Source organism: Lagopus muta, chromosome 1, assembly GCF_023343835.1.
Source record: "Lagopus muta isolate bLagMut1 chromosome 1, bLagMut1 primary, whole genome shotgun sequence".
NCBI classification, from domain to species: Eukaryota; Metazoa; Chordata; class Aves; order Galliformes; family Phasianidae; genus Lagopus; species Lagopus muta.
Window position 1 is genome coordinate 127,917,711 of NC_064433.1, and position 67,251 is coordinate 127,984,961.

Genomic DNA, 67,251 nt, shown 5'->3' on the forward strand with positions numbered 1-67,251 from the left:
TGGCAGGATGCGGGGAAGCAACAGACTTACTTGCTATTCAAGCTTTAATGAAATAAAGAGAGATGCAGATATTTAAAATCCCAGCAAAAAGAGCAAAAAATCCATATTTTTAAGCTTATCTTCTTGTTTCACATTCCATTAAAACCTGTCATATTTTTTTTAATAGATCTTCTGCTATTTACTGCCTGGAGGTTGTTTATGTCTTCTTGGTAGTATGCTAATTGTTAAATCATTACTGCTTGGGATATCATCTTTTGATCTCGATAGTTCTCGATATTTATGTGTTAATACTATATTCTGGGGGAAAAAAAAAAAGTACTGAAAACCTGTCATTAGCTATTTTCTCAGAATTTGTCTTTTCCTGATGTTTTATAAGACTATGATGTTATTACCATTATAAGTATAGAATTCTGTGCTCAGTAATACTATATGAATCGGAGCAGACTAACTGCACTGCCACCTTCAATTTTTTGTGGAGGATTCAACTGAGAGGTGATATGATAACTGAATTCTCTTATTTCAGATTTCCTATTTCTTTTTTGTGTAATAATGTATGATGGGCGAAGATGAAAGAATGCAGCTGTTGATGACTTAGGCTCTACAGGAGCAGGAAGGGAACTTTAATGCCTCATTCCTGACAAATCTGTGGTTCCTTAAAGCCACTTCTCTTCAACACTTAAAAAAATCAGAGTGCATAACCCATCTAGTAAAACCCGATGGAGGAAAGATAAAAAACAGAAAGAAAAAAAAGGAACTGTAAGTAATTCTAAATCTTTTACGGTTAGAATTCATAATTTGAATCTGTGGGGTAATTCATACCATCAGATGTGTATGTGCAGGGCAGAGAGGAGTTTCCACCTACAGGACAAAAGCTTTCTTCTGTTACTGCTTCAAGGATGAAAGCTCAGTCATTCTGGTTTTGCTTTGAGGAAGAAGTCTCTGTCCTTTTGCAGTGAACATGATCTGTTTTGAAGAAAGAATTCACACTGATATTCAAACAATAATTAAGACTCCTGTGAGGCTTAAGAATAAACAAGTACAATTGCTCTTATTCTATGGATAGGAAAACTAAACTGCAGAGAAGCTGTAGGATTTGCTTAGAGTTGCATGCAAATTTAAGTACAACCAGGCACTTGCCTCATAATCTCTTTCCTTAATAACTGGACCTCATATCCTTTCTAAGTAAGAGTTGAGTGAAAAACATTGCCTGAGGGATGATGTGTTGACCCAAAAGATTCTACAGAGATGTGTGTGCCCAGTAAGTCATGCATGACTGTAATTTTTTCTTGAAACCCAAAAAACTCTGAAGTCATGGCGTAATTTATAATATAGATTTATATCTAAAGAATTTTTGTTTTTGAAGGAGGATTTTTTTCTTTATAATAAGTAAATTCAGGCACGAATAATGGAGGTGTGCTATAATGATTTCAAAGAAGGTACATACAAATAAATTTATAGTGGTCAAAAAAATTCACTGCCTTTCATCACCACACAAAACAACACCAAGCATGACATTGCAATTTATCAGATGCTGATTGCCTATTTGTTTTACACAACAAAAGGTATTATTTCATGCTCACAGCCAGTAGTGATGTCTCTGAAGTTCAGCTTCCATAAAATTGCCTATGAACTTACTGGCTCAGATATCTTGTCCCATGAAAATCTCTTCCAGCAAATATTCATATTAGAGATTTGCTTTGAACAATGGCCTATTAACTCTAAACATGTAAGCAATTTTCAGGAATTTCCTGAGCAGTTAACATGGTGGGATCAACCTGACTGCACTGAAGGTGCAGTAAGGTGATAATGCCTGACCTTCCTTGTTTGGATGCAGAGCACTTTCTGAAAATTTATAACCAGTACAACTTATTCCTTATTCCACAAAGTCCTGCAAGAAGCTGCTCCATTTCCTCTCCCAAGTGAAGTACTGCTAGACTAGCTCCTGGAAATCTTTACATCCCTCCTATGTCAACCACTAATGGTTAGTCCTGAATGCATATCCTTTTTATCCTTTCCCAGCAAGATAATTCCTCTGTGCTTTCATTTGAATAATAGAGAGAGAGAGTGAATCAGAAAAGTGAAGATGAGCACACAGAGATGAGAGATGAGAATCATCTTGAAGGCACTGGGTTTCAGAATGGCTAGTACAACTTCAGTGGGATGCATTTTGAGGAACTGCAATTCCAGATGTGTTCACCAACAGCTTTATCAGTTTCATACTGGACAGTGATAGTCCCCAAGATTGTCTTCCTTCTTTATCTCCTATTGAAAGGAAAAAAATCTCTTCTGATGATCTGGCTAGAGAAGCTGCATTTTTCATTTCCTGGATAGTCTCATTGCTTTTTTTCTGGTGGCTTTCATCAACAACTTCACAGGGTACAAAATTTCACTTTTTTAAGTTTTCTAAGTTTAGGACAAGTATTGTCTCCCAGTTGGCCAACTTCAAGCATCTTTCTGATTGGAAGTGGCAGGAAAAAAAGAGTTGCCAGTCTACAGGGAATGCCACTTAAAAAAGAATATAAAAGTTTTTGAGCTCAGTCAAGCTAAAGCTCCTATCTTCACCTGCCTTTTCTTACAAAAATAGCAGTTCTGAGAAAAAACAAAAGAGAATCACTGAATCAGTGATGGTTCCTAAAAGAAAAATGCTGCCTGAACAACTATGTTTGCCCTCACTGGAGACACCCTGGCAGCTCCACCTGGAGCCACTGACCATGGGAGCTTGTTGCTGCAACCCAGGGCTCTCTTGCTTTGCTTTGCAGTGTTCAGCAGAGACCAGATGAAGTCATTGGTGAATAATGTTCAGCTGTGCTCATAGTAACAGCTTTATAAGCTGTTGCTTTGGAAGTTGTTTTAATGATATATCTGTTTTGCCAACAGAAGTCTGCATCACCTCTGATATATGGTACAATAGCAGGCTAAGTGAAGAAATCGGAAGGAAATAAAGCTCCTTTGTACTTTTGGCTACTGTTCCTCTCTGCAATCAACAGGAGGCTTGTCATGACTTCAAAGGGAGCAGAAACAGGCCCTCTATTTGAAGTTTAGTTTGCAAGCTTCTGAAGAGCGCTTCAACGGCTCAAATACGAGATGAAAATTGAAGGGTTTAAACCTTTAATTAAAAAGAAAATCAACAACCAAAAAAACTCAGCTTTAAAGCCATAAAGAAAAGCTTCAGCTCTGAAGAATAAGGTTTGAAAACCCTTCAGGGGTAAATTATTGTAATTGTTCGCCTTGCACCAACGAGCAGTCACTTTCATTGGGGAGAAAAATACAAAGCAAACAAAAGGAAGAACTGTTCAGCTTGATTGTGTTGATTCATCATCATTTAACAATGAAAATAGAAAGGAGGAAAAGAAAAATGAAATATCCTAGTTGCTGCAAGGCAGTTCTACTGCTGACTTCATCTTCTTTAGATCAGTGTGAAGAAAGCTGAGAGTGACTTGAAGTGCCCTGGTGAGGGCTCCTCTGAAATAAGCAGGTGGCCCTGCAGAGAAAGAGAAGAGAGAGCAATTTCTTCTTGCTTTTTGTTATCACCAGCAAGCTCCAGCACACTGCAGCAGCAGCATACAGAAGTGACACTATGGCTCTCCTGCTCTGCACCCAGACTGGTGGCTGAGGAATCACAGAATCACAGAATCACCCGGGTTGGAAGGGACCCCAAGGATCATGTAGTTCCAACCCCCCTGCCTAGCAGGGCCACCAAACATACACATTTAGATCAGGTTGCCCAGGACCCCGTCCAACCTGGCCTAGAACACGTCCAAGGACGGGGCATCCACAACCTCCCTGGGCAGCCCGTTCCAGGGCCTAACCACTCTCCTAGTAAAGAACTTCCCCCTAACATCCAACCTAAATCTTCCCTCCTTCAACTTAAAACCATTTCCCCGAGTCCTGCTGTTGTCAGCCCTTTTGAAGAGTTTACTCCCCTCCTGGGTGTAGGTTCCCTTCAGGTATTGATAGGCTGCAATGAGGTCACCCCGCAGCCTTCTCTTCTCCAGGCTGAACAAGCCCAACTCCCTCAGCCTGTCCTCATAGGGGAGGTGCTCCAGCCCCCTGATCATCTTAGTCGCCCTCCTCTGGACCCTTTCCAAAATCTCTATGTCAATGTAGGAAGTAATGGTTGTCTCGTTCCAGATTTTCCTTCTCAGTTGTACCCAAAGTGGCCTGAGCAAGGGACCAGATAAATGATGAGTGTTTGATAGATTCTACATATTTGCTTTGCCTTTATCTTCTTAGATGTTGCTGTATGTGTTTTACATGGGGAAAGTTACAAACATTCCACTGGGAGAAAGGGTTGATTTCACTGAGGTACTTAAAAGCATTGGCTTTGGCAGTCTACAGAAAGTATCTTATCTGACAGGCAAATCCATTCATAAAAGCTAATAGAGAAGTGATAAACAGAAATGAGGTAATAAAGCAATTATTGTAACTATTTCTAGATCCTTTGCGTTTATTTAAGGGCACATCTAATCATTTCATAGACCACTGGTGTGCTTAAGATATATGGAGACAAGAGAGGGAAAAATTATGATACATATGTCAGCCTACAAAATATACAGTAGTCAATATATATGTTAATCAGTGAAAACACTGCTACAGTGAATCTGAAAATAAACCTTTACAAATCATTTTTCACTATTCTGGAGCAATGTGTCACAGCTTCCAGCATTTCAGATTGTTAATACATGACAGATGAAGTGTCAGTGTGTGATCAGTAGTAGAGGAGAGTAATGGTTGGGTTAAATAAAATCTGAACCACCTCTCTTCACACAAAATGAGCCCAGCTACCGACTATCTGAGGAAGATCGAGGCCATATGAGACATTCATCTTCTGTCATCCCCTATCACACTATCCATAATGAACCAGACTCCATCTACTCTACACGATTCCATCCTCTTCTTTTAAAGCTCATTCCCCTGCACTTCCCTTTCTTCTTGGTAGGGGTTTGAGACAATATTCTCCTAAAACTTCAGCGCCCAAGTTGCACTGTGAACATGCTTGTGTTCACCTGAGCACCTAAATTTTAAATGGTATAACCAGGAAAGAGAGACTATACCACACATGACTAAGGGCAAATGCATTATCTGGTCCTAAGGATTCTGGTCCTAAGCTGCCTTAAAGTGTTGTCACCTTGTTCCATCAGTGCTAGAGTCTGGAACTGCATGAATAACCAAATCTCAGTCCTTTGAAGTGTTGGGAGAACACTATTGACACAGCTGGTTTTTTTTGAGCCCACTCTTTTATACTGCTGATTTAGTCTTTTATTAGTAAGTAAATCTTATCCCATCTTGGTCTAAAGTACTTTATTCTCTCCCTGGGTCAGACTAATACATTTAAAAATGCTTCTGCTCTGTGATCAGACTACTAAGTTTTATATAACCACTTCCTGAAAGCATCTTGGTTTCTGCTGTTTTCTTGAGAATTTTGAGTAAGTACCATAAAACATATTGCTTTTCTGTCAATGAATGCATATATTTCTCTATCTACAATACTAAAGCTACTGTCACAGTATAATTTCCTTGCCATCTTTGAAAGTGACATAAATATTCAGTATTTTCAGGTATATGGAAGCCTATCCTGCAGAAGAAACACTTAAGCACATTTAGATATGTCAAAATTAATCATATTAGTGACTTTCATAAATGATGACATGAATAGGGCATATCTTCAGAGAATTTTTCCTGTATTAAAAGCCTTGGTGTGTTTATTTTTGGCTTTCGAGTGGCCTTTTGTATAGTTGAATTCCTATCCCATTAGAACTACCATAAATAATGTTTTCCCCTATGGAATATAAATAGTATGTTTTTACTGCTAGTGCTGAAGCCATTCTACACATAAGTCTCATCTTCTTTAACCTCTGGATTTTGATTCTGACAGAATTATAATTTCTCCTTGTGATGTCTGTCTATCTTTTAGCCACTTCCAGAAGCACTAAAGTTACCATCTCCAAACATTGTTGACCAACACCATAGCTTGCAAAAGACAGCAGAACCCTATATGCCTGATCAGAGATATGAAGGGATGGTGCCTTCTGTGCCCACACAGTTATATAACAGTCATGTTGTCTGTTTTTCACCCATTTAGCCTTTTCTCATTCATTTCTTTCACTCTTCCAGATTTTTGTTTTTTGAATTGCTTTTTCCATTTCTTCACTGTCTTAAAACGTACACTTAAATCTCTCCAAAGTGCATGAGTCACCAGCCACTTTTGTCTTTCCTAAATTTAGAAGGATTACCTCTACATCATATTAAACCTCCTCTTAATTTATTATAACAAACCAATTAAATACAGCACCATGTCAAACAATTCCTATTGCTGTTTCAAGTTGTATGCAGTTCATTCCTACTTGACTTTAATTTGGTTCTGGCTTTTCTTCAATTAAAGTTAATGAAGCAAACATCTAATTCTGCTTCCTTTTAAGCTTTTCACTGTATTTCTGTTGTACTTGTTTTAACATAATTAACACAATAGACCTAACAGTATCTCCAGTCTCATTTGAAAAAAAAAAAAGGTATTCTTTAGCACAACTTCTTTAGCGCAACTGTACACCATGAGCAGTGACATTCAGCCTTCATGCCTTACAACCCATTCAGTGAATGAACTCAGACAACAGCATTAAACCTCACTGAAAAGGAAAGTTTTCACTAGTTAGCTCCTTGCTCTTTCTAAAGTTGTCTGGAAGTTTTCCAACAAATATCCCTCTAAGAAAGGTTTGTATTAGGTTTCAAACATTTTTAATCTCATGGTTTTTCATTAAAATGAGAACACAAAACTTCAATTTTTCATCTCACTTTCTTTCACCATATTTTCAGTAAAATACAGAAGAAAATGGCAAAAAAAGAAAAAGGTGGAAAACAAAATAGCTTCTGTGAAATAATAACTGAATATTTTTATCTGTATAAGCAAATGTTTTTTAGACCTGTGGAATAAAAGAGCAGAACATCCACAATCATTTTCCTCTGCATTTTTTACTGTATCTAAGAGTTTCCTTTGAACCTTAGGCAATAAAGAGGCATACTTTGTAATCCAATGTATTAATTAATTCTCGTTTGCCTATAAATGGTTTAATTTAGAATAATGTATATCACTGAGACTTTTCTAAATGAAAATTAATTTTGTTATATAAGAAAAACTCATACCGTGGTCAAAATGAATTGAAAGATAGGGCAGGCATTATTGTGAAGTTACTCCATTTTCACTGGAAATGGCTATGCCTAGAAAGTCAAGAATAGATTTCGTCAGGAAAATCAACCTATCCTTAAGTCTGTGATGATACATTTTTCCTTTTGAAGAAAAGCTTTTTGACTAAATGGCATATGATCGTAGAAAGGGATTTAGAAGGAAAACACAGTACGTTCAAATTAAACTGTTGCCCTCAAAAATGAAGAAGAATGCCAAGTTCACCAAATTGGCTGCTGTCTTGGAGAGAAGGTAATTAGGCTGCCAGTGACTGCCTAAACCAAAACCACCCTGAGAAGTAGGGCCTTGTAGGCCATGGTCAGCACACTGCTCACTCCTTTACTTTTGGGACTGATTCTGACAACTGCACAGCCTTGTTCTCTGCAGTGTAGATGTGTAGGTGCACTACTTAGCTTGCAGATGGCTTGGAAACACTACCACAGTGCTTTTCTAGACTAGACAGGTATGTACCAAACTACCTCTAGAGCTACTCTCCTTTTGAAATAAATATGTAATTTGCCCTGAGAGTAATGTTGTGGTTTTTTCTTCAAACTACAACAAATGCAAAAAGCACAATAACACTATTTGAAAGAAAAATTCTCAGAAATAAAATACTGTTTTTCAGCATAGTCACCACCATTAGCTATGCATTTTCACCAACGATCAACAGTGCCTGCATGCCACACTTGTAAAAATCTGTGTGAACTGAGGTGATCCACTGTCACTGTTGCTACTGCTGAAACACACCACCCACTGCCTCACTGTGCTAACATCCACTGATTGGTCTCCATCAACATTCAACAAGCATCAATGAATGTCAGTGGGTGCCATTTTTTCCACGTGGAGGAGTTCAGTGACACACTTTTTTCGTCTTCACTTTCATGTCGGATGCCATTTTGTCAGACTGCCCCTCTGCAGCCATCTGTTGCACGGCAACATGTAAAGGAATGTTGGTGGTGAGGTTCAGCCTCTACTGCCATACCACCATCCTCCACCTCTGCAGTTGTGGGCCTACATAAGAACGTAGGAAGCATTACCTTTGGAGCAGCCTTCACTTTCAGCCATCTCACTTTCTTCCCAGTGATTTAATATAATACTACAACTCCAGTAATCCTTGGTTCATTTTAAAATATACAGAGTCCTGATTATTAACAAAGCTTTCAGAAAATGCATCACTTGAAAAAAAAAAAAAAAAAGAAAAGAAAAAAAAAGAAAACAAGGATGTTAAAACAGAAAGGCAGAATATATGTTGCGGACCTCAGTGGAAGTATTTCTACTGTAATGTATCTTTCACAACAAAGTAATGGCATGGCTGTTGGGCTACTTCACTGACTACTATGTATTTCCTGTTTGTTCTTCAATGCAGGCCTTGACAATATTCAAAGCTTTTTCTCAAATTTTGTGTTTTGTCTAAGAAAGAGAGCCTTATGGTATATCCCCAAGGAAATCCGAGATTACATTTCCCACAGCCCACCCAACCACTCCATACTCTGCTTAAGGATCCAGATTCCCTTCATTACCACAATAACAACAGGACCAAACAAGCAAAATAACTTCATGTTAATATGTTAACAGCTCCATCTACCAACTATTGGATCACAGAATCATAGAATCATAGAATCATAGAATGACCTGAGTTGAAAAGGACCACAATGATCATCCAGTTTCAATCCCCCTGCTATGTGCAGGGCCAGCAACCACCAGACCAGGCTGCCCAGAGCCATATCCAGCCTGGCCTTGAATGCCTCCAGGGATGGGGCATCCACAGCCTCCTTGGGCAACCTGTTCCAGTGTGTCACCACCTTCTGAGTAAAAAACTTCCTCCTAATATCTAATCTGAACCCTCCCTTTCTCAGTTTAAAACCATTCCCCTTTGTCCTGTCACTATCAAGTGGACCTGAAACATCTAGAAGTAACTCTAAATAAGTGCTGCAAAATTCTAAAGATTTCAGAAACTTGAAAATGGGTGTAACACATGGGAAGGGAGGCGTCTGACAGGTTCTGTCCTAGTCAGGCTTCACCACAAGTGTCCTTGGCCAGACAGATGTCTCCTGCTGTGCTTATGCTGTCAATACATGTCAAGAATGTGATTTCCCTTTGTCTTATTTGCAGACTGAAGATGCATGAGTAAATGTGTTTTTTCTTTACTTTCTAGTCACCTGAGTATCCCATACAACTTAGCTGCCTTGTGTCCCCTTACTAGCACAGCAGAAAATAGCATTAAGGTCTGAGAGCTGGAGTTGTTAAAAACGTCTGAGCCCAATTGTTCAGTTTGTTCTTGTCTGTTCTGAAATACACAATTTTCAGGAAAGAGGCAGAATGTTCCCTTCTTATGATAAACAAAGGACAAATAGGAGAACTGTCTGTCTCCATCTGAGCTTTCCTTGTCTGACAAGGAAGCAAGAGCCACAGAGTGTACGAACAAATTCAGAAATATAAACTATTCTTCACTCTTTTATAATAGACTATCCACTGGCTTTAGCATATGGCCAGGATATCACACAGAACAACAGTTAGTTTCTTATTATAGATTAGGAACAGCACTGAGCCAACTGCAGTTTCAAATCCATCTGCCCACATAAAAACAGTTTCTCACTGGGATCTTCCTTCTAATGCTTCTAATTATTTCTACCCACAAACCCCTTCTTCCCATATGACTTAAGAAACAATGGGTCTTTTAAAAAGCAAAATTCAAAGGAACTGACATCTCCCCACCTTGTGTTCCTACAGTGGCCTGGCATCAAAAGCGAAGCCCATCGGAGTTCTAGCTCTCCTGGATCCTGTCAGGAGAACTTTACAATGAATATTGCCATTGTACTGATTCAGTATTTTGTGAATATCGATATGCAATCAGATTTACCAGACCAAACTCCAGGACCTGTGCAGAGCCCCACTCTACTCTCTGAATTCTGCATCAGAGCAAAGGTCAGAGGCTTTCCCTGGACTGGTGTCCATGGGGCCATTTTCTAGTTTTCCATTCTTCTCTATCCAGGACTTCCATTTTTAAGGAAGGAATTTTTATGATAGATTTTTATTGATAGTGTTGGAATATTTTTTTCTCCAGTCTGACTGCTTTTCGTGCCTTTTCCTAGCTTCCATTATTCCCAGTCTGCTGATTTTGTTACTCAGGATTTTTTAATGCATAATACAACAACAACAACAACAAAAGGCAAAAGAAAATGAAAAATCTACAATCTTTTCAGTCTCCCTTATCATCTTGAAACTGGGTATTTTTGTTTTCGACCTTAATTTGTCCTCAGCTGGAATGCTCCTTTTCCAAACTGTCTGATGAAAATATTGTCCATGGCTGAAAAAGGTATATGAGAAGCCAGCCTGACAAGAGTGCTCTCACTGTTGCATTTTGAATTCAGCACAGCAGAATGCTGCAGCATACTTCCAAAGGCTCACTGGAGTCCAGCTTTCATCTCCCTTGCCTGAGCTGTGTATTGGTTTAACTGCACACAATTCTATGATGTTACACTGATTTAAAATTGGGGGTGACAGACTGGGGAATCAGGTCTGCATTGGTTTTATTTTTGCTAAGACACATCTTTTTCTAACTCCATCTTGAGCATTCAGGATTGTTCCTAGCTACTCTCCTATATTATTTTCTTCCATTTAGAGCCTGTCTCTGAAGTAGCAGAAGCAGGATACCTTGAACAACAGTCAATCATATCTGAGCTCCTGCAGCATAGCTATTTAGAATTTTGCCTATGGTATACCACCCCCAGAATGGACAAAAGCCTTTGGGACAGGCAAGAAAATGGATTTGCATAAACTGAAGTGCTGTATGTGTTCTAGCTAAGCAGCTAGTGGAAAATTGAGATTGAAATCAAAGAGTATATTAACAGGTTAGCTGTCTATGTAAATCATAGCTGATACCTATTTACTTAAGATTATTTCTTAAAAAATCCTTAGACTTACAAAAAAAAATGTTAGAGATGAACGAGGTGTTCAGAGTTCTTTTGGGTAATTATATCATTGTTGAGATACACATCACAGATGCATAAAAGAAGGATGTGATTTATGTTTTCCATTAGCTGATGAAATACTTCTTGGGCACTGACAAGAAAATATGGACTAAATAGTCAGACTGTGTCTTCTGTAACAGTGATTTTCTTAAGGTTAAATTCTGCTGATATGTTGGGAGCCATAAGAAAATCTCAAAGCTGATCCTTCTGGCATGCATTCAGGTAGAAAAATCATTCAGGACACCATAGCATTCTCACATGTGCCAAGCATTGCTTTTCTTGCATCAAATGCAACAAACATATGGTTTGCAGAAGAAACCTGAAGGCTTCTGTCTGGTGTGTTCTTCCCTACTGAATACACTTAGAGCTTTCCTAGCCACATCCAGCCAGGTATACAGCCTTTTTCAGCTGTTAGTCATTTCACTAACCCAGAAATAGCCAATTTATAGCCAGTATAATTCCATGAGATCATTCCGGCTTTGTTTTTTTTAATCTAGTGTTCTTATCTAATAAGAAATATTGAAAACTATGTTTTGTTGAAAAAAGGTTAATTATAGCAATGATTAATTTTTCTCCATATTGGGAACATAACATGATACATTAGTCAATGCATGGGGCAAAGCACAAAACAAAGAATATTGTACAGGAGCGGGTTGGTTCTTCTCAATTCATATTTAATGTGTTGCTCTCAGCCTCTCCTGCACTGGTCTAAAGAATTAGTTCATATTTTACAAAAGATATCATCCTTCTGAGATTTGAAGACCTTTTCTTTTCTCTTCTGTCCCCTATTGTAAGAGTTGAAATGCAGAAGCTTTGTGGTAATCACTCAGACCTAAGCTACATTTACACATCATCAAAGCAAGGTAACAAAGAAAAACAACCTAGGCTTCTTTATTTTGCCTCAAAACAATGGAAAACATGATAATTTTAGCTGTATTTACCGAAGAAACAATCATGCGTCGTGTGTATGTCAGGCCATTCCTTTCCCTGGTAAATACTTGACTGAAATTACCCATAGTAAAGAGGGAAAAGAGACTTTTCCTTTAGGGAAAAAGGCCAGAGAAATATTTTATTCCAAAGAATGTGAGAAAATAAGCTGTCCTTAGACTGGTGTCAGTTATGTTCAATGTGTCATTAGACAGACATACATTAATTTATTTACAGCGAGGATTTATATAACAAAGAGAGTAGTTTGCAGAAATCTGCTGTTCAGAAACTTCACCAGTAGAGTCATCAGAAAATGAACTTAGATATTTGTACATGAATGGCAAACACCAGGTTTAACTAAGAGCAAATAAAATTTGTTAGATATTAGGAGGTATTTTTTCACTCAGAGGGTGGTGACACTGGAACAGGTTGCCCAAGGAGGCTGTGGATGCCCCATCCCTGGAGGCATTCAAGGCCAGGCTGGATGTAGCTCTGGGCAGCCTGGTCTGGTGGTTGGTGACCTTGCACATAGCAGGGTCTTAGGCTATATATACATTTTGAAAAAAAAATCCCAATTTTCTCCAAAAGGCTAATGTAAGGAATGGTTTGTTTATTTACAAATCAGAGTACACAGAGCCATGCTTCAGAAACACAATTTACCTTGCACGGCAATATCACAACCATTTTGACCTGCTTTTCAGTATTGTCCAGAAAATCCACTCAGTTACACTCTTTTTGCTGCCCATTTACTGATCCAATTAGTAACTTTTAGACATTCATCCCTTTCTTCTGTGGCTAGCTCTAGTCATTAATGAAAAAATTGCCAGAATAAGGAACTGACAATTATTGATCTGGCCAAAGGCTAACATGACCTTTTCATAGATATGTATAATGTAGTACTGGAGAACTGTGAATGTCAGTCTTCTGCAAAATAAAGACAATTATATTCTGCAAGATATATACTCTTGTCCATTTGTTTTAATGGGAGATGTGAAAGAATAATAGCAGAGCATATGATTTTCATCTAAGTTCTTATATTGTTTGTGTGATTCACTTCCCTCATTTTTTTTTTTTTTTTTTTTTTTTTCTGGTGAAGCATGGGGCAGCTCACTGCCTCACCATCTGCAGAGCAGAGCTGCTTGAGGGAAGACCTTCACCCAACTCTCCTCCCAGATCAACCTCAGCCTTGTTTTATGTTTTTATTCCTCTTTGTGTCTCTACATGTTCTGTTTGCTTGGAAACCACTGTTGAATGGCTTCACGTGATTTAGGAAAACTTTTCTTTATTACTCTTCCTTCACCTTTCTTATATTGGAATGTCTTAAGTACTGCAAGTAATTCTTTTAAACTTTCATTCTTGTTATCTTTAATGTGTTTCTTAGGCTGTTCTCTATTCTTACAAGTAACACACTTGCTTTTTTGTTTTCCTTTCCTTTCATCTTTATCCTTCTGTGTAACTTTCAGCATCACAGCTCAGTAACATCCTTCCAATGCAATGTAACTGAAAAAGTTATCACAGCCAGAGCCTGGGAAAAGGGCTTTGCCTACAGATACAGTGCAAAAATCATAAAGAGTCTGTACTCCTGAAAGTACCACAGGAGCATAAATAAGGCCTGCTACCTACATCTGTGCCATCTTGTTGCCGTTGTTGAATAAGCAGGAGTTACAAGGCTCTCCCCATCTTTTCTGCTGGGAATCAAGAAACATGATGCAGCCTTACCCAGTTAACACTGTAGAAAGATCAAAAACCAAAGTAGGTGGCATACCCATTTCAAGAGCCAAAATGAGGGCAGACAAAAGGCTCTTTCGTCTTTCCAAAATCTTAACTGGCAAAAGGACAATTCACAAATTACAATTAGCTACAATTTTCCTTTTAAGAAAACCAGATGTTTTTTGTGTTTTTGTGTTATCATTACTGGAACAGTTCAGCATAAGATCTTGTAATATAATTCATTAATTCCTTGGACAGGGTTCGTATTTTCAAATGCCCAGAGTGCTTATTTGACTCTTTGGAACTCGTGAATCTGTACTCCCATTTCCTAGAATTTCTCTGGATTAAATCTGAATTTTTAAGATTATACTCTGCTAGTAACTTTTAGAATCTTAAAGACATTCTGTTAATTGACTAAAAAGTATTTGAAAATGTTGATTAGTTTATTCTGGATTACTGGCCATTTAACATGTCTTAGATAATTTGGATCAAATAAACAAATTTATTGACAGCCAAGCAGAGAACTGCCAATTTGAATGGCCATGGAAATACTTCTGGTTGAGATCAAGATTAGTGACTGCCACTGACTCCCTTGAAGGAGTCTCATATTCATTTGTCATCTGTGCTCTTTCCTTGTCATCTCAGCCTGAACCTGACATTTCTCCACACCCAGGCACAGATCACACTTCAACATTCTATAGGTAGAACTACTGAAGCGCAGATCAAAAGTCTTACAGAAAGGTGCAGAAAAAATCTGTGTGCTGTGAAGCAAGTCGGAGTTAGAACTCCCTCTTTTAATGAGTACCAAATTAAACCAATACAATCATTAAAGCAATTGTATATCTTATAGGTGTTTTATACCACTCCAGGAAAAATACAAGTGTTTGCTGAAGCTTCAGTATGCTCGGAATTCAGCTTTAGATCAAAAAGAATATAGTTTGAGAAACTGAGCTGCTGGTGCTCGAACCAGAATCGCTCAATATGACTACCGAGACCATATTATTTTCTGGAGGAAGCTATGGATTCAAGTTATAACACAGAACAAAGAGATTCCCAGATATTATATTTCTCAGACATTGAGTTATGCCATCATGTTTCTCATTCTTCCCGCTCTTCCTCCATAAACTAGAATAAAGCCAGGGAAGATGTGATCTTTTCTGCTTTCCATGGGAAGCCATACATGTCTTGCACTGCTGCAGAGGTACAGGGAACAGACTTGCTCTTCATGCAGCAAAAATGTCTTTCCCATTGTCATCTGAAAAGCTCTAATTTCTACCAGTCCAAGGTATTTTATCACTGCATCACATCCCTCTCTTGGAAACAATGTTTTTAATGTTAGATACATAATATGTTCAAAGTGCGCTATTTATCATAAATTCAGCTTTGTAAAGTTGTGTATTGACACCAGTATGGAATTGATGATCTCTTCAATAATCTGAGAAGACCCAATGATCCAGGCGTTATCCTGACCATGTCCTCAGGTCCTCTTACTTCTCTTACTTTGTCCACCAATGTCTTAAAAGCAGGGAAACGTTTACATCTCTATGTCCCATATGCTGGAGAAGGAGGGAGAGGGAGGGAAAGCATTTATTTAGCTCCCTTTATTCCCATGAGAACAACTAATCACGTGGGAGTAGAACAACAAGTTCTGCTAGGCACGCAGAATCTGCTTATGAGACATTTCTGCATACTCTTGAGGTTTCATTAGCTTTAAGTGGATTTTTTCCACTCCTCCAGATCATTGTTATTTCAAAACCAAATTTATTCAAACTAGGGAAAGGCACATCTCTTCAAGTATGCCAACTTCAAGCTCCAGCACAAAATGTACTGTACATATTTTTTTATTAGTTCAATGATTAAAATGTGCATCAGTTATAGGGATTTACAGTAAAATCTTTCTTTCCATGCTGTAGGCAATGCTAATAATTAGTGTGATTTCTGTCATACTTCTAAGATACTGCTGAACCTGAAATTGTTGTGGATAAAGATTTTTTTCTATACCAGCTATATTGCAGAAATAACCGGTTCTGTGTTCATTATGGGATCATCTAGGGAGAGAGAAACACAATAGCTACCCCCAATGGCAACTACATTAACTGCTGTTTTTATAAAGAAAATTGCTGTTGTCTTATGAGGAGCCGAACAAGCAAGGTCAAGCTTTAACACTTCAGCCAGGATTAACAATTATTTTTTCATGAAGATAAATCCATTTTTTAACTGGTTTCAAAGTCAGCAACCTTTCCCTTCCACAATTCAAAACTTCCTTGCAATTTATCTTTAAATGCACAACAATGTTATTGTTTTGGTTGGTGTTCTTTCTTCTGCAAATAGTGTACTTGACCAGTGTAAAGAACCTTGGCTGAGCAGCTATTCTTTTACTTTATGATTTCTTATGTTTGATATTTCTACTTCATTGTGGTCACAAAAGAAGCTTTCAGGCTATGAATCCTGAGAGGCATGTCTGTATCGCATTCTGCATTTGCAACAAAAAACAGACTGATGCTGAATACAAGCTGCCTCCATATCTGTAGAATATAACGTTAGCTTTTATACAAACAAACAAAGAAGGGTTTAAAAACTTTTTTACCCAGTATTTGATTTCAGAATTTTAGTAGGACATGCATTTGCTTCATTGGGAAGTCACAAAATTAAATGAATGCTTAGCATATATTCTGAGATTATGATCTCAGAAAAAATAGCAAAATCTCAATTCACATTTAGACACTTACTGGGAATTTGGGTGAAAATCCTACAAAAATTAATAAATGAAGTGAAAGAATTTCTACATTTTTTCTTTATGATACCTTAACTTGGATTGTACAGTGTATAGCTGTGTTTTCTAGTCACGTTTCCCACTGATACAGAGGAAAATTTATCAATGGTGTGCAGCATGCTTATAAATTTGCAGAGTAGATATAACAACACATCACAAAACTCAGTAGGTAACTGCTTCCAGTCGCTTGTTGCCTGAATAGTTCTGCTGCACGATTTTCCATTTATTTACTCATTCAAAATGAGGGTGATGTCCCTTCCATACACATTAGAGGAGTTGATCCTTCTCTCAAGGAGCAAAGATTTCAAGGATTTAAAAATACAGAGTAGGTATGAGGGGATCAGCAATGAAGAGTAGAGAGGAACTCTTCTCTGTCTAGAGGAGCCATCTGTATCTGCCAAGGCAAGCTTCTGTTCCCAGCACAGGTTTGAAATTTGGGATCTGTTTTAACCCAAAACACACTGACCTCTGTCATCATACCACTTTTTAACATCAGTAGAGGGAAAATAAACCCTAAAAAAGTCACAATTCGTTTTTCCCATTTCACTGTTTTAGAAGAAACTCAGCCAGACTGCCAAGAAAACCAAACAACAAAGAATGAATGAGCACAAGTCGTGCCAACACATTCCTCTCTCTTCATATGGATAGACCTAGAGGGGCAACAATGCCACTACTAAAATCACCTGCTTTCTTTTCCAATTTGTGCCAGGTCTCCATCACTGCTTTTGGAAACAGGACACCCTCATCAATTGTAGAATCATAGAATCACAAGGTTGGAAACGACCTATAAGATCATCTAGTCCAACCATTCTCCTCTTACCACTGCCTCTAAACCACATCTCATAGCTCCTCATCCAGATGCCTCTTGAACGCTGCAAGTGATGGTGACTCCACCACCTCCCTGGGCAGCCATTCCAGTGCCTGACCACTCTCTGAGAGAAAAAGTTCATCCTTATGTCTAACCTAAACCTCCTCTGATAAAACTTGTGGCAATTTCCTTGGGTCCTGTTTGTTGCTTGGGAGAAGAGGCCAAATCCCTCCTCATCACAGCCTCCCTTCAGGAAGTTGTAGAGTGCAATGAGCTCTCCCCTGAGCCTCCTCTTCACCAGACTAAACAAAGGATATCTCACTCAAGTCTGTCTATCTCACAGCAGATCTCTCTACACCCAACCTACCATTTTTGTTCAAGGGCTGTCACTGCTCTTCAGTGTAAAAGCTAAAGCACAGCTAAAAATTCACCAGGTGGAAAAATGAAGACCAGAGTTAATTGCTTCTTAGCAAAGATGTTTTTAGCAAAAACTCCGAAGATTGCATTATCCAACCATGTGTAAGAGCCTCTCAGATCAAATTTCGCAATTGAAGTTATGCTAAAACTCAATCTGCTGATTGCAGTTTGCTTAAAGGACTGTTAAAGGTCACTGAGAGGTGTCAACTTAGCTATTTCTGGAATGCACGCTTTAAAACACACATCCACCATCAGGCAAAATCATAGCTGAAAGACACCAAACATGACAAGTTTTCACCATCAATTCCTACTGAGAATCTTAGAGATAATAGGGTTTCAATTTGCCCATGCACTGCAAGGCACTGTTGCGCAGAATTATCAGGGTTCTCACAGAGAATCATCAATCACCAGTGCTAGCAGAAACACTGCCAAGGGTGTCTGCTCCTCAATGTCCTCGTGAGTAAAAGGAGCAACTTGATTCTGTTGATCACATGTGCGCTCTTCACGTGGACAGGAGGTTTTCAGCAGTGTTCATCATTTAGCAAGAAAAATGAAGAAACTCTTTAGCAGAAACTCTGCTAAGTCTGACAAGGCCTTCAATTCAGGGCAGTCAGGGGTTGTCGTTTCCTTAGCTTGGCAAGCACAGTTTGGCTTCAGGCTCTGTCAGACCCTAGGTACTGCAACTAGTGGGGAAAAAAATGAAAGCAACTTTCTGGAGGGGAGTTGGCTGAGTTTTCATTTTTGCTTTTATATATATAGGCTGATATCTTTCCAGTAAAGTTGCCAGTGCCTGCACAGCAAAATGGCTACAACTTTCAGAGGAACAGAAGAGACTCTGAGCTCACCCCACGAAGGTTTTCTAGCAAAGGCATGGTAGTTCTAAGTCCCTGTCATTGCTCTTTCCCTACTACAGTACTCACACAAGTACTGAGTTTAGAGAATTAGTTCTGATTAACAAAAATGGCCCATTCTTGCACTTGCTCAAGTTAAGGGCAGGATTATCACTGACTCCAACTGAGACAGGAGTCCTCTGACTCGTCAAGCTTAAACATCAGATTATACATGCAGCTGTAGCATACTGATTGTGCCTAGCCTATCTGCTGACCCAGGGGACAGAGCAACCAGATGAGCAATGGATATTCCATTGGTAAGCTCCGGATTTAGCTCTTTTTCTGCTTTTAATTCCTTGCCCAACTCAAGGTTCACACTAGAAATCAAAGGCATATTGTTTCATTTTTCTGCAACCCCTCATGTTTGCAACCTAAAACTTCTAGGGACTCAGACTGTGCCCTTTTCACTGACACCTGCCCAGTAGATTCAGTTGCCACTGCAGTACTAAGCCAGTGTGCTGAGCCTGGGCTGGGAAATTGCAGGATTTGGGGCACATTGCATCTGCCCACACTGGCTAAGACCAAATATATTCTCTCGCATTATGGCACTCCATGGGCATGCCTGGGCTTTACAGGTTGGTTCCATACTTTGAAGAGTATGACATACTTTGTAAGTATGACATACTTTGAAGAGTATGAAGAGCTGACAATTACACTGGGCTTTACATAGCGGGATCACAACAGGTAGTAGCAAAGCTGAAAAAGGAGTTTAGAGGCACAGAAGATAATGAGATGGGGTTGATGAGTGTCCATAGATGTAAGTGTTTGGAAGAGCTTGCAGGCAAACCTGTGTGAGAGTTGTTTTGATTTTTTTCAACAGAGAAGAGAGGCTGATTTTCCTGTGCTCCTCATTCAGGAGTACATTAAGTTCTCCTTGCTAAATCTGTAGATGGTTCATTCTTAGCCACTTAATTCATTCACTTACAAAGGCAATTAATTCACAGACACCACCATATCCTTCAGGCTACTTTGTAGCATGAAACTGCCACCCCTACCAAAGCAGTCCAATAAGCAAAAACATCTCTCTGAACTGTTTTAAGGTTGGGATGGGGATAGCAGCAAAGACCTGAGTCAGCCCCACACACTGCCCACTGGCTGCTCAGTCAGCCTCGTTTGATTACTTTGCATGTGTGCCTGCTTGCTGCAGGACACAGCACCTCGCTCTGTCTAGCCAGCCAGCACTCAGAACAAATTACTCACAGGCAGCAGCTCCTGGCAAAGTCACCTTCCTGCTGCAGATCTCTCAGGTGGGGAACACTGCACAACAGCTGCAGCTTGTGAGGGAACTCTCCACAGCCTCTCATTCCACCAAGGAACCTGTGGGTATCTACAGGGCAACGATCCTACTCAGATATGATCTGCACAATGGCTCAACCATGAACCATGCCCTGGTTTGTTTAAGGATAAGAAAGGCCATTGTGGCCTTGTGGTTTGATTTTGTACGTATCACAGAGGGAACAAAAAAGCTTTTCTCTAAGCTCTTCCTACAGTATAAGAAGAGGGAGGCTCATGTAGATGGCTGTAGACAGACTCCTTCTGTACCTGATTCATTCAGTCTCCTCTGATCCTAATGAGAGCCCAGGGAGATTAGCCCCACAAAGATAATAGCCTTTGCAAAGATTTCTTAAGCAACCTTTGATGCCAATTACTAAGCTCAGGAACTCATTGAACTGAACATCCATTTCAGAAAGGCATCTGTTCCTGGATTAAAAGCACCACAGATAGAATCATCTGATGTCTGTCTCATCCAGATGCCCTCACTCCCTTTCTAGTCTCTGTAGGTTAATAGGATATGCAAAATATTCTGGAAAAATGGTACCCTTAAGTGTCTATATTTCTTTCCTTGCACCAAAAGGAACTTACGGGTACAGGTGAATACAAGGATGAGCACCACTTCTTCTCTCTTTTCATTTTCATTTTGATATTTATTCTCTTGCTTTTTTTTCATGTAGATTTTTCCTGGTTGTCAGAGAGTTACCAACAAGATAAATTCTTGCTTCCAATAAAAGAAAACAGAGAAGCTTCTACCCTGTGTATCTGTGCAGAAAAGCTCATAAACATGAATATCATGTCCTAGAGATTCAGAAATGTATAAGCAAGTAAAAAATGTCTAATTTATTTAAAAAAATAAGTTTCATGATTTTCAGACCTTCCTAATGTTTGAGATATTAAGGTTGACAACTCTGTAAAGAATAGATTCCAGCACAAAATGGAAGGCACTTTTTATAATCCTAATGAGGAATTATTAAAAAAAAAAAAAAAAAAAAATTATCTGAAACCTTTGTCAAAATTTTACAAACAAGATGAACAACTCAGGAGAAATATCTCATATTTGAGATGTCTTTTTACAACATTCCATTGTCTTCAAATAAAGCCTGCAAGGCCTGATAGGAGAGTAGGAGTAGCAAGGCAATTCTATCATCAGCCCTGATGGAGGGAAATGAGAAATACAAGGCTTTGTTAACATTTCTAGGAGTAACTCCAGCTTTGATGTCTTAACATCAACTGGAAGAAAGAAATTAAGTTTGGGCTGAGAAGAAGATTGTCTAGAAGCCATTGTCTAGACTGCTCTTTCATCTGACATCTTTCCAGTCCCACTCTATCTGGAGTTCTCAGTTTTCTCTTTCTCTTAACACTAACCCTAACACTAAAATAGGCCTAACTGGAGGTTAAGTTTAAGTGAAGTCACAAATCCAATCCCTAGTCCAAGAAGATCTTCCAGACGAGTGTTTGGTTTTTTATTTCCAGATGTTTTTTCCTGCTGCAGCTACACTCCAGCTTCTTGCTAGGCTGGAGCTGTAGGCTTTCTCTTTTTCTGAATCTGAGCACTAAGAGCCCTACTTGAAGGCTTAGGCTGGGACACAAAGTTGTAACCCAGATTAAAAAAAACCTCTCGTAAGCAAGTTCTATTCTAGCCAACCATTTCTATTGATAAACTCTTTCCAGTCCACTCCATCTGGAGTTTTGGCTGTCTTTCTCTTAACCTAAACACTAACCATAACCAAAATCCTAAAACAATCAGGTAGATTGGCCTCTTTCAAACCTATACTTCCTCCTATTCAATTCCCTGTCTCATTTTCACTCTACCATTTCTGTACAGAAAGGTTGTATTACTTCCACAAAGAAGCTGTGAAAGTAAACTGAATTATGTCCAGGCTCAAGTTCATATTTCATTCCCTTCACAATAGTCAATTATCTGCTATCTGTTACTGGTCCTCCTCCTAGTACATAGACCCCAAAGGAAATACCCAGCTTTAGTAGATCTCCTTGTGTGTCTCCTTCATGGTTTCTTGTGTGAGTTCAGCCTCCAAGGTTTAAGCTCCAGTTGAGTAGGGCAAATACCAGAAGATCTCTATAGCAGATGCCCAGAAAATTAGAGTGCCTGAGCCCAGACTTTAAGGCAATGGGCCTCTCACCAATCAGCTAGGCTGAACAGCTGACCCAAATTGGCTAGGAGGGTATTCCACAGCATGCAATGACATATTCAACTGTAAAACAGATGGGTGGGTGGTTTGTAGAAGGCAGCCATTGCTTGGAGATTGGCCAAGAATTAATTTGCTTCTGGGAGACAGTGAGTGACTGCATTTGAATCACTTCTTTTTCTTTTCTTTCTTTTTTTTTTTTTTTCCCACTTACTAAGCTGTCTTTATCTCAACCTAAAAATTTTCTGACTTTTGTTCTTCAGATTCTATCACCGATTCAGTTGTGCAGACAAGTGAATAAGCAGCTATGCAGTGCTTGGCTGCCTAATGGGGTTAAACCAACACTAATTAGCATCCCTTTGAGGCAGGTAAAAACACAGTTGACGCATCGCCCCTACCTCCAGTGATACTTTTAGTCCTCTAAAAGCCTTCAGAAATTGTCAAAAAGTAAAAAAATTCTGGTTTGCATCTGTTCACATACTGCTGTTAAATGCAGGAATGTCACCTCAGATTCAAATAACGAAATCTACCACACAAAACGTGAATGTCTGCAGAACATGAATTCAGAGATGTACAAATAGTGTTCGCTGTCTGCTGCTCACTGGCAAATTTGAGTATACAAAATTGAATAAATACTTCTAAAATATTCCAGTTATATCACATGGATCACTGTCTACATTACATGAATTAACACAAGAGCAGAGAAACTCTGGCATGATTGGATCCAAGGAAAATTTGTACCCTAGTTAAGGGCTTAAGTATTATAGCTAGACTGTGACAATGTCATAATACCAATGGAGGTTGCCAGGGAAGAAAATATCAGTAGTAGATAGGTGGATGGATAAATGGGAAGGATAAAAAGGATAAAAAGAATGCCATTAGGTAAGGCGCAGAATAGAAATGTCTGACAGGTATGCTACAAATCCACAGAAAATACTGCTCTCTGAGATGGAAAGAGTGTCCAGAGATGCGGCTGATGCTCAGCCCCTGGAGACTTTCAAGGCCAGGCTGAGTCAGGCTCTGAGCAGCCTAATCTAGCTGTGGATGTCCCTGATCATGCAGGGGAGTTAGAGTAGATGATGGCCTTTGCGGGTCTCTTCCAAATCTAAGGATTCTATGATTCCATGACTGGAACGGCTGGCCCTATTCAGCAATGAGAAACTTGGAGAAAAGGAAGGTAATCAGCGCACCATTCCTTCCCTGTGCCATTTTGAGACCAACTTGTAGGCACTCCGAAGTCCCTCCTGCATATAAAGCAGAGTCAGGAACGCCACACATGGCATGGGGGAATCCTGAATTAAATGAAGATGTTAAGTATGCAGTCCTGGCTTGCTCCTAACCTCATTACTCTGTGCTTTGAGTCCCTCTAGTGGATAAGTGCCGGCATAGTCTTGGTGATGGTGGATTCTTCTCTTGGCCTCACCGTAGACTTCATGGGGAAACCAAGCAAATCTCTTTGTCTGTCTTCCCTGTTTACAGCTACAAATTGTTCAGTAGTGAAACCCTCCACTGCACCTTGATTTGATCCTATTGCTGAAATGCAGGATCCAGAAATGCATCATCTAGGCCAGGCATTTATGGCAGATGATGGGGCCCTGGCTAGGGACGTAACTGGCCAAGCAGACCTTGAGAAATGCACAGAATTCAGAGCTGCCTGGAGGGTGGCTGCAGGCATGGGATAGCAAGCTGGCAACTGGGCCCCCTGGGGAACACAGAGCAGCAGGCAGTTTAGGGAGCTTGGGAATAGTATTGAAGATCATTAGGGGGGAAGCAGAGGCTGTAAAAGGAATGGTGTGTTCAAGGCATAAAATGCATAGAACATTAAGGTCAGGGGTTTGTTTCTTCCACCTCAGCTTCCAGACTGAGCACCACACAATAAAGACAGGTTTGCATTTAGTTTGCATTTACTGAGAGCTGAACAGAGATGCCTTATTCATTTTCATCTTGACCCCCTATATCTAAACTTCATAATTTACATGGCACCTTAGCTGTCACCGCAAATGACCATATAAAATTTTCCAGTCTTTTGGTTTGGTTTTTGTTTGTTTGTTTCTCCTTGATAGTGGCTGATGCTACTGTAGCAGATGGACACAGCAACAGCAACATCTAGTGGCAAGTGAGAGAGCTGCACCCACATCAGAGAGGATTTAACATCAATTGATTTAAACAAATAACGGACAACAAGTAGCAGGGAGATCCCTGATGGGTAATTAGATGCTCCACAACTTCATGCTGCCTCACAGCTGCTATTCCCTGGGGTCTAAGAACTGTCACTCGTTTAGAGAATCTGTACTCCTGACAGTCATCAGGCTAGACTGTGAAGTTCTCTTTTTCCCAAGTTAATCTGCCTTTTAAGGGGAGGACAACTCTATTTTTCTTAACATCTTCCCCCAGACCTTCCTTGTATCTTGGTTCTCCATGGATCTGGCCTCTTGGATACTACCTTATCTTGAATTGATCACTTAATGCCAAAACCACCGGTCCTATCACAACAAAAGCCAGGTGGGTCTTGTGTTCCTCTAAGTCCACTTTCTCATCCAAAGACCCTCTGTTTTTGCAAGAGGCACATCTGCTACAGTTGAAATGGCACATAATGCAAGGCCAGTATGTGTTTCTGTGCAGCTCCTGAATAGAGAGAAATTGTCTTTGTAAACAAGTTTCCTTCTGAATTCTGGCACTTGTGGGATACACACTTGTGGATCACATCCAGAAATTCAGTGCTTAACTCCTAAGGAGGATTTGGAAAGAGTATATTTTTTCCTCCAATAACAAATTGCATTGTTGCCCCTGCAAGTGTACAGGTATTGACTGCTGTTCCAATGTGTCTTACAAACTATAGCAAAAAAAGAAATATTTCATTTGCTAGGAGTTTTTTTACTTCCCAATTCAGGTGCCATTGTCTGTTCCCCTTAGGACAGAATCACAAGTTCGAAAGTGACCGATAACAAAGAGAATTCACTACATCAGTCTCCAGGGAACATGAGTTCAACAGAGCTCAGTACAGTTATCAGTTTTATACTACAAGAAAGGAAACAGCAGAAATTAAGAAATGTCTTTGTCAGGTACTGTGTTAAAATTGGAGAGAATGGAACAAAGACCTGAAGCAAAACCAGCATACAGAGCAGTAAGAATAAGTTCTCCATGCTACTTTTCTTTTCTAGGCAATTCCTTCTGGAACAGGTATTAATTTATTTTTCCCATACTCAGATGCACAACCCAAATGTGCTCAGATATCAGTGATTCTCCTAACAATGTACCAGCCTACAGAAACATTCACTGCCTTAAGTAAAAGCTAAGTTGGCAGCTTACCATATTTTCCTCCCCAGAACAGAACCAGAGTTTTCCAGTTCTCCCAACTCAAACCTCCCTGAAGCCATCTGTCCCAAGGAGCTCACTATATTCTGCTGCTGCTCCTTTCCTTCTGTCTGCACCAATACAAAACCAGCCATTTCATTCCCCTTCATCTCCATGTTCCTCGACATGTTCTTCCCCTGTCCCCTTGATTCATTCCTTTTCATGCTTCTGGACCTTTCCCTAAATACAGCGTTACCCTTGAACTCCACATTAAGTTTTCCACATTATTTCCCCCAAGTCAACTAAAGAATGCTGTGTTATTTTCAAATACCATATTACCTGCAGGGAACAGAATGAACAGGCTGGATATACATAACACCAAACAGTCCCATGGTGTTTGCTCTCTCTCGTCAAATCCCTGTTTATTTCATTTCTCAGATACAGAGATCTGGATTAACCTCTTCAGGACATCCTCTAGTGGACCCCATAGAGTGCCATCATTTGGCATTGTCCTCCTCAAAGCCTGTTTGCTGGCATTTGTGTACCTCACTATGATTTCTTATATTTTTGTTTCTTGCCTTTATCTTTCAGGCTGATTAGTCCTTAACCAGCTATTTAAATCCAAGTATCCTTACATTGCACATACATATATATATACTTAGCACTCAAAATATCCTAATATATACAATTCAGAAACAGCATACACTTCCTGTCATAACATCCTCCTGCATCACCAGAATACTAGATCTGAACATAATGAAACTACAGCAAACCCCAAAGTATGGAAATGCTTTGAGCTCCTCATCCTCAGCAACATACCCTGGCATCCGTGCAGCTTGCATTTGCAAGACATGTCTTCTCTAAAGGAAAAAGCTGGGCAATGAGTTTCAAGAACACAACTACATTAATAATAGACATCTCCTCATACCGTCCCCATTCCAAGTATAATGCATGATGATGGTTTCTATTTAGGATCTTCGGTCTGCATAGACACTAAACATAATCCTGCAGAGCTCAATCATTTGCCCAGATCTAGGCCCATTCGCACTGAACCCTCTGCAACTATTTCGTTTCCTCAGACCTATTCCAAAGACAGTTCCACAGGAAAAGAAATCACTAAAACTTCTCATAAAGTCCCTGTTTTCTACCAGATGGAAGACATTCACACACCTCATGTTTGAGGGCTTGGTATTGCTACCTAGAATAAAAAAGGCTAAGTTACCTGAATTTGGCATGAATTCATGGATAAGCTTAATATTTCTGGAGGAGTTACTTGCTCTGAGGATTTCCTGAATTTTCAGGTTGTTCTTCCCTTATCCCTGTGCTGTATCCCAGGGCTGCCAAGCCTGCAGTCAGGATAAATGGAGACTCCAGCTTTCCAAATGCCAGGTTAGGGGAGTGGAACACAACACAGAGGTGTGCAGAACACCAAACCTCTTGTAAAGCGTGGTTTTCACTTCAGTGTGACCGTATGATTAAATCACAAGATACATTACACTAAATACATTCATTTTGCACAACAATAAATGTAACTTTTGTATCAGAGTCATTCTTCACAGACATGGGTAGCTGCAGAATTTTTTCTAAAACAGAAACACTGTGACCACATGCTTTTAAAATTAATCAGTTTGCTCTATAATAACAAATGAACTTCTCTAACAAACTGGCTTACACATTGTTTTGTTTATTATATATGCTCATAGCTGGAGAACCAGCTGTTTCCACCAGCTGGTATTTCCTGTCTTCTCAAGAGCATTATTTTATCAATTGTTATTTTAAAACACCCACTAGAGAACAAATGCTATGGTTTTCTCAGCCACAATGCTGTTAAGGTATGCTTTATGGCACATGATCTTCCCATTTACAGGTTATCACAGAGGTTATTTCATCCTTAATGGAACAGCCTCTTTTTCTTGGAAATAATAAAATCTGCATATCAGCATGTGACATGAAAGAGATAGCATTCCAGTCAGCACCTTTCTTTTTGTATAAAGTTTGACGTTCATAGGCCTTTAATGCATAGAAATAATTCATCTTGTTGCTCTCCTAAAACCTCTACCATTTCATGTTGCTGTATGGAAGCTTTTACCACATCATTGATAATCACTGAGAGATTGTTCCAAACATGGATGATTTACAATAAGGTGTTTTTTGAAGGGTGAAATTAGAGTGCATAAATGTACATTATCTATAGAGAAAAACACACGCGTGCTTCTAGAAGCATGAGCAGCCCAGGACACCTGGTGGACAAAGCCAGCCGTGCTTCCCAAAGACCCTTGGCTACCAGCAAATCCTTTACGAACCAGGGGCATCTGTCTTCAATCAACTTAATGCTTTCCAGGGTCTTTGTTATGATGTAGAATTTAGGCGCGGGATAATAGGCAGCAAGAGACATCTATCAAGCTTTTTTCCCACTGCAGTTTCTCAAAATGTACTGATACCAACCACTGTAGATCAGAAGCAGAACCTTGCAAAGTTAATAGAAGTGCAATTGAACACCAATGGGCAACTGAGCTCCATCACACTGCTCTCTTTTTTGTCCTTCTTAAATGGGGAGAAAACATGATTTACAAAGATCATGTATTGAGATAAGGGCAGGAAGATGGCTCACAAGTTTCCACTCTCATTGACCTCTGTGCCTGCAGGGCCACTTCTCTCCCACCTCTCACCCCTCTTTCCCAGCTGCTGTAGCACAGCAGTGTTCCCTTCCTTAAATCCACTCTCCCAGAGCACACCCAGCATTGCTCACGGTGCAGCTCTGGCAGCAGTGGGTTCATTTGCAGCTGCTCTGCTCTGACATGGGGCAATGCTGGACTCTGCTCACAGAAGCCACCCCTGCAGCTCCTCTGCTACCAAAAGCTCACTGTGTAAGCTCCATGCACTGAACCACTAGGCACCACTGTTATAGATGAAGTAACACCTCCCTGATACAGTCAGGAAACTACCTCATTTGCTCTTAGTGAAACCTTACAAGCTGAATTATTGCCACAGAAAAAGACTACTTCAGCAGATAAAATAATTTAAAACAACAAAAACACCGCGTTTAACATTGTTATACGCGTATCTCTTAATTTTGATTGTATTTCATGATTATCCTTTCACTGTCACCTCATGTCTAAACACCAACCAGAAGAGCAGCAGCCCTACTCAGGAGGAGGGAGACGCTGTGTGGCATTTCTGTCCCACCAGAGTGACAATGGGGCAGGAGAACTTACCCAGCCCTACTGGCCACAGCCATCTCAGCCTGGGAATTGCATTTCCTGCCCGATGCATTTAAGACACTCCTTGTTTTGCTCTTGCTGATTTACCCCAGTTTTGGCCAAGTTTCATTCATTACTCCTAAGTCATATTGGGAGCTAGGAAATTCATCTCAGCCTACATGGCTAGAAACCCCATAAGAGGAGGAAAGAACCCTGTTGACAAGAGCCATCCGTATCAAACAGAAAATCTCCTGCTGTAGTACTATGAAAGAGCCTTGAATTTGGGAACTGCTTGTGTTATGTATCCATCAACTAAAGGAGAAAAGGCTGTTGCTTGGAAAACTCCACCTTACTGCTTTGTTCCATGATCTTTGTCAACATTACAATATCCAACAACAAGAAAAAAACAGCTGCAAGACCTGAATATAACAAGGTGCTGCTAGAAATTCCTACTGGAGCATGGAAGCCATAGAGAACAGGGTTTTTATTTGCCTGCATACAGTGAAGTAGTTGCTATACATAAAAATTCCTGCAAAGAAAAGTTGTCTTTGGTATCTGCCATCAAGATGAGCAGGAGCCTTGCCTAGAGTGGCTGCTCCTCACAAAAGCAATCCCCTCACGAGCAAAGGAAGCAACTTGGTCCTTCTGAGCATGTGTTCTTCCTCATGTGGAGAGAAGGTTGTCTTCACAGTCTGTCTGTTAGTAAAAGGAGAAAAAAGTAAAAGGAAGGGAAGGGAAGAGGCTCTGATGAGACCAGCTATAGCTTTGGTCAAGGTGGGTCTTAAGCTGGGCCCTTCTGTGGCACTGATTTGTTCAATATGAATAAGGCAACTCTCTATTCTTGATTCTGGAAGCAAAGAGTAGATGAACAAAGGACAAAAGCACACAGAAGAGAGACTCGGAAGGAAGAGGAAGTTGAACAAATCATGGTGGAAAGGACAGGGGTCAGAAACAGAGTAGGAAAATCAAAACTGAGTAGAAATAGCTCAAAGGAAATGGCAAGTCCTATAATTCCATTACTTTGTAGTTTTAAAGCTCCACATCTCTAAAGATGAATATAGATTTTCATTTAACAAATTCAGTATACTGCCATTGTCATTATCAATACTCATGTGCATTCAAAGTAACAATAAGTCAACCCTGTTCTGTAAAGACCCAGCATGCTTAAACCTTGATAGAGCTAAAAAGCACTTTAGAATCAGGTGTGCATCTTGCCTATTTATGTTGCCTTCAAGCTTCTAAGCAGTAAGTTCCTGATATGTAGAACTTGCTGTGAATAAACTCATTACAGAAATACTCAGTCTACAGAATTTATTTTGAGAAATTGAAACAGCCTGCCCTTGCTTCTTTTTTTCCCCCCTCAGGTAAAAGGCAGGATTACCATTGACATCAACCATGAGGAATTCTAACTCACAGTTGTAGGATGCACCATTTTACATGCAGCAGCACATCAACCATGATTGTCCTATCTACTGATGCTAGTAACGGTGCAGCCATGTGAGCAACAGGGAGCATGTGAACAGGGAATTTATTGGGGAAAAAAAGCATATGAAAGAAAGCATATGCTGGACTTTCTGATTCCCCAGTATACATCATTGGCCATTTTTGCTGTGCTCCTCATTCAAGAATATTAACATTAATTTCTCCTTGGTAAAAACTGTAGATGGTTCATTCTTAGCCACTTAATTCATTCACTTACAAAGGCAATTAATTCACAGATACCCCCATAGCATGAAACTGCCACCCTTACCAAAGCAGTCCAATAAGCAAAAACATCTCTCCGAACTGTTTTAAAGTGGGGATGGGGATAGCAGCAAAGACCTGAGTCAGCGCCACACACTGCCCACTGGCTGCTCAGTCAGCCTCGTTTGATTACTTTGCATGTGTGCCTGCTTGCTGCAGGACACAGCACCTCGCTCTGTCTAGCCAGCCAGCACTCAGAACAAATTACTCACAGGCAGCAGCTCCTGGCAAAGTCACCTTCCTGCTGCAGATCTCTCAGGAGCTCCTAAGAAGAGCATCTCAGTCTCCAGGTAAATATGTGACAAACAAGTGCTCATGTTGCATCAACAGAATGACCCGCCTTTTCCAAATGATTCTCACTCCAGCAGTCTGTATTTCTGCTTCCAAAAACTGGGTGGGTTATTGCAGGTAGTGCTTGACCAAATTATTCTACTGGATGTCTCCTGATAATTCTTGAAGACTTACCAAGTATGCAGCTAAATGCTAAGGCTGCACCATTCTCCCTCCCAGCTGTGACAGAATGGCTTGAGTTGGAAAGGCCTTCAAGGATCATAAAGATCCTATACCACTCCCACCCCTCCTGCCACAGGCAGAGCTGCCAGTTGCTATCTCAAGTACTAGATCAGATTGCCCAGGGCTTCTCACAAAATCAAACAATACAATGAACTGTTGAAAACCATGCTGAAAGAAATGGGTGAGTAAGATGATAAAAATAATGGCAATAATATTCAGGGAATCTGATGATGTGGTTACTGTCCAGGAGGTAAAAGATTAAAAAAAAAAAAAAAAATCACAGAAATGGAGAAGCATCCAGTCTAGCCTTGAATACCTCCAGGAGCAGAGCAAACACAACCTCTACAGGCAACCTGCTTCAGTACCTCACCACTCCCTCAGTAACGTCACCAGGCTTAGCTAATCATCAAGTTAGACTACAAAATTTTCTCTCTCAACTTCAACACAAATCCAGAAGAAATTTAAAAATAAGTAATTTTACATGCTAAAAATCACCAAACCTCAAAGAGATTTTCTCTGGAAACTCAGACAAGATAAACCACAAGGATATAATAAGTCGTCTTATAATACTTTGGTTCCAAGGAATAAAAAAAAGCGTATAACAGAGCTCAGTACAGTGGTCAGTTTTATTATGCTGGAATCCACAAATGAAAATTCAGCTTCGCTTTTGTCAGGTACTCTGTTAAAATAAAAATAAAAAAGAAATATATGTAAAGTGGTTAGCAGCAACACTGCACATTTCTTTCATGGGTAATTTACTGTGGAACAGATGTCAAGTTCTCTCTGTGCTATTCAGATTCAAAGGCAAGCCCTAGTCAGGCTGCTGAATTCACAACCTATCTGCACCGAAAGTATATTATTAATGATTCTCCTGATAATCAGCTAACAGAGAAGTTGACTTCCTTCAATAAAAACTACATCTATAATAGCCTTCTACGAAAAGAATATCACATTTGTCCACGAGTACTTAGTAATACAGAATAAAAGACACTATCATTTCCTCCCCAGAACAGCATCATAGATTTTTCCAGTTCTCCTGACTCGGACGTCCCTGAAGCCAGCTGCCCCAAGGAGCTCGCTGTACTCAGCTGCTGTTCGTTCCTTTCCTTCTGTCTGCACCAACATGTTCAATGAATACAGCTGGGTTTCCACAGGTCCGCTTCTGTCTCCTCTCAGGAGTGATTCAACCAGTAGCACTCCACCACCTGGTTGAACAAAGAGTGTTATGAAAACCCTGCGAAGATGGGATGTTTTTCAATTGAGTTGTTAGACCAGATCCTATTCTGTTCTTTCCAGAAGCAGCAGCCTCTAAGTTAAGTCTTGTTTTTTCATCACAGAGGACAAGAAGGGAGCAAAGGCATTGGAGCATCACACTTTTTGGCTACCCCGTTGCTGAAGCTGTGTGATCCATATAACTAATGGGTGGGAGTCTCCCTTTCTTTTCCCCAAAGCTCACACCTACCAGGTCTGCAGGCCTTATAAACTTCTGCCAGCAGCTGCCCACATTTTTCATCATTCCAATCATGCAGTATCTTTGATAAAATGTAGAGGTCAGCTTCAGGGATTGAATCTTTAAAGAAATCTCCTGTAAAGCAAAATACGTGTTCCACACAAAACTCCTGAAACAAAGAGGAGGTTCAGCAAGTATCTTTTGTTCTCTTAAGATGTAAGGACTCTGGGTTTGACCCATGACCCACGTCAGACCTCAACAGACTAACCCAGTAAAATGGAGGTACACCATAAATCCATCAGGAGAAAACACATGTTTGCACCTCCTAACACTAGTTACACAGTCATGCCTTTTACTCAGCATCTGGTGTACTGCATTTACTGCATTCATATTTTTCTATTCACAGCTTACTTTCTCACCAGCACTCCTAGTTCTTCACATCACTATACATATACAGCCTTTCCCCTGTTTCTTCATCTTTGCTTTAACATATTTCTTCCCTTCTTCGAAAGCTTCTTTCTTTTCTCATAACTTTAAGCAATACTAAGTCCTTTCAATAAAGATTTCTGAAGACATTAAACACAAGATGTCCCTAAACACATTTTCATCGCAGATGGTACAAAGGCTATTTGAGGACTGGATAAGAGGAACATGGGTTAGCTCATCCACATTCAAAGCCTGAAATATGACAGAAGCCTAGCAGTCACAACCAGGGAGGGAAAACCCCTTGCTCGGAGCAGGGGAGGTGTTCCATGCATCTGCTAGAAGGCCTATACAGGAGACGAGGGAATATAAGTGAGCTTGCAACACAGCATGGCAGTTGTTAAAAAGCTGTGACAATACAACCCTGACAGATTTGCTTTTGGGAGTGCTTAAAGATATTTAAGCTGCTCTGCACACCAACTTTGGCTGTCAATACTTTCATGTTGTCTGGATAAGTGACTAATTCAAGGCAGTGTTGAACAAGGGCACTTTTGGTCACCAGTCTCCCCAGTGAGCAACCAGCCATAGGCAACCCATGCCCACCACAACCCTGCAGGCCTACATCGCCCCACCACTGCTAGCACCTTCCTACAGAGATGTCTGCACCTACCTTCATGGAAGGCAATCCGTTGCTCCTCTGGGGGAACCAATCGCTCTTTGGCCACTTGTACAACTTTGGGCAGGTCATAAATTGTGACTGTGCAATTTGGATACAAGAAAACACATTCTTGGGCCAGAGCTCCTCCACCACCTTTGTGGAGAGAAAAGTAGATCAGTGCTGAAACAAAACCACCTTGTTCTGCACACCTACTGTAAAGCAACGTCAGCAAGTGGTGCATCCAGCTCTATGGCACCTGATGGCATACGTTTGTCCTCAAGTGCCATAGAAAAGGAAGAGGAAGGATGGGAGTGGCCATTCCAGCCTGCAGGGTCAACTCCAGCTCTTACAGCCCTTACACAGCACCTCAGCCAGTGGTGGGTCACAAAAGGTGGGAAGTGAAAAACAGAGCTGCCAAGTGAGGGATGGAGCAGTAAGGTAACCTAACAGGTTCCATAAATCTCAGCAGTGCTCAGCAGCAATGGGGAAAGAGAGTGCAGGCATAATGGCACATCAATATAATGGCACTGACTGTAGGAGAAAGAGTCTGGCACTGGAAGAACATATCAAGCAAGGAAATACAAAAGAGCAAATCTGACATGTAATCAAGATGAGCCACTCTACGCACATATGAGAATCCACGGACAAAAACTTGAGCTTCCTAATACTCACACCAGTCTAATATTTTTTAACAACACATATAGAATGAGAAAACATCTCTCTGTTGCTGACAAGATTAAGATATAACCTTCTTTCCATTGCTTTGCCCATCATATAAAATAGGAGATGCTCTTCTGTATTTTTTTTTTTATTTGCCCTCCTCAAGCTTGAAAAAATAATTCAGCTTTTTGAAAAAGATCTGCTGATGCTCACCTCCCAGGTCATAAATCTGTGTGAAAGGAGAAAGGTCAAATGCAGTAAGTACATCTCTGCCACATATACTCCAGATTGAGTTCTGGCCAGCCAAGAACTTCAGCATTTCTTCTTCTGATCTAGTAACAGACACAGCATGCAGAAACGTAACTTAGAAATGTAACTCATAGTATTCTTAGTGACTCTTTATCATAGAATTCTTACTAAGAAATTTAGCTTAAGCATTGACATCTCATTTTATTTGCAACCAATATCTTCCCTTTGCACATAAACCTAGCTTGAGACTTATCCAGCAAAAAGGAATAGGTATGCACTGATGCACTTGAATTGGGAATTAAATATAGCAAAGTCAATGAGTGTATTACTGCTAGTTCTTGTACTTCAGGGAGACCTGAGATTTCTTTTTCATAATAGGAAATTATACATTCCTATTCAAAATATCCAAGTGTTCCAGTAATGGATATTGCTGAGACGGGAAAACTCTGCATGATGTTTTTAATGAATTGAATTCTCACATCACAATATTAAAACTCAGTCATAATTAAAAACAAATTTTGCCTACCACAAGAAATATATTCATATTAATATACTAATACCTGTACATGGCTCCAAAGAGGTCTTCAGATGAAATGCCAAAAGCTCTTTCATATTGATTTCTTCCTTCTCTAAAATAGCAATAAAATAAAAAAAAAAAAAACACATTAGCATATTAGCATGGATTCCCTCTTTACTGCAAACACACACAGGAGCTGAGGTTAGTAGACAGACTATATGTCTCTGTGCCATGGATGTAATGACATCCCTGCCTGCCACTCCCAAAAGATGACAAAATATTTCAACAAGAATGTCTTGTTCTCCATGGAGCTACATTTGAGGCAGAGGTGCAAAACTGGTGTGATGATCACCAATCACCACCTTCATGCATAGCCAGTTTGTTCATTTGTTGCAGACTAGAATAAGTGAGACTCCATGCCCTACAGTGAGCTACTCTATTATGCCTTTGCAATAGAAGTATCCTTAGTCATTGCTAATCAACATTTATTTTGATGTCTCCAAAAATAAAAGCAACTGCAATGAACAAGTTGTCTCCCAAATACCAAAACACACAGAGGTCCTTTCTAGGTCTACTCTAGGGAGGAGATAGGAGGAGAAATGGACAAACATGCAGTAGCAACAGCAGTAGATTTTTTTTTTTGTAATTTTATTTTCTCAGAACCATCCAACATCTCCTGTGCCCCTTCTAGGGATGCTAAGAAGAGACACACAAATGTAGCAAAGTAGCCTGCAACACCCACATCCTTCTCCTCACCTCACAGCATCAGTCAGGTAGTGCCAGCACAAGTAGACGGTATTGGAGTAATACATCATAATATGATACTGAGACTTGGGACTTGACTTCGTAAGGTAGATATTGGAAATTTCTGTGTTTCTGTAGAAGGCTAAGAGGTGAAATAAATACATTTACTAACATATACGATATCATCTTGCCAAGCCCATTGTACAGCATGATATATATACATATTATCAGAACATATCTGTACATCCCAATAGAGAAACACGTTGCTTCTACACTTAGTTCTTCCAAAGGTAATGTGTAGCACAGTATTCTGGGGGTGGTGAGGGCTGGTGAAACCTGCACTGTCCCATTCAGCATGGGTAAACACTATCTACCTGTGTTTCCTTCAGAGTCAAACATCTCAGGAACAGTAAGAGGAACATTTTGTAAGGTTCATTATTTATCTGCATGCTTCTGCTGTCAGAATAAGTTCCCTGAACTCCTAGAGCACCTGCTGTAAGCCTGAAACAGGGCAAGAAAACACAACCACACCAGGACTCAAACATTTCAAAGTTCATCATCACTAGCTGTTTGATGGGCACAGCCTTTTCTGATTACATGGACTCACAGACTCCAGGGCAAGATGGAATTCCTGTCACTTCTCAGTTCAGACCAGAAAACCTAACAAGCTCCTTCACACAATGGCAAAACTTCCAAAGAAAAAAAAATGTGCTTTTAAGTTGCCTTCACATTTTGTTTTAAAACTTAAAATCATGCCCACACATCAGACTTCTCTGGAGACAAGCTCTGTAGTGATAGTTATCTTGTACAAGATCACTTAAAGCTCTTGCACAAAGAAGTTTAGAGATAAAGGAAACCCCAAGAGAGAGTTTCTGTATGTCTCCAATCATGCCAACATTTCCTGCTTCTCTTTCAGATGATCTCTTCTTTAAGCTATGGCAACCAGCCTAAGACTAGGTATCACCTTTCCTCACACTTGACCTCAGTTTCAAAATCATGAGAACTCTAAGAGTTTTCGTTTCTTCTTTCTACCCTTTAAAGGGTGCAAAGAAGATGGAGCCAGGCTCTCTTTCATGATGCCCAGTACCAGGACAAGAGGCAGTGGGCACAAACAAGAATAAGGGAAGTCTGAACACCAGACAGTACTTCTGTGTTGTGTGGGTGAAAAAGCACGGGCTCCCAGAGGCTGTAGATTCTCCTCCTTGGAGATCTCCAATAGCTGCCTGGACATTGATCTGGGCACCCTGCTCTGGGTGGCCCTGCTGGAAAGGAGTCAGACCAGATGAACCCAGAGGTCCCCGTCAATCTCAACCATTCTGCGATTCCCCTTCATCTTCCTTCTTTACCTCCTTCTCGTCTCAGCTCTACTGCCAAAAGCTTCAATCCCACACAGGCATCCAGAAGTCTTTCCATCCCCATGATGCTTGTACCCAAGCGAGCAGCAATGACATCTAAAGATAGAGGTTGTCCTGACTCCAGCAGAAGATCGAACACTCCTAACTCACAGGCAGTGAACATAACCTGGAAGTGAGAGGAAGGGCTCAGGTGAAAGTACCAAAGTTAATTTCATTTCCAAGTTGCTTTGTTGGAGAAAATATACACATAATAAAATATCTTTTTACCTGAAAAAAAAATTATTTCATATGCACAAGTCCAGCTGAATATTCTCTAAGCACTGATAATGCCATAGATTCCTTATAGTGCAACCTTATTTTTATGTTTACTAGCCAAACCAAACAGTTTTTTTTCAGACTTACAAAGTTCGTGCTTAAGGGCCATTCTTCAGTTGTGAATGTTCTTGATTTTAGCTTTGTTTCAGAACACATTTACAAGTCTCACTTGTTTGGTTGCTTTTTTTTTTTGTTTGTTTGTTTGTTTTTTGTTTGTTTTTCGGTTTTTTTTTGTTTTTTTTTTTGGCTTGGAGAACTTAAGCAAAGGTAAGACTGTGAGTTTGTTGGCTTTATGTTTTGTTGGTTTGGTCTTATTCAGAGGAGGGCGTCATTCTTTTTTTCTTTCTTTTTTTTTTTCCCCCTCCCCTTTCAACTAATTATTTAACATATGCTACAGGGAAGGGGTGGATATCCCACTCTGTAGACCCTCTTTGAGTAATGCCCACACACGACTGATTTATTTTCAGGTACCAAAGTCCACAGCTACAGCAGAGTCTCCAGGGAAGGGAGTTTTGTCTCAACAGAGATGGCAGCCTTATTCAGGCCAACAAAAATGCACTGTCTTTTCAAAAAGAGTGAAGGTGTGTGTATAAGCTTTATAGAGAAGCCTTAAGACAGACATACACAACTACACATAACAAGAAAAATATCCTTCTCTAGCTGTAAACAGTCAAATTTGTAAGTAACAGATAACCTATTTCATTGGCCACCTAAAAGCCCCCCAAAACCTGCATAACGTCATCAGCTCATTGGACTACTGATATCTAAGGTGATTTGATAAAGTCCAAGGGAAGCTACTCTTACCCTCAGTGAGAACAGCATGGCTTAACCAAAGTTGAGACTGTTTCTCAAAAACACCATATTGCTTTTAATTTTGAAAGTGCTGGGCAATCTTATTTCTCACCAAGCAGAAATGTCTGTCGTCATTTATTTTTTCCTCTCTTCACTAAGTGTTCTGCACTTCTGGAGCCTTTGGATTCAACAGCATTTACAGACCTCTGAAGTGTATTCCTTTTGTTACCATGTTGGCTAGAGGTGCAGCAGAAGACAGTAGGAAAGATAACTAGAGTTGTAAATGAAGAAAAAACCTCCACTGCATTGGAAGACAGGATTTTTCTGCCTATGTCCACACACAAAGGCAAACATCAGCAAGTGTTAAGGAAATTACAACTATTCATTCTAACCTTGTGCCATGATCAGACGCTGTCTGGAAAAAACAGCTTTAAAGACCATCCTTTTAAAGTCAAAAAGTGACAAAAAATGGAAGTTACCAAAAATTGCCTTCTGCAAAATATAAATCAAAAAAATCATGTGAGAAGAAAGGAAACTCTCTCTGAACATATCTGAAAAATCTCACCATGTGTTGGGTATGAAAAGGGAAAAGGCAGAAACGCAAGGCAGTCTTCTGGCTCTCAAACTCCAAACAAAAAACAAAAAAAAAAGAGAAATCCCATGATGTAAGGAGCCTTGCTCATTTGAGGCAGACAACAAGTTCTCAGCTATAAAGCACTGTGCTTTCAAAGCCTCCAGCAGAGACAAGATCTGCTCATCCTAAGGTCAGTGGGATCTCAATAAACATTAACTCTAACCTGAGGAGCCAAAGTTCTCAAACTTTTGTCTTCTCAAATTTCCTTCACAGCTAGATGAGGAGATAGGATAGTTTCCTATGAGACAATTTTCTTTCTAAAAAAAGATTTAGATTAAGGAACTAAGGTGAGATCCTTGAGTATTTTTTTCACTTTGCTTTTAAGATTTCTATCCAAGACTGATTTATGGTTCTTACCTTTGAGACTAAAAATCCATTGCTGTATTGAAAGATGATTTGAGGATAGTCAAGGTCTTCTGTGGAGTCCATCTTCCTTTAGTACTGAGGCACAGGTTCTCTGCTCCTCTTAATTTAAATAAGCTTCTTTCCACTAGGCACAGCACACCAGCTGATCCACTTAATCTCATTGCTTCTGAGAAACACTTTGGTTAACAAACACATAAGCTAAGTTATTTACCTTCAACAGTTTTTTTAAGGCAGCCTCAACTATTTCTTTGCATCTTTCATCATCAAGAACCAGGCTAAGAAGTGTTGGTGCAGATTAAAGCAGTACCATTGGTTCAGTGGTCAATTAACATGATGGTATTTCAGAAACAACTGAAAGTTGAAGATGTCTGAGGAAAAAACGAGCTCTGAAGATCACACTACAGAGCAGATATGAAGAACCTGAACTCAGTATAATGCACCAGTTCATAAACCAAACCCAAGTCTTATCCTAGGCTTCTTCAAAAGCAGCTCTATCCCATCACATTGATGTCTTGATGCTGAGAGACATTCCTAGTACAGGAAGCCCAATGAAATGGGACCAGAGGACAGAAGACAACTTGGTGGCATGCTTCTTCAGAAGTGAAACTGGGACATTCTCATGGGTTATGAGTGGAGGAGCATCCATTCAGTTCAGAAAGGTCTAGACATCCTCCTAGCCAAGCCAAGCATCTCTGACCTTCCCAGTTTCACTCATCCATCAATCATCATGAGCTAGGAGAACACACACAATCTTTACCTTGATCCCACTGAAACAGGGACCTGTTCAGATTAGAATAGCGTGACATCAAGCCTTAGCCATACAATTTAAAGAATGGCATAACTACTGCAAAGCATGCAGGAGGGGACCTGAGAAGTGCTGTGACAGGCACAAGTCCACAGACTGCCATGAAGCACACTCTATCCATAGGTACAGAAACAGCAAGACCAAGGAGAGGCTACAAGAGCCTGTCTGCTGTCCTGCTTTGTCACAGTGATCAATTTGTTCTGACAATTGTCACACAAGCAAAGTCTACCAAAAAAAAAAAAAAACCAGCCCTAAACTTACTCCTCATGTTTTCCTTTATTTTGCAGGTGACCATGAGATGACCTCCAAATGACAGACATGGAATAGATGTCATCTTCATCATCAGCCCCACTGTTCATTACACCAGCTTGTAAATGCTGGTCATCATGCCCTCAGCATTTTGTAAAAGCAGGCCCTTTCTAGAAAGGAAAGAATCCCAGTTTTTATATTACACATTTAGTGACCCTTCAGTCAATAAGATTAAATCAGACCTGACTTGGGTGATATGGCCATGGCAACATGTTACAAAATAATGCTTTTCCAGTTGTAGTTTTTTTTCTGTGCTTCAGCAGTAAGGTTAACAGTCAAAACCTGAGCAATACAATGCAGCTCAACACTTCGTGTACTTTATCCCACTGCATCTTTAAAAAGGTGCACTTATAGTACTGTCCCAACATAAAATTTTGATGTTCTCCTTTTCCTAGGAATTAGGGTTGTATTTATCTGCAACTGCAGAAGGCCAGTTCAGTGCTTTTCCTTCGATCCTACCTCATTTTTAGAAGAAACAGGCCAATTCAGTTTCCTATACTTTCCTTTTTGCCACTCTGAGGATGCAGCAAAACTTTAATAACTGAAAGTTTCCTTTTGACAATCCATATTTTCTATTATGTTCATTATAGCCAGAAAATACTGTATTTGTTTTAGCCAGTAATAAAACAGTGAAATATAACTAGCTAACTGTAACTAATTCTTGAAGTAGGTTATCAGCCTTTTTCCCCTCTCTACACAATGCAAAAACCATCTATGTTTCCTATATTCTAACAACACAAGGTGTACTGCATTACCAAAGCGTTTCTGCCAAACATAAAGAAGCTACAGTTCACCCAAACTGTACAAACAGAGTTCACCATCCTGGACAACACAGCCTGCAAGTACAGTGTTATGGCCTTGCCTGATGTGTCTGTACAGATTAGATTCTGCTGGTTTTGTATTGTGAATGCTGCAGATCAAACCATACATCCTTGCCCGCGACTGTAAAATGTGAGCTGATTTATACAACAAGAGGTGGCTTCTTTGAAGGAAAACTAGACAACAGATTCCAATAACACAGCTACACTGAAAAAAAGAAAAAAAAAAAAAAAAAAGCCATCTTCCCCAGCTATCCCCCAAAAGATATTGACTAATCACAGCTATCATTTAGGTAACGCATATTGGAATTGTGATTCTGCAAATTTCATTCACTTCACCAAATCTAAAACCGTTCTCCCCTGTTCCTCAGACCCATTCTAAAGACAGTTCTACAGGAAAAGAAAACGCTTAAAACATCTCAATTCTCGTAGTTCTAACTAAATAACAAAATGGTTATGTGCATAACTGATAGAGCCCAGTAATGAGCCATAGATCCACTCCACTTGAGGCAAAGTTGTAGGTACAAGAGGCTCTGGTTATAAAACAACCACACAGTCGATTAAACCACCTGGAGTTCTTTTTCAATTGACTAAATGCATCTGTCAAGGACACCAGATGCAATCATCTAATGGGATTACTACCAGCAGAGAGATATAGGGGAGGAGGGTTACGGATAACTCGCATCAGATTGATCTAGAGCCACATGCACTGTGTTGCTGTTTCCAAGTAAACTTTACTGGGGCTTAAAGCCTAAGCCCCTTGTAAGCTAAAAATGCATTCATGGAGATGAACTTGCAGTGGATTTCTGCCTCTGAAAACCCCATCGAGGTTTTTGTCATAGCACTTAGATCACACTCAGGCTAAAGCTGATACTTTATCTTCAGGTTTCTGCTCTGGTAATAAATTCATCTTTGCACTACAGACAAATATGACAAAAACAAAACACCATTTTTGTATAATGCTTAAAAGAAATTCTTAATGAATAAAGCATATTTCAAGTGAAATTAATGTGCCTGCTGGTGAGAAGTGACAGCTGACAGTATTTTCATGCATACAACTTTCTTTACGAGCAATAAGTCTCGGGGACACGACAACACCAACAAGCTTCTGTAACACTACCATGGAAACAACTGTTCTCACTAACATTCAGCCTCTAAACATACTGAGCTTATTGTCAGGTGTCTGTTGTCCTGGAAGTTCATTAAGATAATAGCTGGTGCTGGATGCTAACAAGCTAAGACAGTATCATACTTTTTCTTTGTCTGAACATCCAGCTTCAATGAAACTTTCTTCTTTTTCACTTCTTGTTCTTCTCATGTTCAGCTACCAGTTTTGAAAACAGCTAGTTTTAGTTTTTCCTGTTTACATCACATACAGTAGTGGCAGACATTTGTAGTGGGCAGGAAATCCTGTATACCCAGCTCAGTCTCTTTCCCCTTTCTCAGCAGAAACTCTGATTGAGAACATATTTGAAGCCATAAGCAATCTGTTACTTCCAAACTGAGCTTCAGTGACAAGTCTCCCCATGGCTTGACATAGGTAAGCACCCCTCTTATCACCTGCTGACACATCTCAAATGCTTGTTACAGCCTTATGCTCTTTGTGATCAACATTCAGGGCAGACAGCAAAAGGGAAAGACACTGACAGTCCTTCCCTTTCCTGGTTAAGGTAGACAGTAGCAGACACTCCTACTAGTACTTCCTAGGAGATTACTCAGGCATATTCCCATAGTCATGCACAGAATTGCAGGGAAGATCTATCCCTGCAAGATAAGTACTTGCTCGGGCACTTGCTGCTGGACAGGTTGAGACTTCTGGGCTGCCCAGAGAACCCCCACACCATCAACCCTTTTCTTTGTCCTACAAATAATCGTTTCAAGGATGGCACTCCTGAGCATCCCACCCAGACCAGCTGGAACTCACTTTACAGCTGCCACAGTGCACATGTGACTAGATTAATTATCAACTGAAGAACATTCCAAACAGCTTTATACTTTCAGAAGTTGTACCTGTACCTACGGCAAAAGCAATCTATAGATTTATTGTTAGGTAGCAGAAGATGCTGTTGGGGCCATACAGCGTGAAAGAGGAAAATTGGTACAGTGTGCTTTCTGTATTATGATTAGGAAAACAAAACAAAACAAACAAAAAAAAAAGGCCATGCATTACAGGCCTTCAGTCTTCCGATTAGGTACAACAGAAAAATACTGGTACACTTCCTTTTGATACCAGTAAAGTGACACACATAAGAACATAAGACAGCAATGGGATAGCTTCTGCATCCCCCATACTGAAGGAAGAACTGCAACCCGTTTGCAGCCTTATACACACTCTAGAGACAGCTCTGTAAATTTATTGTGATGCTGCAAGAGAGACTCTGCAATTAACATGCTTGTCAGGCTGGAGAAGGACCACATCAATATAATACAATATAAACTTAATGAAATGACTGTTGCATCCAGATTATAACCAAACCTCAAAGGCAGCATATCAGACATAGGCAATGCATATATTTTCTTTTAATCATAATTTAAAAAAGATTTAACCTGCATAACAATACAAGATAACAGAGGTTGTTTTTCCTTACCCATTTATAAATTAAGGCACATACCAAACTACTCAGTTTAATTGCTGCCTTAACTAATACCTGTACCCCTGCTCTTAAACACGAGCAGCTGCAAGTCTCTTACAGTGTGTTCAAAACTGCCTTAAAGCTGACACCTGTGATGTCCAGACTGCACTGATCAGTCATCAACTACACAATCCCATATTTGCTATGTTGGAAGCCAGTGTTAAAATTACCATTTACTCTTAACAGTTTTCAAGACGCTATTTTCACATGACATTTGAAGCGTTTTATTAGCACAACCTAATCACCCATATCCCTTTATTTTATGTCACTGAATAGCTTACTCTACAAAGGCAGACTCAATTAGAAGAAATACGGATATAGTCATGGTTTTAGTAACCACTTCTTACTCATCCCGATTACTTCTGGCAGTAAGACTTGCCCATTATCAAAATTACCACGGCAACCAGTAAGCAGATGAAAAGCCTCACAACAAGAGACTGAAGGGCTTGGAGCATTCCTGTGTATAGGAAGTAGTTTCTGTTGAATAAGCTACTCTTCCAGCCATATTTCAGATAAAAACGCTGATATCAATCTCTATTTCCAGTCACTTTGCAAGGGAAATAAATAGGAACACTAACAAATGGGATAATACATGATAACTTCGATGCAATGAAGCAAAAGTAATGCATATCTCACAGCAAGTGAAAGCAAGGAGTAAGAGTCAGATAACCATTGGTACATAATTCTCATAGCCCAATTTCAGGAGTTAAAACACGCAAATAGATACCTTTGCAGATATTCTCACAGTTGGATTTCTAGCAGCTAAATGCCCGAGAGTAAAGTTAACAGAGTAGCCTTACGTGTTAGTCGGTATCTGTCCAATAATCACCATATCAATATAAATTCAGTACTTCAAAAGCATTTTGGGATGTCTTTGATAATTATTAGTTGTTAACTCTTAATGAATGTTAAAGAAGGTAAAGACCAACTAATTTTTTCAGCTCCTCAAAGTCAGTCCTGCAAATACAAGCAGACAATCAGCATCACAATATTCTTCCAGAAGAGCGTAAAATATCAGTGACTGTAATATGTAATCTTCTAGAAGCCATTATAAAGCCTGCTGGTATTCCAGATTCTTTCATTTGAAACACAAAGACCTCTAAAATGCACTTGGTAGAGATATAATGACATATAATCAATACAGAACAAGTGATTACTATCAAAAATAATGTTCTCCATGTTATCGCACCACCGAGGTTTTTGAAGTATTACAAGCACATACCTCAGCAATAAGAAAAAAATTTTAATAGATGGTATTGGGCAGAGCAGAACATAATTATAGCTGTGTTTGTATCAAAAGATTACAGTCTCAACAAGTTTCTTTGCAGTTCAAAGACATCATCAATGCTGAATTTGGGAACCAATAACACAAACGTGGTGGCGCCCACTACAGTTCCACGGTACATCCACACTTATCACAGAATAGAAAAATATCTGAACAGGTTTTAAACTGACTGCCTTGTGGGTGCTGTTGGTTACTTGCAGTACAAAAGCATTCAGCTATAGGCATCATTAACAAGGCCAGATAGAGTGAAATAGACTAGAACATGCTGAGTCCTGGGTTACCAACAGATAGAACAGATGGAGTAGACAAAGAAGTGGTACTTCTTTATAGACCAGCTGTACCATGCCAGTCATTCAGCTGACAAAAAATTATCTTGCAGTCCCAGGTACCATAGGATGGCATTATTGTTTTGTTTGTTTTGGAGTCCATGTCACTGTGCATCTCACTATGTAACTGAATAACAACAACCAAGCACCATCAACCTGCTCACTGCTATGAATGAAGTTAACGTTAGCCCAGCCAGACCCAGGTTACAAGGAAACAGGATGCAATATTCATTTCAGTGGATTCAGCACTGGAAAGACTTTGGAGAGCTTTGAAGCAAAACATGCATCTGAAACAATACCTCAAAGTGTTAATACTAGATGAAATTCTGCAGTGAGCATATTTATTGGGCAACTTTAAGCAGCAGTTTTAAGAGGCTGTGATTGGGTCGAGCTGGCTGAAAGACCACTACCTTCATATTCTCTCCTGACATTTTAAGTAAGCATTTGCAAGTAGCTTCAAAGCACTTTTAGGCTTTTAATCAACTGAATACTTTATGTTACTGTACTTTTTGTATGTTGTATGAAGACAGTGCTCAATATGGTGTGTCAGGCTAAACAATCAAAGCCTGACAGATGAACATCCTTCCCCTTGCCTCTGTCAGCCCCTAATTGCTCTGACCTCAGACACTGCATTGGACATCAGGGGAACTTAACCTGAATTTAATCACTTCAGGCTGGGATATCAAGCCTACTCTTGGTGCCTTCTTTAGAGCGAAAAGCCAAACCACCTATCCAGCACTGCTTTCTTTTGTATCGAGAAATAATATCTCTTGGATTTTCCTAATATGAACACTTTTTGATGACTGCCACTGCCTTAAGCGCTTTCATATCTGGCAATAACACAGTGCATTAACAGCCTGAAGACCTCCTGAAAGTAGCACTACATACTAGCATTACATATATTACATATATGTAATTACATATATTAATTGCCAAGATCCTGACATAAATCCCAGTGGAAATCCACAGGATACATTGTGGAAATACTAAACTAGTAAGAATCCTAACCCTGAGCTCAAAAACATTGGTATTGACAGCCTTAGGTCAACTCCTTACAGAACTGCAGATGGAATCACAGTTGTTTTTTTTTCCCCTTCCCTCAAATATGACGTTACCATGGATAGCACATCAGTTATTTGATAGCAGGCTAAAGAGAGTCACAGAGGTTTACAAACAGGCATTCCATCAAAACTTGCAATCAACATTATAGTGGGTTTCAGCCAAACTGTTACAAAATATAAGTTTATCTTCAACTAGATAGATTTCTAATACTTCAGCAAAGACTGTAGAAAATTAACTCATCAACAAAAGCAGCTGCTCGGAATTCAGGAGACTGGTGGTATTGAGATGACTAGATAAATCAGTCTGTGGATTCAAGGAGAGAAACAAAGAGGCACTCCCCACATCAGTGTAGGGAAAACTGCACCCCAGGAGCACACATCCTGCTGAATTAACAGTGGATGCAGCTGTAAATGACAGGACTGGCAAGACAAGCAGCTAAGCCTCATTATTCAAATGTTTGTTTGTTTTAAACAAAATGATTCTCATACAACAATTCTGCAGATATTAACATACTGACACATGAAAACAGCAACTTCAGTTCACTGGAAACAGGTTTCTCTTTAATTTTACCATAAAAAGGCAAAATAAACTCTTTCACTGTAACGTTATAGCTTTTCATATTCCTGAGCTCCATTTTAGAAGCAAATGTAGTCTTAAATGCATTTAACAAGAGACACTGCAGCCCTACTTTCCAACACCACAAGTAAAAATAATTTAGCAAGAAGGCCCCTTTTTCAAAAGACAATGGCTAGCTCTGTACGTACCTGAAAAAACGCTTCAAGTGGCTCTAACATCACCCGAAGTAATTAAAAGCCAAGTATGTCAACAAGGCAACAAAACAACTTTTCCACCTTTTTACCACTGCTTTTTACTTCCTACACCAGTGTGCCTTTCTTACATGGAAAGTATTACTACACAAAGGGCATCACATACCAGAATAGCTTGGGCAACAAAGCCTGGCACTATACAGATGTATGAAGGAATCACAGCAGTTTAAAAGATTTCCTGCATATCTTAATAGTCAGTTTTAAGAATCATAAGAAAGTCTTGTTATCTGTCTCAATCAGGAAAAATTCTACTTTGTTAAACATGATTTCATTAAGTACACCAGAAAGCATTTTAGATAAATCTGTAGGTCAAAGCTTGTCACAACTGGAGTTCCTGTAACTGGCACATACATAAGAGAGGAAAAAGTAAATCAGCTGAAATTACAATTTAGAAAACTGAAAAAAAAAAAAAAAAAAAAAAAAAGAAATCGAGAAAGCAGGTTGGCTTTTAGCACAGTAGGAATTCAAATACGAGCAGTACAACTACATTGTGGTAGAAACCTAGAAAGAGACAACAAAGCACAACAGAACTTCAAAAAAATCAGGCATCTATTTTAGGGACTAGACGCAAGTTATGCATTGGTTGAATCAGAAGTGTTTTCTTATAGCAGTCACACCAGTGAGGTCTCATTTATGACTTTCTGGCCCTTGTGTCCAACCACAGCCTTTTCAAACAGTCGGGGCCTCCACTACCCACTCCAAGTACTCCTCTGCTTACTCAGTGATCTCCTCCGGTACCTTCGTTTCCTGCTTGAGCTTCTGCGACTACGGCTTTTTTCTCTTCTGTCTCGTTTACGTTCACTACTGTGAGTTCTTCTATAATGTGAACGTCTGGGGCTTACACTTCTTCGACGAGGACTATGACTTCGTCGAGGACTGTAACTTCTGCTAGAGTGTCTATAATACCTCCTTTCCCTCCTCCTTCTTTCATCCTGGTAACTCGCATCTCTTCTGTGCCTGGTTCTCTCTCGCTTACCCTTACTCTCATCAGTGTTTATGCTGCTACATGAACGGCTCTTTCTTCTCCTTGGCTCTGTGCTTTGTTTGCTTTGCTCACAGCGTGAGTCCTTCTTGCAGGTATTCTGCTTCTGGTTATTGGCAGGAACACATGACAGTGTTGAACTTCTTTTCTCTGAACACCTCTCCGAGTCCGTGGTATGAAGTTTCTGACCTTCTTTGACATCAACTCTGTCATGAATATTGCCATTCAAATACTTGCACTGAGCATCTACATTCTCAGGGGATGGTAGTTCTCTTTGAGAGTCTGATGCCAGTTTGTCTGTAACAGCCTGTCCTGAGGTAGAAGTGATGCAGCTGGATGACACGGTGTGCGGAACATCACTAGCAATTTTCACAGTGCCAGACTGAGATGCTTCCATTTCTTCTTTGCTTTGATGAACTGCATCCATTTTCTTGCTAAGAAGATTGTTCAGTAGTTTCTCCCTCAGTTCTTTTTCTTTTCTTTGCAACCCCAGTGCTCTTTCTTTTTCTTCTTCCACACGTCTGAGCTCAGCCTCCTGAAGCTTTCGTTTCTCCTCTAGTTGCTGAAGACGGATCTTTTCTTCATTTTGTTCTTGTTCCAAAAGCTTTACAGTCTGAAAGACAATGAAAGGGAAAGTAACAGTAAAGAAAATACTTATAGATCTGTTCATGCTTTCAAGTCGTACCATAACACGTAAGCAGCAAACTGGTAAGAAAATAAAATGTCTTATGAACAGACGTTGAAGGTCCTAAAATAAAAGGATTGCTTCCTCTGCTACAGGAGAGAAAAATAAATAAATAAACAAATAAATAATGCTGTAATAACATGCAGTTGTTGTAAGGTGAAATATCAGTATAACATCGACAAGAATTTTATGGATTCAGTTTCAGCAGTTTCACAGTGCAAAGAAGAGTTTCATCTTTATGCACCCTTAGTATGAGAAATGTAACACACAAGCAAGAGCAACATATCAAATATTTCGAATTGCATAATTCTCAAGCTCAACACTTGAAGGTTTCAGACAAATTTAAAACTTAATTTCTCCTACAGTTTTGTGACCCATAATTCATAAACTACTTTACAATAGATCTATTAAAAAAAAAAAAAGCAGTCACGTAGAAACTGATTCTCACATTGTCAATCACTTTACTGACACATGACATTAAAGAGAGATTCAAACTTTTTTTTTTTTTAATTCCACCCCAAATGGCTTGGTGCAGTCCTCAATATTATAGACAGAAAAAAAAAACTCCTATTTTATGAGTCTACTTGGCCACAAAGCCCACAAGAACTACTCCTCTTTTCTCCCAGCATACAATTGACCATTTAGCCCTGTATGAGCTCTAATTCAAAAACACTACTGAGATAGACCAGCATCAAAGAACAAAGTGTGCTTTGCCACACTGCTTTTCATTCCTGCAAAAAAAAAATTTCAAGTGTATTACATAATACCTTAACAAAACTTTACCCAAATCTTAATCAAATACTAGAGAAAAAATAAAACCATCACCATTAGAGACAAACTCTAACATTCAAAACTTTAATTGACAGTACTTGCTCCTGAGTACGAATCATTCTACATGTTTTTTAAACATTAAATAATGAAACTCCTTTCTCTGAAACCCAAAATAGTGGAACTGCTGAAGGCTACAGTGGAAAGAGTACCAAAACCCAAATCAGAAATGAGGAGTCTTATATCTTAGCGCCTGTTTAATTAACGTTATCATGTTTACATTCTTTTCCTAGCCTTGAGAGGACTGCCAATTAGTCTTGCAAGGACTACAGATTCAAGTTCACTTTTCCATTCACCTTTATGTGCACTTTTTGCCAAGGGCTCATTGCAATGTTTTGAATTTTTGATCTGAACAACAGGTTTCGTACAACCCCATGAGGAGCAGCAGCCCCCCACTCCCACCTACATCAGTTGTTCTGCCAGGTTTCTCATTAGCTTTTGCAATAAATAATAGTTACCTTTGCCCTGCTTAGCAGTTCTGCAATTAGCCTAATGGACTGAAGATTTCTCTGTGCCAACAGGAGCTTCCTTTCTTCTAACTTTATCTTCTCTTGAAGTTTCTTTTGTTCTTCAGCTTGAAGTTTCTCAAGCTGTTTTTTGTTTCGTCGAACTTCACGATCTTTCTGCTTCTGTTCTCTCTTGCGCAGTTTTTCTTCTCTTTTTCTCTCTCTCTCATATTCTTCAAGTTCTCTCTGCTTCCTAAAACGAGATTAGATTTTTACCTTGTCTAGGGCAGGTGCAACTTTAGACTCTGGCTATATATAAAAATATATTTCGTACTCTGAATTAGTTTTTTTCTTAATATACGTTTGTTGATTACTGAATAACTGAAATAAAAAACAGTGCATTTTTTTTAGCCCTTACGTGTGCTGATAAAAACAATCACCAGCTTGTCAATATTTAAAAATATGCTGATATTCAAACATAAAACATGGTTATAAGAGATTAAAAAAAACAAAACAAAACAAAACCAATTCTATAGGGACAATAATGATACATTACTGGGCAGCTAGGCATCAATCATCACAGTGAGATGAAAATTTCCAAACCAATTAACGAGTGTGTGGGTTGGTACTTTTTATTGCAGGCACCAAGGAAAAACGGTAGCTTATGCTAAAGGTTTCTGAGATCAGACTTACAATGGATTATTTTAAAGAAACTGACTATTTTGCAGGTTTGTTATGTTGAACCAAACAAAAGTATATGTGACAACCTAAATAACTTACTGAGTAAATTAATAGTTCTGCTTCAATAAGATGGTTTACATCACACTTCTAGAAACTGTTAAATAATTAAAAATTAAGCAGTGAGAAATTATACCCATCAAAACAAATGGGCATAAAAAATCTGCATTAACAGTTATATTCTGAATAATTGTCATGTGACATCTGGATTTACATCCATTTTCTTAAAATACCACTGTTCAATATGCTTTCATCTCATTCTTTTCTAGAAAAATACCAATGCTACGAGCAAACAAACTTCACAATATTTGTTACTTACTAGTAGAAGAAATGTGTTTCAAGACCCTACAATTAAATACTTACAGAAAAAAAAAAGTTCAAACTGTTCTTCTTCATCTCCAAGTCCCATGATCCCTGAACTTTACTACCTTGAAAGGACTACAATATTCTCACTCATTTTTAAGTGCTTTGCTTCAGCTGCAGGAGTAAGTAAACTTCTCAAGTACTCAGTTGTTTTCTATAGATGCAAACAGGAATGAGTAACTGCAGTTTAGCCATACTTTACTGTTCAGGATATAACTGAGAGCCATAAGCAATAACTACCTTTCTTCCTCCCTTTGTTTTTCCTCAGCTTCCTTCTCCCGGCGTTTTTGTTCTTCTCTCTGCTTTTCAAGCTCTTGAAGCTTCTGCCTTTCAAGCTGACGCTTCTTAATTGATGCATCACTGAGGTGTTTTGTTGAGTCAAAAGAAACCTTTATAGAATATAAGTTAAAAGGGATGTAAGTAAACAGAGCAAACAAACAACAACAACAACAAAAAAAAGAACAAATGACAGTGTAAATACAGTCAGAAACAAAGTGTTTTTCAAAACAAACAAGCACTAAAGAACCATAAGATGATGACTGGGAAATGTCTCTGAAGGTTACTTCCTACATGCTAGAACAATGAGGTACCAATTTACACTTTTCTGTGTTTTGACAGCCAGCTGTAAACTGCATGAGGTTCAGGGCCAGGCTGTCCAATGTTTTCCAGAATAGCAAATTGAAATTTCAACTCATGTATGCCACAACTCTAGGCAGAAATGGGCCTTAACAGAGGCTTCCCTTTGTGTGCAACCCTGCAATCCTGAAGTTCTTCTGGGGAAAATAAACAGTCCTAAAACATTTAGCATCTGGTTTAAGCAAGTGCCTGCTCACCCATACTAGCCTAAAGATTCACAAATTGAGATATATTAGGCTGTTGCTTATAGCTATAGATTTAACACAGGAAACAGAACATGATGATGCTGCATACAACTGAACAGTGAGATCTGGGGAAATGCTCATCTTCTAGAATGCATGGACACAACTTAGCCATGTCCAGCTGCACCCAAGAACACACATCGCACTCGTGGTGTCCTCAAATCCTGTGTGAAATACCACAACCTGGTCTAGTGGGCAGCACCTCTGTCCACAGAAGAGCATTCGGAAATAGATGATCTTCAACGTCGCTTCCAACCCAAACCGCCAAGTGATTTTATAACTCTGCAATACCACCCACGTGCAAGCAGGGATCTGTAACACAGGCTGCTGTATTGTGGAAGACATGAACCATGGAGCACAGAAGAAGGAATACATACCGTGCAGTGTAATTTGGTCAAACAACATAAAAACAACGTTTCAATAAAAGTCCTGTAGAAACAGAGCTGGACAGTCTTCTGACCTCGCATGAAAGTGATCTGTCTTGACAGCACAGACACAGTCTTCTCTCTCTGCTATCAATTCCAGGACAGCTGCCAGGAAGGCATGCATACTCTTGCACAGAGAAACTAAATTTGGGAACCTCAATCCACTGCACGCAAGTGACAGTTTGAATTTCACATCCCCTTGAGAATAGGAGGGTATAGGTACAACACTGTGTATGTTTCAGCTGACCAACTTTGATAACAAGATAGTAACTGCCTAAATTAGAACTTAATAAATTAATATTTGCATGCTCCCAAATTACATAAATGAGTACTCAAGCTTTTTCCTGAAATCTGCTTGCTCATTGGATGAATGAAAATCAAATATACTGAAATAAGCAAGCAATTCAGCCAATATACAAATACACAGACAAGTCTCCTAACATATCACAACCTTTCCTTAGGCCATACTTGCACAGATATAACGTGAAGAGACGGACAGATAATCTCCCACCAATAACTTCTAAGACAACGAGGTCACGGAGAAAAAGATCTGAAGAACTCAGCATGTAAATATTATGAATTCAATACACTGGATTCGCAGAGAAATAGGCTAACACGTTGTTTCAATGTTTGAATGGCCTTTCTGTTCATGAAGTACACTAATCACAATTAACTCAGTATTCCACAGGCCATAGAAACCACGCAGCATTACTTCACAATTCTGACACCTGACAGATAGAGCTCCTTATCAACACAGGTATTAAATATAAAGGCTATTGCTCTTCCCAGAATTTCTAATTGTTAGTGTATACAAAAGAAAATGCACTTCAAAGTCAGCCATAGCAAGTCTGAATTTGCTACAAATTATTTTTTAAATTAAAACACAAGATTTGCAAATATATATTACTTTATAAAATCCATCTAACAAGTAACGTTCCCAATATTTGGTAGTTGCTTAGCTGTTTTCATATCAGTAAATGCTTTGTTTAGGGGAAAAAAAAAAAAGGGCGAGAGCAAAGCCTCATCCTGCTTTGTTTACAGACTAACGGCATGTTTATTCTATCACTTTCCGTTTAGAACTGCATTAGGTCTGGTTCCCCAAACCGTATAGTAATGCCAGCTGTTCTCACCATACAGTAATGCCAGCTGGTAAACAACTGTAGGCTTTAGGCACTATGAAATTAACATTTATCTGTGACAACAGCTTCTCACCTTTATATTGCAAGCCACAGCCTTGCCATCATCGCCTTTAAACATCAGCTTCATCCCTCGCAGGGCATTCATGGCTTTAATGAAACCTGCATACTCCCGATACTGAACATAAGCTTCAAAATTTAAATGGCCTCCAAAGCTGAACGTGTGAAAATTTCTGCCAGTCATTTCTTCTCTGTAAGGGTCCAACATGGGTATGTCCACATTACGTATTTCTCCAAATTTCTGGAAAACTTTCGTAAGGACTTCTTCACTTGGCTTTTCTGAGCCGGAGTCCTTTGCTGCAAACCACTTACAAGGTAAGCCTTCTAGATGAATGGTATCCGGCCTTTCCCCTGGCAAAGTTTCATTCATGTCTTTTGCATCACGGAAAAACGAATCCCAGTCATGCCTGGTAGGAAAGTCAATCTTGTATTCTGCGGCACGGACTTTCAAGATGTCAGAGAAGCCACTCAGCTTGATCGTTTTGCCGTCGAGGCACGCAAGGAAAGACTTGACTAAACTTTTGTTTTCAACCTCTCCTTCGAACCGGATGAAATCCATCGTGCTTTTGGAAATCCGCAGAGTGGAAAACTGATGGGTTTGCACCATCCCTTTCAGTCTTTCCATCACTTCCCAGTTCGAAATGGACTTTCCGGGTTGTTTCAGCTGAGGAAGTGCCACACTGATGGTCATTTTTGTAATGGGTTTAAGGTATAACCCACAGGGAGCACAGAGCTCTACAGCTTCTGATGTATCATGAACTATCGTTGCAGCAGCCATAACACAGAAAAAGCACAGGATGAGAAAAAATAAATAAAATAAAGATGCAAGTTTAAAGTTGCAGGCCCACAGTAGTCAAATAAAACAGCCCTTATCCGTAAACAATCCAATTCTTTGGACATTTAACCATTCCCAACCAACGTCTCCTAACACAAGAGTCAATTACCGAGCTAAAACCGAGCGGTACAAACATCTTAAATTACTTTACAACCACCAGAACCTACAAATAATTAAAACTCAGCAAGGCCTCAGAAGAAAAGGAGCCGACGGCAATCTCGGGGCACACACGAAGCCGGCTCGCGGCGACGGCTCGAAAAGCGGCTCGGCTACCCCTGCTGCAGGGAGGGAGGAAGGAACGGGAGCGACGTCAGCCCGCCCCGAACAACAAACGCACCCCAGCGGGGAGCGCCGCGAAGGCTGCCCCGTTCGCCAGCAGGAAGGCTCCTCGCGAGCTGCCTGCAACGACACAAAAACACCCCTTTATATAAAGGCCCGCAGCCCCGCCACCGGCCCTCGGCAGCCTCACCACTACGAACCACGACGGCGTCCCCGACCAGACGCCGGCGGAGGCGCGGCTCCCCGCCCCCTCCCCGCCTCACCCGTAGTCGCCGGGCCAGGCCGGGTGCCGGGTGGGCCCCGCAGGAAACGGCCGCCAACCCCGCGTGCGCCGCCGCAGCCGCGCGCAGCCGCCGCAACTTCCGCTTCCTGTCCGGGAGCGATGGCGGCCTCCGCGGCGGTGGAGTGGGACATAGCGGGCGGTGGCGCATGCGCAGCGGGCGGCGGCCGGTGGCGGTGGAAGGCGCTGTGTGGTTGCGCTGGGTGCCGTGGAGCGCTGTGTTTGCTATATCTGCGTTCTCCCTCAGAGCAAAGAATTATAGAATCGTTTGAGTTGGAAGGGACCTTTAAGGATCAAATCGTCCAACTACCCTGCAGCGCACATGGATACCTACAGCTAGATCCAGAGGTACTTAGGGCCCTGTCCAGCCTGTCCAGCCACCAAATCACAGCACTGTAGGGGTTAGAAGGGACCTCTAGAGATCAAGTCCAACACCCAGCTAGGAAGGCGTCTGGACAGGTCTTCAGAAGAGACTCCACAGCCTCTCTGGGCAGCCTGTTCCAGTGCTCCATCACCCTCACAGTAAAGTTCTTATGTTTGTATGAAACCACCTCTGTTCCAGTTTCTGCCCCTTGTCCCCATGTTATATTGCTGCACGCCACCAAAAAGACTCTGCCTCCATTGACTTGATTCCTGCACGTCAGATAATTGCGAACAGTCTCCATCAGAAGAGGGGTGGCCAGCAGGGACAGGGAGGTGATTGTCCCCCTCTACTCTGTTCTTGTGAAGCCTCATCTGGAGTAATGTATCCAGGTCAGGAGACCCCAGTACAAGAAAAACAGGGAGCTGTTGGAGAGGGTCCAGAAAAGATCAGGCAGCTGGAGCACCTCCCCTATGAAGACAGGTGGAGGGAGCTGGGCTTGTTCAGCCTGGAGAAAAGAAGGCTGCGGGGTGACCTCACTGCAGCCTTTCAGTACCTAAAGTGAGCCTACAAACAGTAGGAGAGTCAACTCTTTGAAAGGGTAGATAACAGCAGGACAAGGGGAAATGGTTTTAAGTTGAGGGAGGGAAGATTTAGGTTGGATGTCAGGGGGAAATTCTTTACAGAGTGGGGAGGGGTTGGAACAGGCTGTCAATAGAAGTTTTGGATGCCCCATCCCTGGAGATGTGGAAGGCCAGATTGGATGGGGTCCTGGGCAGCCTGGTCTAGTATTAAATGGGGAGGTTGGTGGCCCTGCATGTGGTAGGGGGATTGAAACTTCATGATTCTTGAGGTCCCTTCCAACCCTGACCATTTTGTGATTCTGTGATTCTGTAAATAGTGATGAGATACCCTCTGAACCTTCTCCAGAGTGAAATGCCACAGGTCTCTCAGCCTTTTCTCATATGGGAGATTTTTTTTGCTCCAGGCCCCTAACAATCTTTGTCACCCTCTGCTAGACTCTCTCTAATAGCTCCCTGTCTTTCTTGAACTGTGGAGCCCACAACTGAACACAGCACTCCAGATGTGGCCTCACCAAGGCAGAGTAAAGGGAAAGGATCACCTTCCTCTACCTAGTGCAAGAGTTGCACTCTTTTTAATGCACTCCAGGATGCCACTGGCCTTCTTGGCCACAAGGGCACACTGCCAGCTTGTGGCCAGCCCTTTCTCCACCAGGACACCCAGGTCTTTCTTTGCAGAGCTCCTTTCCAGCAGATCATCCCCTATCCTGTACTGGTGCACACAGTTATTCCTCCATAGGTACAAGACTATTCACTTGCTCATGTTGAACATCATCAGGTTCCTCTCTGCCCAACTCTGCAGCCTGTCCGGGTCTTGTTGAGTGGCAGCACAGCCTTCCAGTGTGTCATTCACTCTTCCCAGCTTTGTATCATCATCACACTTGCTCATCCATTCATCCAGATTGCTGACAATTGCTGAACAAGCTTGGGCTCAGGACTGACTCCTGGGGAACACCACTAGTTACAGGCCTACAACTAGACTCTGTGCCATTCATCACAATGCTCTGACTAAGGGGTTCGTGATTGTCCTTGAATGTCTCCAAGCATGGGGAGCACCTGCAAAGGAAGACAGCCTCTCACTTGCTGTTTTCTGACCTATCTGACAGCTTGTGGTTTTCCTGAGAATCAACTCAAAGTCATGTTTATGAAAAAACGTCACAACCCAACAGTCCAGAATTTGGCTGCATAAATGCAAGTGTCTAGTGTTATTCAGGATGCTGTGAGATATCCAGGCCACATACATGGGGCTGGACAGTCTCCAGAGGGACTGCATATTGTCAGCTGGAGTCTGTGCTGGGTGATCTGCAGTATTCTGAACAGCAAAAAGCACAGGAGGTGGACAACTGAATTCAGTGCTGCCTTAGGGGCTGTGAGCTCAAGGTCATGTTTGCTTTCTACTGCTACTTCAGGAGGGCCTGAGGCTTTGCAAGTCCTGGACTGAACCTACTGCAGCTCAGCTAACAGATACATGGGTACCTCAGTGGGCTTCAGTTCCCCACACCAAGAAGATGAATCCTGCTTCTGTTTAACAAGCAGCTATCTGCATGCAGAGCCTTGAATTCATAGGTCTTAGTCTTTAACTGGATGACATTCTTGGTGCTGTCAATATTCAGGAGTTGTTTTATCAGCAGATATGTTCATGGGAAAAGGAAGGGAAATATGGAAATTACTGATGTGTCCTAAAAAAAAAATCACTAATATATATAATAGAATCATAAAATTGTTTGAGTTGGAAGAGAATAAAAGGTGAGACAGGCCCCATAAGTGAAAGTAAAAAGGCAAGAAGGCTTCACAGTGACTGAGAATAAGGGGGGTAAAGGGGAATAGTTAGAGATAGTTTATAGAAGCAAGAATGTAGAGCTTGTTAGAAAATAAGGGATGGCAGACACTGTGTCTGGGATAGTGAGGGGGATGAAGGCCATAAAGATAAGGGTTTGAGAACAGCCCAAGGACATTTGGCAGGGCGGTGATCAGATGTCCACAGAGCAAGAAGAAACTGGTTCTGGGGGGATGCCCCCCCCCCCTGAAAGGCCAGGAGTTTACAGCGAAAACGGTCAGAAGCCTTTGCGAGGAAAACAACAAATCTTCATCCCACGACCCACTACGCATGTGCAAGAGGGGAGGGTCAGCATGCTAATGAACTCTTGGGGTGTAATGAATATGTATCTGAATTCCGGGAAAACTATTGATGATGTATTAGTTTGGCCTATATCTGTAGCATGATTTTTCCTGACAGCGTGCAAGTTAGGTGGATCTATCCCCCTTGCACCTAGGTGTCTGTGCAGCACTGAATAAACTGTACCTGCTTTGTAATCTTACTTGGGTTACAGAGTTTGATTCCGCATGTCAAGACCTTTAAAGGTCATCTAGTCAACTCCCCTGCAATGAACCACCTACAGCTACATCAGGTGCTTCACCACCCTTATTGTAAAAATGTTTTTCTTTATACCCAGTCTAAATCTCTTGTCTGTTAGTTTGAAACCATTTCCTCTTAGTCTGTCACAACAGAACTTGCTAAAGAATCTGTCCCCTACTTTCTTAGAGCACCTCCCCCCCCTTCAGTTACTGAAAGGCTACTCTCAGGTCTCCCTGGAGCCTTCTCTTCTCCTGGCTGAATAGCCTCAGCTCTCTTAGCCTGTCCTTGTAGGAGAGGTGTTCCATCCCTGGGACTATTTTCTTGGCCCTCCTCTGGACATACTCCAACGGGTCCATGTCTCTTCTGTACTGAGGACTCCAAATCTGGATGCAGTACTCCAGGTGAGGCCTTAGTAGCACGTATTTGGGGGGCAGGATCACCTCTCTCAGCATGCTGACTATACTTCTTTTGATGCAGCTCAGGATACAGTTACCTTTCTGGGCTTTGAAGGCACATTGCTGGCTCATGTACAGCTTACCATCCACCAGTAAATTTGCCATATATATTCACCATAATTATGCTATACATTTAAGACATGCCAAAATACTCTATCTCTTGAATGTACTTTCATTCCGCACTGGCACTCTGTAAGTGTTATGAAAAAAAGTGCTGCAGTAGTGAACATAGGAAGCAGTTGTTCATTTCACGTTTGTTTGCTTTTTGCTTCTGTTTTACTCACTGTACAAATACAGAAAAATATTTGATATGCCATTGATGGATTCCTTATACTTGTGTTCAGTGCAAGCAAAGGATGCAGAAGCTTCCAGCTGTGTATGAAGCACCACATGCACAGGAGAAAGCCTACATTCACCCCCAGCAGCAGACTGGTGTTAACAACTGCATGGAAATAAGGACTTTGAAGCACAGATGAAAACACTCACTGGTGGTCAAACAGTTCCACCAAGACCGAAACTGTTGTGCAGAGTAGCAATTTCAGATCACGGATGTTGGTAGCTGCTGGTACTGCTCTATATATTGCATGGAAATATTAAATTCATGGTTTAGTTAAGTTCCAATACAAAGACAGAATCAGGAACCACTGCTAGTATCTAGCACTTGCAAATAGTTCATGTATCATAATTTGAGAGCACCAGCACAGTCCATCATACTTCCTACCTCAGGCTTTCATCTGAGAGTGGACAAAGCAGATCCAGTAACATTCCAGGGACGTTCAACAGCAGCACAGTCAGACTCGGCATATGGCAGAGATTTTTAATCTGGTGCTTAACTACATTCCTACCCCTCGAGACTATGCCAGAAATAAATCTTCTTTATTTTAAAGGAAAAAGTGTAAATTGATGCTCTGAAAAGTTACAAAATGCTAGCACTAATGTTATTCCTGCTGTAACATCAGCCATGGACATAATAGCTTTCAAATACATTCTTTCTGATATACAGAAAGCTGAAAGAAATGTTATAAGGATTACATTTCATAATCATAGAATCATAGAATGGCCTGGGTTGAAGAGAACCACAATGATCATCTAGTTTCAACCCCCCTGCTATGTGCAGGGTCAGCAACCACCAGACCAGGCTGCCCAGAGCCACATCCAGCCTTGTTCTTGAATGAAAAACAGACACGCAGGAAGAAGTAGCCATAATGTGCACTACTTGTGAAAGCAGCAATCAAGCACCAATGCCACAGTAATTCATGCGTGAGCTTGTCCATATCTCAATTCATCATCCTTTTTTCATATTTTCTTCCCCTGTTATTTTGAGGAGCAAGAGTGGGAGAGCAGCACGGTGGAGCTGAGCTACCTACCCACGTGAAACCATCACAGACATACACTGTGCTACATATCCTGAAAAATATCCAATGTAACTAAAAGCTTTGTTTTCCGTTCGATACAGTGGATGATCTCACCGTCTTTCTGCCTGTTAGCTTTTTTTCTTGCCTACCTTTAGTAGTTAAAACACCTTGAATCCCGTAAAAGTTCACTAGAGGGAGCTCTTGTTATTTGCAGATATGTGATATATGTATTCATTAGAAGAAAAAAAAAGTTATAAACAGCAAATAATGGGTTTTGTATTCCTGTCTTAATATAGTCATTCTTCTTTTCTTGAAAGAGGGTATAATTCTGTTAGCTACACGTGGTCTTATCTGTGTAATTCTGCTCTTCCTGAAGTGCATCGTTTTCTTGACCTTGGTCACCTGTGGTGATGCATGCAATGTGTTACGTGAGTGTTTACATGAAATGAAACAACAGAGCAGTATAATTCCATTTCCTTTCCTTCCATCTTCCTTCCTCCCCCCCAACCCTAACCCTCATCCCCAAAAACAAAGCAAAATAAAACAAAACAAAAAAATGACAACAAAAAAACAAAGAATGAGAAAAACTCTTTTTAGTTTAAAATTTAACAGTGTCTGTTGGAAAATGATGTATCTCCCATACTGATCTAAATCTCCCTAAACTTTAATGTCCAGAAATATTTCTAGTATGCATCTTTCTAGAATCAGTACAATCAGAATACACGACACTCAGTTATGTTCAGTGTGCTTTCTGTTTTCTGTTGTCATTAAACACAGTAAATTTTTTTGTTTACTCTCACATTGAAGGGAAAACAGTGACATTCATTGTGCAATCAGTTTATGATTGGTGTTTGAAGGTGGGGGCAGCAGCGCAGAAGACTTGAATTAATAGATTGCATAACTGTTGAAGTGTTATTACATTGTTCTTTTCGGGCTCTAAATAGCCTCTGTCCACAAGGCAAAATTAAGCCCTGAAGCACATAACAGAGAAAAGCACACGGGATATGTTTTATTTCCTACGATGAGAAACAGTTAATGTTAGTCACCTTCCTCAGCAGTATATTTTCTTTAGGCAAATGGAAGAATGCCATAATGTTCAGTACTAATGCAGCCCAAATATATCTATTTTTGAGGTGAAATGATGTTACTACAATTGTAGAAATGTGAATTTCTAAAGTGTCCTTAAGCAGATGACATTCTCTCTATACATTCACCCTGCCCTTCACACTTATCACCTAATACAGAAAGGCCAAAGTCATTTTAACTGATCCTGCATGAATCTCAATGGTTACAGCATTAATTCTCTGTCTCAGCAGCAGTGCCTATACCCCAGCCTTGCTTCCCAGTGCACATGTCGAGGAAAGTCAGATGAATCAATGGCAGAATGCTGGGCTGCATTACTGTCGTTGCTGCTTTTTGCTCCTGGTAATCCTTCCTCATTTTCTGGGATCTGACTTTGAAATAAGAAGTGCTAAAAAAAGGGAGGATGACCGAGCTGTATCACATTTGGTTTGCTCATAACACTGCTTTTTTTTTTTTTTTTTTCACACTGATAGACTGTCAGTATATCTCAGAATGAACTTCAGGGGCTTGGTACCTCTTATCAAGTGCCTTATAATAATTTTTCTTGACCAAATACTGACCAAATACAAAGGCTCAGATTAAAACAGCTTCATAGAATGAAATAATCATCACGTGTCCCAGACCTCTGGCAAAGTTTTATTGAAGCTTGTTTCTGGCCCATAATATAAAGACATGGAAGTTTATACACACGAACAAGCATACATGTTTGCAAATGATATTACACATACTGATTACTTTAAGCTCCATTTGCAGCCAGTAGAGACACACAAGTGTGTGTAGGAAAAGTCCACAGTGCCTTGGTCACCCTCTGCTCCTTTCTTGACCATGTGCTAGAATACTATACCTATGGCTCCCATGCCATTGGTGTACTCATGGGGGTAAGTCACACTTTCCTCCTGTCTCCTGATAAATCTGTAGATAGAGAAACACTTTTGAAGCTTGGATTCGAAAAACAAAAGCCCTGCTAGTCAGATATAAACTACTAAGTTATGTAGGCACTCATATGGGGCAAAATTAATAGCAGCTAACTTCCAGCCAGAGACTGAAAGCTCCCAAAAGAACTGGGCTGTTGAACTTACTGCAAAGAAGCAGATATTCAGAACTTAGATGTTCTTGGACAAATTGCAGTGCATATCAAGCAGCCTGCACCTGGGAAACTTTCATCAAGCTCCTGGTGAGAGTTCTGACCTCACAGTTAAGCAACACTTTTTTAATTACAGGTTAATTTGGGAAATTCATTCCATTACAGCTATTTGTTAGTTTCCTATCTCAACCTCCTTCGATAGTAGCTACAGCCAGATCAGGCTGGTAATTGTAATTCTAGCAGTGTGGAGCACAAAAATTTAATTAGCCACCAGAATAAGAGATCTTGCAAAGATCCTCACACACCTTCTAATTGTAGGTCTTTCCATGAAAATCATGGGAAGAACTAAGTCATTAACGAGACTATATACACTGATAGGGGCCAGGGTTTTGGGGAAGGCAGCTACAACATTCTCTCTGATTTTGGAAGTTGAGAATCAAAGATTAGTGAATAAAAATCCATAGAAGAGACAATATCTTTGTGAGTTGTCTCTGTTAAAGAAATTTACAGGAATTAAGATAAATTAAATCAAAGATTGTAAGAGAAGGAAAAGATTTAATTTAGGGAAAAGCAGCTTCCCTGGACTGCCCAGGGAGGTAGTGGAGTCACTGACCCTGGAGGCGTTCAAAGACAGTTTAGATGTTGTGTAGAGTGACATGGTTACTAAGAACTATTGGTGATAGGTGGACAATTGGATGATCTTGGAAGTCTTTTCCAACTTTGGTAATTCTATAATTCTGTGATTTGCATATTTTTGGCCTGTGCAATCACATTTTCTCATAGAAGCAATCAGCAATGCTGTCTACAAGAAAAGTTACTGTGAGGGCCTTAAAGAAATATCATGCAGCTATGGCCATCAAAAACGTTGTTTTAATGTCTGTGTGTTAACAGCCTGAAGAGTTCCACTGGGAACAACATCTGCAGTGATTCTTCTTGTCCAAGGGTCCAGAAGCCCAGGCCAAGTATCAGCTATGTTGTAGGCAGTCCTGTCTTCTGTTCTAGCACGCTGAGTGGCTTCCTGCACTGACCTCAGGCTTAGTGCCTTACCCTGTCTGTTGTCACCAGGCGCTCAGAGGAGCCTGTCCATCTCACCAGCTGTCCCTGCCTGTGTGCTGCAGGACAGTGCCCTGAGTGGTGACGATGCTGTCCTACTTGTGCTGGCTCCTTTTGGCTAGTGGAGTAGCCCTGATCTTGCTGTTCCCAAGCAACTGCTGGCAAACTTCTATCTAAGCTCTACAGAGTTGGATGGAAGTAGTGAGCTGAAGATGTGTTGAATCTGTGTTGAGAAGAGCATGAAGAAGTGATTGCTAAACACTTGTCTTTGATAGCAAATTCACAGACTACTTCCTCTTCAGCTGTTGTGATTTGGTTTTTGATATACTGCCCACATGTAGGTGGTCAATAAGTGATAAGCTAAGAAAGGATTTAGCAGTCTTCTTCAGTGCCAGTGTAACAAGATCTTAAAAGAATTAAAAGGATCTTCTGTTCAATTTCTTCTTTTTCTATTGTTGCATATTAAAATGTCTTCAGTTTCACTTATAACTTTCAGTAACCAGCCCCAAAAGCATAGAAATTTCACTCTGGGTTCTCCTAAATTGCTGATTTCTATGCTTAAAGTGGTAGCTTTGATTCTGGTCCTTGTTTTGCAACAGATTCTCTCATGACTTGGGGCAAATAGGCCCCTATCTGAGCATCGGTTCTTACTGACCTTATCATCCAGTGTAGCGCTGACAGATGTTAAGCAGAGATTTTATTTTTGCATTTTATTTTGAAGTGTATAATCAACACAAGCATCACTATGGTAGATGAAAAATATAATGGCTAACTTTTTTAATGATCCCCATGAAAAGTAAATGAAACCATTTTTGCAAAGTTCTTATGATGGAGCATATGAAGCCTGTGGAGGGATGGCTACGTGACAAAGGGCATGTAAACATGGTACAGCTCGCTGATCACAAATTGGAGAGTTACAGAACCCAGCTTGTCTGAATTGTTAACGTAGCAAGGACACAGGACATGGTGGTTACAAAGAAACAGAAGCAATAACTGTAGGAATGAGAAACTGGCATAAGGTGGGAGGCATTGGCATTCAGATCTAAGCACCAATGATGAGCTCGCTTTTGCACTATGTATGAGGATTATCAAGACATGTATAAAAGAGAATCTTCAGTAATCAATAAACGAGACTTGCTGATCACTCATATTGAGTGCTATGTTCTTCTTGTTAACAAAAATGGTGGAGAATGCGGGCAAATATTCTGCGCACCACGGGTAACAACTTAAAGGGTTCGGTTCCTAGCAGCGAGGAAGACTAATAAGAGCGCCCGAAGAAAAGATGCTCAGAGTCCCAGGCGACCTCACAGGAGAGTCCTGGCCAACATGTGCCGCCGAGACCTTGCAAGGATGCAACAGCGCGTGCTAACAAATTGAGGAGATGGAAAGGCAAGCGGCATATGATTTGTTTACTTGCTTTTTAGAAAAGTGTCAGGTTAAGGGAATTGACCCCCGTAAGGACCTCTCGGGGCTCCTAGCATACGGGGAGGCTAAAGGTTGCTTTCTTAATCCGCATACAGTTCATGAGGTGGGGGAGTGGAGGAAACTTGGTGATTTATTGTGGGAGGCGGTGTTAGGGGAGGATAAAACAGCCAAAAAATTAGCAAAACAATGGAAGGTGGTGATTAATGCTTTACAACAGTATCATGCTGAGCAAAAGGCAGCAAAACGGGTGACTGACGCCCTGGAGAAGGTAGGGGCAGCAAGCCCTGAAACCCTGTCGTACCCTACCCCCCCTGCTACTAACACTATCTTAATAAGGGCACCTGAGTTGCCATCCATAACGCCATCAGCTCCGCTCATGTCCGCAGATCTGTCAAATTCCTCAGAAAAGGAGGGGGTTGGGGCGGAACCCATTTCAGGAGCAGAATCAAAACTTGCGTCGGAGATAGCTAAGGAGAGGCGGGAGGTATGGAATCACCTGGCTAGGGAAGCGCTCATGGCTGGGGATCATGAGTCAGCAGACGCATTGCTTGAGGTAGCCTGTTCCATGGTATACAATTATGTGGGAGGGGATGTGCAAGCGACTATTAATGCTTTAGATTGGAAGTGGCTAACACAATTACGTTCTATAGTTAGTGAATTCGGTATACATGGGGAACCAACTAGACAGATGTTAGATTACCTATGGGGAACTCAAATTTTATTGCCGGGAGATATTCGAAGTATTATGAGATTGATTCTTACCCAACATCAAAGCCTGTTATTTTCCTCTCATTGGAAAGGGCTTTGTCAGGAGAGTGTTAATGTTCAACGCCAACCAGGTGATCCATTACACGGTGTGACACTGCAGGAATTGATGGGACTGGAGAATTTCTCACAGCTAGAGGCTCAGGCATTGTTAGGTCCGGACAAGCTGCATGAGGCGATGCGATTAGCCAGAGCTGCCTTAAATAGGGTGAAAGCTCCGGGTGGTATTCTAACTTACATGGGTATTAAGCAGGGTCGAGAAGAGCCGTTCAGTTTGTTTATTGATAGAGTGGCAGGGGCCATTGAGCAAGCGGGAGTTCCAGACTACATGCGAGGGGCATTATTAAAGCAGTGTGCATTGCAGAATTCAAATCAGGCAACACGAGCAGTGCTGGTTACACTGCCAGGTATATGGACAATAGAGGAAGCTTTAGAGCGAATGTCTCATGTCCCGGTAGGCCCACAGGCTATGCTGGTACAGGCAGTGAAAGAATTAGGGAGTGCCTTGCACCCTTGCAAATGTCTGCAACGAAGTCGGCAGGCTCAACTCCGCCTCAAATCAAATGCTTTAGATGTGGAGGCCATGGCCATATCCGCAGAGGGTGCGCTGTAAGTCAAGTGTGGTGCTGCTTCTGTAAAACTAACTCGCACAGCAACATGGCATGCTGCAGAAATCAGAAGTTGGGAAACGGACGACTCAGCGCAAGGGGGCGCCGCGCTACGACACAAACAGAAGCTCCAACATCAGCAGCCTTTCCTGCACAGCAGGGGGTAGCCACCAACTTCGACCCGTGACCACAGGAAGCCTCAGCTTGGACCTGGCAACCACAATAGACTGTACCCTGATTGACAACAAGCCTCAACAAATTCCAACTGGAATAAAGGGACCTGTCCTTATCAACATTCAGGCTACCGAAGCCTTACTCATTGGCAGATCATCCGCCAGTATGGAAGGCTTAAATGTATTGGTTGGAATAGTGGATGCTGATTATCAAGGCGAAGTCTACATTATGGTACAGATTGTTATTCCACCGTTACATATTCCACAAGGATCATGCATAGCACAATTGATTCCTCTTTTGCAGATGAGTCAAGGCATAACACCACACGCGTCCGTCCAGCGAAAAGACAAGGGTTTTGGTTCCATGGGAGGTTTAACCTTAGTGACTGTGGACTTACACCAAAGGCCTAAACAAACTGTACGCTTGGAATATCAAGGCAAGAACATCACTTTAATGGCATTACTGGACACAGGTGTAGATTCAAGCATTGTGGACGCAGCGCACTGGCCCAAAGGATGGCCAACCTTAACTAGTAATGCAATGGTGTCTGGAGTAGGAGGGGTTACGTTGGCGAAGAAATCACCCTTGTTGAGTGGTGATTTTGCATATTGAGGGCAAAAGGATTACATGTACTCTATCAATCATTCCATTACCTGAAATTGTACAATGCCTCATTGGCAGAGACGTTCTTTCTCAGCTTGGAATGGTCCTAACAACAGAGCTCCCTTTATAGATGAGGCTATTGCATGGACTTTCCCAATTCCCATCCGTTGGATAACTCATGCTCCAAAATGGGTGGAGCAATGGCCTTTAAAACAGGAAAGTCTTGAACAAGCCCATCATCTGGTTCGTGAACAATATCTACAAGGGCATCTGCGTTTATCTACAAGTCCTTGGAATACTCCAATTTTTGTAATCAAGAAGAAATCTGGAAAGTACCGCC

The 67,251-nt window shown here is 40.6% G+C and overlaps 2 protein-coding genes across 3 annotated transcripts; both read right to left on the reverse strand.

Annotated features, from left to right (window-relative positions):
- Positions 1 to 31,331: 31,331 nt before the first annotated feature.
- ASMT (acetylserotonin O-methyltransferase) lies at positions 31,332 to 55,101 on the reverse strand. Of its 2 annotated transcripts, none has more exons than XM_048934481.1 (10): positions 54,992 to 55,101; positions 54,787 to 54,848; positions 39,000 to 39,184; positions 36,893 to 37,067; positions 35,559 to 35,688; positions 34,846 to 34,914; positions 34,250 to 34,368; positions 33,389 to 33,529; positions 32,308 to 32,430; positions 31,332 to 32,050 (listed from the first exon to the last, which is right to left on the reverse strand). In XM_048934481.1, the coding sequence occupies exons 3-10, from the start codon at positions 39,069 to 39,071 to the stop codon at positions 31,839 to 31,841; spliced, it is 1,041 nt and encodes a 346-aa protein (XP_048790438.1). In that variant the 5' UTR covers positions 39,072 to 39,184; positions 54,787 to 54,848; positions 54,992 to 55,101; the 3' UTR covers positions 31,332 to 31,838. The 2 variants fall into 2 exon arrangements, with proteins under 2 accessions (XP_048790438.1, XP_048790439.1); XM_048934482.1 differs by having other exon boundaries at positions 54,929 to 55,039.
- AKAP17A (A-kinase anchoring protein 17A) lies at positions 46,785 to 54,793 on the reverse strand. The gene is made up of 4 exons (XM_048934451.1): positions 53,631 to 54,793; positions 51,356 to 51,504; positions 50,027 to 50,267; positions 46,785 to 48,668 (listed from the first exon to the last, which is right to left on the reverse strand). Exons 1-4 carry the CDS (start codon positions 54,390 to 54,392, stop codon positions 47,763 to 47,765), a joined length of 2,058 nt encoding a protein of 685 aa, XP_048790408.1. The 5' UTR covers positions 54,393 to 54,793; the 3' UTR covers positions 46,785 to 47,762.
- Positions 55,102 to 67,251: the final 12,150 nt, after the last annotated feature.

Coding starts and splice junctions, on each gene's coding strand:
- ASMT (XM_048934481.1), bottom strand. CDS start 39,071: ATGGACTCCACAGAAGACCTTGACTATCCTCAAATCATCTTTCAATAC. Junction 37,068..38,999: donor ATGGATTTTTAGTCTCAAAG/GTAAGAACCATA, acceptor TCTCACTTCCAG/GTTATGTTCACTGCCTGTGA. Junction 34,915..35,558: donor TACCTGACTGATGCTGTGAG/GTGAGGAGAAGG, acceptor TTGCTATTTTAG/AGAAGGAAGAAATCAATATG.
- AKAP17A (XM_048934451.1), bottom strand. CDS start 54,392: ATGGCTGCTGCAACGATAGTTCATGATACATCAGAAGCTGTAGAGCTC. Junction 51,505..53,630: donor CTGTGGCTTGCAATATAAAG/GTGAGAAGCTGT, acceptor TATTCTATAAAG/GTTTCTTTTGACTCAACAAA. Junction 50,268..51,355: donor AAACAAAGGGAGGAAGAAAG/GTAGTTATTGCT, acceptor ATCTCGTTTTAG/GAAGCAGAGAGAACTTGAAG.